General features: G+C 49.8%; 3 protein-coding genes across 8 annotated transcripts; 2 read left to right on the top strand and 1 right to left on the bottom strand.

Moving 5' to 3' along the window:
• Positions 1–24,425: 24,425 nt before the first annotated feature.
• On the bottom strand, positions 24,426–38,888 carry pxylp1 (2-phosphoxylose phosphatase 1). Of its 5 annotated transcripts, none has more exons than XM_037457517.2 (6): positions 38,749–38,888; positions 37,781–37,982; positions 29,231–29,428; positions 28,680–28,806; positions 25,921–26,060; positions 24,426–25,817 (listed from the first exon to the last, which is right to left on the bottom strand). In XM_037457517.2, exons 2-6 carry the CDS (start codon positions 37,860–37,862, stop codon positions 24,829–24,831), a joined length of 1,536 nt encoding a protein of 511 aa, XP_037313414.2. In that variant the 5' UTR covers positions 37,863–37,982; positions 38,749–38,888; the 3' UTR covers positions 24,426–24,828. The 5 variants fall into 5 exon arrangements, with proteins under 5 accessions (XP_037313414.2, XP_037313455.2, XP_037313468.2 ...); XM_037457558.2 differs by lacking the exon at positions 38,749–38,888 and adding an exon at positions 38,346–38,739; XM_037457571.2 differs by lacking the exon at positions 38,749–38,888 and adding an exon at positions 38,495–38,739.
• A 3,203-nt stretch (positions 38,889–42,091) lies between these two features.
• LOC119206808 (solute carrier family 25 member 36-A-like) lies at positions 42,092–50,886 on the top strand. 2 transcript variants are annotated; one of them, XM_037457631.2, is made up of 7 exons: positions 42,092–42,204; positions 45,238–45,402; positions 46,120–46,197; positions 46,875–46,975; positions 47,489–47,555; positions 47,803–48,092; positions 48,596–50,886. In XM_037457631.2, exons 2-7 carry the CDS (start codon positions 45,371–45,373, stop codon positions 48,787–48,789), a joined length of 762 nt encoding a protein of 253 aa, XP_037313528.1. In that variant the 5' UTR covers positions 42,092–42,204; positions 45,238–45,370; the 3' UTR covers positions 48,790–50,886. The 2 variants fall into 2 exon arrangements, with proteins under 2 accessions (XP_037313528.1, XP_037313493.1); XM_037457596.2 differs by lacking the exon at positions 42,092–42,204 and adding an exon at positions 43,385–43,868.
• Positions 50,887–55,489: 4,603 nt separating this feature from the next.
• On the top strand, positions 55,490–68,581 carry LOC119207004 (SPRY domain-containing SOCS box protein 4-like). Its single transcript, XM_037457673.2, has 3 exons — positions 55,490–55,832; positions 64,512–65,354; positions 67,686–68,581. The coding sequence occupies exons 2-3, from the start codon at positions 64,646–64,648 to the stop codon at positions 67,811–67,813; spliced, it is 837 nt and encodes a 278-aa protein (XP_037313570.2). The 5' UTR covers positions 55,490–55,832; positions 64,512–64,645; the 3' UTR covers positions 67,814–68,581.
• The last annotated feature ends 1,744 nt before the right edge of the window (positions 68,582–70,325 follow it).

The raw sequence follows: 70,325 nt of genomic DNA, 5'->3' as shown, positions 1-70,325 counted from the left end.
GACGGAGGGGAGACGAGACCAGGGACCTGGGGCGTCCTCCATCAGCCCCCTGGCCTCTGCGTCTGTGCGGATGGTCGCCTATCAAAGCCCCGATGGCCATCTAATCCCCTCACCGAGATACAGAGGACTGGCTCGGCGGCTAATGCTCTCACACACACACACACACACACACACACACACAGTCACACATGAACAAGATTGATGCAATCACACACACCAAGGTGCACGCACAATGGCCAGACAGCAGACAGGGGCACCTGCGCAACATTCACATGCAAACAGTGTTTGTGCTTTTGGACAATCGTGCAGGTGCCCCGGGCCCTCGCTATCCGTCACACACACACACGCGCACACACACACACAGACGCACAACAGCGCGACGCGACTCAACAGCATTCTGCCTTTGTACTCAGACCCAAGCCGCCCTAATTATTCCCCAGCAGAGTGGGTTTCAAAGAGGCCCCGCTCGTCCTTTTAGAAAAGGGTTTTTGCCGTGTTTGTTTTATCCCCCGTTTGTTTACGAGCCAGCGAGTCATTACGCCGAGATGGATGGGCAGAATTACATCCTGCTTTCTCCTCCATCCGGGGAAATCAGTCAAACACTTCTGCTTTGACGTGTCTGTTTTTCCGTTCCCTCCTCTTTTGCAGCTTTAAACCCGCTGAGCATCCAGCCAAACGAGAACAAACACACCGTGTCACCTGCCATCCTCTCTCCTCTTTGCACCCGCACAGGGAGAAAAAAACAGGCCTGCAAGTCCAACACTACCTCCTGGCCAGGGGTGACTGCACACTGGACCCTCTCAATGGAAAGAGCTGGAGAGACGGAGGGGGTGGGGGTGGGGGGTGGGGGGGGGGGGGGCACTGAGCAGCGTGAAATGTCAGCCAAGAGCCAGGTAGCCAACAGAAAAAATGGAAGACCAAACGGCTGGGAAGTGAAATGGGGAGAAGAGGAGGATGGATGGATGGATGATGTTGAAAAAGAAGAAGAAGAAGAAGAAGAAGAAGGGAAAATGCAGTGAGATAAGGAGAGATTAGCAGCAAATGGTGAAAAAGATGAAAATAAATAAAGAGAAAGGGAAAATACATTTTATTTGTATTGGCACAAGCCCCTGCACATTACCACGCTGATGAATATGTATTTATATATGTTTCTGGATTTGTTCTGCTTCGGTCCTGCTTGGGTTGGCCGGCCTCCAACCGGACCATCTGGTTGTCCTCGGGTACCGATTCTTAAGAAACGAGAAAAAAGACACACGCCAGGGGTCCAGTGTCCACAACTCGCGCGTCTTCGGCCCGGAGGCGTCACGGTGACGAAGCGGCGCTGGGAGCAGCGGCGCCGTGGCGCCTCGGGGCGGCGGCGCCACGGCGCCACGGGACTTTGGTGACTCACCGGTTTCCTGCCAGAAAAGAGTGTTTGGTAAAAGCTCGGGGCGAGCCGTGACTCTTCACCCGGAGCATCCAGCTGGTCTCTCTTGTCGCTCCTCGAGATGAGTCACGTCTTGGATCGTTTTACGTTTAGTTATTTCCTTACGTTTTACACTTTTTTTTTTAAATGGCTTCACATTGTGCAGAGGAGCCCGCATTACATCTGGCATTGTTAGGTGCTGTAATCTTCCGGAGAAACGACGCGTGAAGAAGCAAAACGCGCTGAAGTCGACATCCATCATCCGTGAACGAGGGAGCGACTGGTTTTCAGCCGTTTGAATGCAAAACGTACCAATAAAACCTCGGAGCGGCTCGCGGCCATTTTAAGGCCAGTGGAGTGTAAGAACTACCAGGACATTAAAGTCTTCATTTCACTTCCTAAACGTGCACTGGAACTTCTGATGCTGATTTTAGAAGGAATAGTGGAAGTGGCTCATGGCCGACGTACTCAGACATGTCATCGAATGAGGGATACTGAATGTTAAATGTTTCCCATAATGCAACGTTATTGCATTATTTGTCTGATGACATCACTATGACATCATCCGGGGTTTATTTCTCAGATCTGAGAAAGCTTCTCCAAAGGTTTTCCTTCAACAACGAAAAGGATCAGAATCCGAGCGAAGCTTTGTCGCGTGATGCTTCATCTCCTCCTTTATCGCGCCGCTTGGCAGACGTTTATTCCGTCTGTAATCGGAGCAGAAGGTCGGCGCTTGGGGGTCGCGTTTGTTTATCGAGGGCATCGACGTTAATCACAGCCAGAAGGATTAACACGGATGAGCGAGGGCAGCATTAACCGGGGGCCTTTGGGTCACTGGTTACAGTCAGACCACACGGCCGTGGAGTCACCCATCGGACTGTTGATCACACAGGTCCACGTGTCGCAGTGGTTCTTGTCACTTTGTTTCGTCGCTGCGTAGGAGGAAGCACCGTTAGCTCTGTTAGCAATCACTTTAGCACGGTTAGCTCTGTTAGCAATCACTTTAGCACCGTTAGCTCTGTTAGCAATCACTTTAGCACCGTCAGCTCTGTTTGCAATCACTTTAGCACCGTTAGCTCTGTTAGCAATCACTTTAGCACGGTCAGCTCTGTTAGCAATCGCTTTAGCACCGTTAGCTCTATTAGCAATCACTTTAGCACCGTCGGCTCTGTTAGCAATAACTTTAGCACCGTCAGCTCTGTTAGCAATCGCTTTAGCACCGTCAGCTCTGTTAGCAATAACTTTAGCACCGTTAGCTCTGTTAGCAATAACTCTAGCACTGTTAGCGATGGCCTTGAGACAATAGACATGCTCCTCACTCCGTAGACTGGCACCATTAAAATCTAAAAAGATGACTAACTGAACAGCTTATTGGGAGAAGAAATTAGCATAAGGTTATGCATGCTTTGTGTAAGGATGTGTACCCATTCCCAGTGACCGTCTGCATGTCTGCAGCATGTATATATTAAGGATGAGTTTTCCTCTCCTCCAGAGGGCCGGACCTTCGCCGGGAGTTTCTGAAGAAGCCTCGCTTTAAAGCGCCGTGACGTCGCCGCTGACCCAGTTCTCGCAAAGCGAGCCCGCGAGCAGGCTCACGCGCGCCGCTGCATCTGCATATTTAACAGGAGGGGGGGAAAGGAACCCGTTGCCCCTTTCCCTCTGCATCAGACGGAGTGACGCGTGGCTCCGCGTTGCCACACATCGGCGCCTGCGGATGAGACTCGCGGGACGGCCCCTCATTGGGGGGGGGAGGGGGGGGTTTCGACCCCACGACGCAGCCGAGACCTCCGGGTTGCGTCGCCCTCTGCATGCTTTTTCACTTCCAAGCACAGCAGAGTCGTGTCTGAGAGGCAACGGTACGGAATCCCCTCCCGTCCTCCGCTGTCTTCTTGAGAGAGACGGACGGAGAGGGGAAAGATGAGTAGAGTGCAAATGTGCCTTTAACACATCATGTATCCTGGGCTATCGCTACGCATTTAAACCCCCCCCCCCCCGCCCCCCGCCCATCTCGACACACACCATTCGCCGGGGCCTTGGAGGTACGCAACGCGAAGCCCTGGCACATGACGAGCAAATGATGTGTTGCTAAAGACGAAGAGATGATTTCTCTGGACCGGAGCCGTGAGAAGTACGGAGTGTTTGATGGGACGACTCGCATGGAAACGTGCAGCTGTGATGAGGGGATTTCACGTGGATGCATCCTCTAGTTTGGCAGTGTTCCAGGCAAGGCAAGGCCTCGCCATATTTAAAATGCATCGGCAGCGTGCGGAAGACGTGTTATTAAGGGCAGCAGTTTTGAAAATGTTTAAAAGATTTCTCTTTCCTTATTCTGAAAAAGTCAACAGTCCTACGGAGCTGGTTCCGTGGCTGGGATTGATTTTCCTCTAGTATTCCAGTTTACACGATAGCAGGCCAACTTGGATTTTTTACTGCTGGCGAACCTGTTTGAAGCCGCGTGCGCAGCGGAAAAAATACTCGCGCACGTATGTGTCCGCGCTTCCACATGCAGGAGAGAGGGACGCTTTCCGTCAAGGTCTGTGAAGCCTCCGCGGAGACGTCGACTGCAAAAGTTAAGAAAAGTCAGTACGACTTTTTTTGAGTAAGTGGAGTAAGCTGTGAGTCTGGCATTTCAAAATGTCTTCACCCAGGGAAAAGCACCTCGTCGATTGGTCCTCGGGGTCAAAACATGAATGAGAACATAACATCTTGGATCTCTTTGTTATTTAAAAAAAAAAAAGAATAAAAGAAAGAAAGAATAACAAGAGAAATAGGAAACTGGGAACGTACTCTGCCAAAAGCAGCTAAAACCTGCTGGTAAAGCTTATGATGTCATCACACGCTAATTAGCAGTAATTTGTAGTAATTTAGTTTTTAGATAGTTGCTCTAATAGAAGGAATAAAACCTGTGTGTGTCTGGAACTACATTCATACGACGGTGAGCTTCAATAAGGCACATTTCCTCACTCAAAAAAGAGAGTTCAAACTGTATCTCGTCCAATTTGAGTTCTCTTAATTGTTAAAGCATGTGTAGTTTGTCTGTGTGTGTTGTTTTTTTGTGTGTGTGTGGGGACAAACTCTTTATAATTACAGACCGCTCAGAAGGCCCTTAGACTCACACACACACACCTACGCACACACACACACACTAACACACACCATATGCAAACACACACACACACGGGTACACAGATACAATCTCAAAACACGGTATGTATGGACTCAATTTGGACCGTAATTGGTCCGACGTGCGCGCACAAAGGAGCCGGCTCTGCTGCTTTCTCTTGTGTACACATTCCCTCCGATGTAAACACGTATGAAACGGGAGACGCTGCTGATTCAATCTACCAAATAGAAACACACACACACAGACACACACACATTTCCATCGGCCTCCAAACACAGCGCCGGCTTGTTTTGTCTACAGTGCAGCTAAGGAGGATCTGCGCTAAAATAACTTCAAAGGCTGTGAAGGAGGGGGCCGGTGGGGGTAATTGGGGCCGATGAGGGAGGGAGAAGATGAGTGAAAGGGAGAAGCATCCTCTCAGCCACAGGAGGAGCGACGGTTAGGAGAGGAACGACAGAACAGGGGCTGTTTGGGGAGGGGGGGGCGGTCTCAGGAAACTGGGAGCACTTCATGACAACACTCGAGCGCACAAACGCACACACACACAAACACACACAAAGCTCTCCTAATGGCCACGGTGCAAACAGCAGCAGACCGGTCCAGCAGGGTGCACCAACCCCCCCCCCCCCCCCCCCCTCCACCCCCCACCCCGAGCTAATGCACCGCTATCTACGGCGAGGATTGTCCCTCACCGCCACCTGTGCAAATAAAGCCACATCGCGAAATGACATCGACGCAATCAGGCTAAAATGTGTTTAAACGCACACTGCTGCGTTTTATCAAAGCCTCGATGAGTCCAACGGAACGGTGTCTGCCCCTGAGAGTTGTTTACCCCCCCCCCCCCCCCCCCCCCCAATGAAACCAGAGAAAATGGATAGAAGGAGCTCGGGAGGGAAAGCTGAGGGAGTGTGTGTGTGTGTGTGTGTGTGTGTGTGTGTGTGTGTGTGTGTGTGTGTGAGAGAGTGGATGCAGACGGAGGGGTGAGAGTGCCCCCTGTTGGCTGAGCCGTGTGTAACTGATTATTGCCTACGCACACGTGCACAAAAAAACACACATGCATTTGACAAACAGTGTTTAGTTACTGTTTAGTCTGAAGGCCGAAAACACACAAACGCACACACACGCACGCACACACACACACACACACACACACACACATACACCACTGCCGCCTCACTTTCAAAAGCAATCAGCCGCATCCAGAGTGAAGAATACAAGCTGTGTATGTGTGAGGGGGGGTGTGTGTGTGTGTGTATGGATGGAAAAGCATGCTCCCCTCCATGCTAGTGTGTGTGTGTGTGTGTCAAAGTGTGTGTTTTGTGCGTATGTAAACCCTATTGGACCATCGTCGTTCTGCAGATTCCTGGATCCCTGCTGGGCGGCAGCTGCCTGAATGACATGTGCTGGTTGAGCCTCTAAAGCCCCCCCACTAAAATCACTTATCCTCACCCACCAACCACACACACACACACACACACACACACACACACACAAAGCAGCGACCAGCAGCTTCCTGTTGGGATCAGAGAGTCGGCCCGGTTTGATGGACGACGTCAGCTGTTGAAAACACACACTCAGGTTTGTGTGACATTACAGTGACGGCGAGGCTCCGCCCCCTTGCCTGAAAACCTGGTCCTGTAGGACCTCTAAAGGCCGACATTCTGCAGCAGGCTGCGTACTAATGATCCTGATGTCACTTTTGCACTGGACGTTAGATGGTCGGCTGGTGACTGCAGAGCAGATTCACTCATGTGTGCGACGGTGGTTTCATGTATCATAACTATGCTTTTGTTGTCCTCCTGTATAATTGATTCCTCCACTGATACTTCTTCCGGATACACAGACATCACCTGTACCAACAAACAGACAGGTGGCGTCTTCTGGGGGGGGGGGGGGGGGGGGGGGGGCGAGCTGACAGTGAGACGGGGAGTCTGGCTCCTGGAGGGTGGAGGACGGGGCGCGTCTGCTGTCATCTTCAGAAACACACACACACCTGTTATGTAACATTGCAATTGGAGCGACTGCGTCTGTGTCACCGCTGACGAGACGAAGGTAACCACGGCGAACCGAACCCCCCCCCACCAACCCCCCCGAGCCGCGACCCCGCTGGCGCTCCGATCCACGCGGCTCCTGGGGGCCTTTTGTTGAGATGATGTGAGCTCTGGTCCCACAGCGATCACAGCTCTGAGCTTGTCACGTCTGTGAAATATCCGAATGTCACTTCTCCATCCTTCCTCCTCCTCCCCCCCCCCCCCCCTCATATTCCTGTCGCTTTGCCTCACTCTGCCGACTATCAAAGCCCCCCCCCCCCCACTGTTTACTTTCCGCTGTGGCTTCCTTTGTCACCGTGTCCTCTCATTGGAGACACAGACGTCTCCTGTTGAATGTCACTGGCTTCCTGGGGCGTTGTGATTGGACGCCTGCGGTGGGATGACGTTGGAAACGAGTGCGTGCCGTTTGTCCCTGAGGAAGGCGTGTGAAATAAATGATTGAAGGGAGAGAAAGATGAGGCAGGGAAATCTTTTCTAATCTATTGCCCCCCCCCCCCCGCCCCCCCCATCTCTTAATGTTTGCAGCACTGAGGTCATTATATTCTCCATTAATTAGAGGAAATGAGCGAGCGCCTCGTCGATAATCAGGCGAAAACCATCAGAGTGTTTATTTGGTTTGGCGAGGTGCAGTTTGACGTCTTACACATGTGTCCGAGCTGATGGCTGTTCCCGGGTCTGTGGGGGGGGGGATCAGCTACGTCCAACTTTCCCTCCCCAGGCGCTCACTCACGGGAGCTGTGCAACAGTTTAACGAAGAACCCGAGTACACATTTCATCACCGCGACACCCCTCTGATTCAAATATCGTCTTCTCCCCCCCCCCCCAAAAAAATGTCTTCTCCGTCCCCTCTCTGCTCCCATGCTTCGCTCCGGGTGGCTTTGGTCTCTTGGCCTCGCATGTCTTCCACCTCCACAGCCGGTGCCCCCCCCCCCCCGAGCCTCTGTCGCCTTCCCGCCGCCAGGCTTGGCCCCCGATGGGGTGCAAATCCTCCTCAGAGAACAAACAGACTTGTTCTTGTTTTCTTCACTTGGAGAAATGAATGTGTCTCTCTTGAATCTCCTTGGCAGGAAAACATCAAAAGCCTCTTATGCAGCAAATGGACCAAACCAAAGGAAAACACTCTATTATATACGAGTGATCAATAAATGAACCATAGGAGATCTTAGTTCAGGAGACAGAGAGGACGGACGGGACGGATAGAGACACTGAGTGAAAGACGTGGGGGGGGTGGGGGGGGGTTAATGGGCTCAAACCCACCTGATCTTGAGGGGTCAGCTGACCACACACTGCTTTCCTCTCCTTCACACACACACACTTGACACCGTGTTGACCCAACGTCTGATTCAGAGAGTAAGAAAGATCAAGGTGTGCACACACACACACACACACACACACACACAGACACACACATTTGGTCATGAAATATAGATCGGGGCTTGAGTCTGTTTTGCTTTTGTTTTCATTGCCTGAGTAGCTGTGCAAAGTGCTGCCTGTAATTTTAATGGTATTTATGTCCGTGCACACACACACACACACACATCCCTCTCCAGCTGTCAAGTGAGGCATGAATGAAGTCATGCAAGCATGCATACACTGACGTACAGATGTGCGCACACACACACACACACACACACACACACACACACAGGCCCCGCTCCTGTAAGAAGAATCCAGCAGATGCAATATGCATGTCGGCATAATAAATGAGAAGGCGAGTGGTGTTGCCGCGGAAGGCTTTCAGAGGGACGCGGAGACGAGCTTGGACAGCTTGGAAGGGAGGGGGGGGGGGGGGGGGGGGGGGGGGGGGGGGAGGGAGGTTTGAGGAGTCCCAAAAGAAAAAACAAGGACAACGACAAAAGTCCAGAGAATTGGACGAAAGATGGAAAAAATTAAACCGGGATTGGAAAAAAAAATGATATAAGTAAAGGAAGTAGGACTGTGGTTTTTGCACTAGGGGACAATAGATGGTGTGTGTGTGTGTGTGTGTGTGTGTGTGTGTGTGTGTGTGTGTGTGTGTGTGTGTGTGTGTGTGTGTGTGAGTGTGTGTGTGTGCGGGACCAGATGAAGTATTCCTCGGTGTCCGTGGCGATCGACCAGAGCGCCTCGGCTGCAGTGATGGATGCCGCCGCACTAATCGCTCCTCCGATGCCTTCTGTTTCTCCCGCGTTCTGTTGTGCTCTCACTCATTCGTCCTGTCTGCCCCCCCCACCCCCCCCTTCTAATTCCTCTCCCTCCCTCCCTCCCTCCCTCCGTCCTCCCCTTCCAACGCTGCGGCACACAAACAGAAAACAGATCACAGATTTAATGAAGTGAAGTTCGGGGGGGGGGGGGGGGGGAGGCCTGCCTGGAGGGGCCTTTTTATTCATCCATTCATTTATTTTGCTGAATGCCTGACAGCTGCCGCAGTGGCGCAACTCGTCCACCGGGACGACTCCTCCGAGGGTCAAAGGGTGACACGTCGAGCCTCGCAGCTCGCCACCTTCAGGGGGGGGGAAGGGGGGGGGGGGGATAAATCATGGAGGCCCGGCGTTCCCAAAGTGGAGAGTATTGGATGCAACTTGACTTTGAAGCGTGGGAAACGCACAAAAGCTCAATTCGCTGTGAGTCACTCGCATGCATAACTCACCCGGCGGGAGCCGAAAAACACGGGGGGGGCAACCAGCTCCTCGTGTCGAGCTACGCAACTCGTGCTTCATGAAGTACGCTTTCTTTTTTTTTATTACCTTTACCCTTTCACAAAACAAACGTCGACTCGTCCCGTGCTCGCCGATACGTTTTTCGAGAGGTGCACATTCTCGCGGGTCTCTCTTCCTGCGACAGAAACCTTGATGTCGTTTGATGAAACGATGCTCGGGAAAGACGCGAGTCGCCGAAGTCGTTGAGTTGAAGGTCAGGGTCCTTCCAAGAAGGAACGCAGCAGGGCGTCCTTCCCCGTAGCCGCACAAACAGATGTGTCCTGGCAGCACAAAGGCCCACAGAGTGCCTGAAGGACCCCTGGGTGTCCTGGGTGTTGGTGCTGACAGCGGAGAGAGAGAGAGGGAGGGAGGGAGGGAGGGAGGAGAGGAGAGGAGGAGGCGGGGGGGGGTGAGACAGCGGGTGAAGTGGCAAGAGGGTCTCTTCTGATCTCCCATAATCCCCTACTTTGTTTTGGACCCACTCGAAAGCTCTCGCTTGTACAAATACACACTTTTCAAGACGCTTCCTCCTCCTCCTCCTCCTCCTCCTCCTCCTCCCTGTCGTTTCCCTCTATTCCAAAAACCCAACAGAGTGTCTGTCACCATTTGCTCTCTTTCATTTTCTTAAGCCTCCTGTTTGTTTTTCAAAATAAAAGCCTCATTGAGAGGTGCCGTACACGTGTGTGTGTGTGTGTGTGTGTGTGTGTGTGGACGCTTGTTTTTGCTCCTGCTCGTAGGACCTTAATGACCCGAGGTCCACTCTGCCCAGCTGTCTCCACTCTGCGTCAGCATTTCATCTGCACAAAGGCTGCAGGACCACCCCCAACGGGTCGCACACACACACCTCGCTCAGCAGGTAATTATGAACCGAGGGAGCAAACAGGAGACACACACACACACACACACACCTCCTCTCCGTCTCTACTGCCTCGCTTCTCCAGGTCTATTCCCAAGGTTGAGTGCGGAGGCAATGAGTGTGTGTGTGTGTGTGTGTGTGTGTGTGTTGTTGTTGAGGCTGACTCTTTGAGTGATGGGGAGCAGGGGAAGCTGTAGCTGCAGCTTAAAGAGCTGACGTAGCAAATGGGAGACAATGCACCTCGGGGAGAGAAATGAAGGCCTGCAGATCAAATCAAGACCTCGAGAATCGCATTCGTTGAGCGGTGGAAGGTGGAGGGGGGCGGGGGGGGGGTCAAAAAAAGAAAAGAAAAAACTCTGTGATGATGCTTCCTGTCGGCCGGATGTGTCCTGAGGTGTTTTTAGAAAGTGCAGGTGACTTAATGGCACATCAGCACCGAGCTTTGGAGGCCGTGGAAAAGCCAACAGATGCCGTCACCCACCGCGAGGTGCTGGTGTGTCAGTGCTGGTTTTATTTTCTGGTCCTGTGTTGACTTTTAGTGCAGCTCATCCAGCAGGAATCCAGCGGTTCAACCAGCAGTTCATCCAGCAGTGGCTCGTGTTTCCGCAGACCAGGAAGCTCCGATCTCTATTTGGTTCCCATACGTTACGTTGAGCATTCAAAGCAGAAGCTACAAAAACGAATGCTGTAGCTTAGCTTAGCTTAGCTTAGCACAAGCACTTGACTAGGAACCATGAATAGATAAATGAGTATTTCCGGATACCTATACCTGTACCTATGTCTCTAGATTTGTTTGGTATATCTTTTCAAATAAAGCAAATTAACTGTTGCAAAAAAAAAAAAAAGAAAACCATGTGAATCTCAAAGCCGAGTTCAGCGGGATGCTGTGTGTTAATTAGCATGAGATAAATTGCAGTCATTTCCCTCCTGCCAGCAGAGCTGAAATAGGTCAGAGCTATATGTGTTCCTTAATGTCCTGCACGAGGCCCAATGGGTCGTAAGAGCACACCGCTCATGTCAAGCTCATGTTCAGCAGAAAACACATTGCGTATCTGATCATATGTAGAGTCCATCCCATAATAACAATAATAATAATAAGGCTTACGGCACAAACTTGCAGAAATGCACATTTTCATAAATCAAATGAGAATTGATGACAGGCAGCATGTGGCCGGTTCCATGAGGGAGAAATGTTTGCACGATCAAATGCTTCTCAGCACACACACACACACACGCACACACACACACACGCAAACACACACACACACGCACACACACACACACACACATTTGTGCAGTGGGATGGATGTATCTGTCCCATCAGTATGATCAGTTAGTGGTGCAGAGAATAGATTGATCCCATGTTGACTGGAGAGAGCCCATGAGTGTGTGTTTGTGTGTGTGTGTGTGTGTCTGATAGAGCCATTATTGATATCATATGGCCTCTTGCTGCTCAGATCAATAGCTGTTTCTGGCTCATGAAGTTGTTTTGACCGCACACTGCTGTGTGAAACCCGTCCACACACCACGCGGCCTCGCCCTCGTAAAAGCATGGCATTTCTTCTTAAAGGGCAATTAAAGTCCTCCCTCTGGGCCCCTGCAGCGGCTCCACAATAACCCGAGGAATGTCTTCCATTAGGGCGCCATTGTTGTGCGTTTGTGACTCATGTCAGGGCTTGGGGGGCAGGTCGAGATGTGCGTCGGAGCACCTGCGGGCCTCGCGGTGATTATTCATTTACACCTGTTGAACAAACACCCGACGGTCACCTTCCTCGCTTCGCTCCCTCTTCCTCTTCCTCTTCCTCCACCCTGGACAGCGAGAGAGACAAGGCAAAATGCGTTATTGGTGGGAATCAATATTTGTATAGATTTAATGTTTGATTTCACTTGCTTACATGAAGATCATCAGATCGATTCGGGGATTACCTTCAGTAACCAGCTGGTTGCGATTTAACGTTTCTGAAATCAGTTTTATTGAAATAAACCCAATAACGCTGCTCTTATAAAGACTGGAACTGTTGTGATGCATCAACATTTGGAGTAAAAATGTGTCTGGCGCCGCGCTTTGGGCGGACGCAGATATTTTGTTTTCTGCGAAAGTCTCTGGAAAACGTTCCCCTCCGTCTCCTCGGCGTCTGCTTTCATGCGTGGCGGCTGGTTGCTTCGTCCCCCGTCGACAGCTCCGGCTATATGCGCTGTGCAAACATGGCGCTGGAGAAGCCATCCATCACCTCCCCCCCCCCCCTCACCCCTCCACCCGGGCCCCCGACCTGCACATCTGAAACCTCTCCTTCCCTGTAGTTATGATTGGAGCGAGGCGGAGACTTCCAGGGGAGCGAAGAGGCGAGAGAAGAGAATGTGGAGTTTAGTTTGAGAGGAACCGCTTCCTGCTCTTTCTTGCTCTCGCTGGTGGGGGGGGGGGGGGTTGAGAAGAGGGTTGAAGTGAAGGTGTGAGGTTTCGTGTTCTTGTACATTTCTCAAGCTGTTTTCTTGCGTCTCCCGATGACCCAACGGTGGATTTAACCGCTGCGATCCGGCTCTTCATCCATCAGAGCGGCAGCGACGGAGCGCGGCGCCGCCGCCACGCTGCCGAGCCAAACTCCGCCTGACGTTGATGGATTGCATCTCGCCGCGGGCAGGACTTCACCAGGCCTTTTGCGGCCTGGAGGTGGTGGTGGGGGTGCGCCGCGGAGGTGGAAAAGGTGGAGTTCACTTTGGCCTTCGGCCCCCCCGGGGGCCGCACGGCCTCAAATCCGCGTCGAACCCGAGCTACAACACGACAACACCTAGACCGCCGTTTGTTTGTGAGACCGGTCACTTTTCTGATCGGACTCTCAAGGTCCCCCGGAGGATAAGATAAGAGGGGCATCCTTACAGAATCACAGAACCACAATCCCGTGAACACAGAGCACTTCCTGTCCCTGGATTCTGGGTACAAAAGAGAAATTCTGTTAATTCCGTACTTTTATGAACAGATCTAGAAATGGCCAATCCAGATCCTCCGTCACGAAGGTTCAAAGCGCAGCGCCGTCTCATCTCGGTCCTCATTTCGGTGTGTCCTCGTCCTCTGCAGCTTACGAGGTGAGGAAAAGTCAGAATGTGTGTGTGTGTGTGTGTGTGTGTGTGTGTGTGTGTGTTAGCATGTAAGGGGAAATACAGCGGCGGAGTGCTTGTTATGACAGCGTAACGAGTGAGACAAGCCAGAAGCAACTGGTCACGGAGAGAGAAAAAAAAAAAAAAAAGAATACACATGCCACAAAACGCCGTTGCACCGAGCGCACACCTACGCCAGATTTCAATCACGCGCTCGCCCCCCCCCCCCCCCCCCCCCGCTGACACACGCATTTTCAAATAAGCTTGAAGAGAGTAATAGCTTAGCTTTCTCCTTTTTCCAAATGAGAAAGCTAACACCCACGGAGGCACTCGGCTTTACAAGAAGGAATGAAAGCGATGGAAAGTCCACCCGAAAGGGGGGGGGGCGGAGAATGTGCCGCTGCGGCCGGACGTCTGGGGAAAGAAAACGAGTCGTAAATTGTGCCGTTACCCGACGCGGCGAGGACGTGTTTCAGCGCGCGCACCGGGCCGCTCGGGCCGCCTCATAAAGCTCATTTTGAGCGACAAGCAGCTCAACACGTGCTCGGCGAGCGGCGAGTCGGCACTCAGTACCAATTAGAGGGAATCCTGAGCAGGGGCGAATGAAGTCGTACGCGTGAGCGGGATCGACAGAAACTCCCAAACACTCGTTAAGAGGCCCCCCCCCCACAGGCCGCTTTGCTCTCAACGCTTCAAAATGGCCGCCGCGCAAGGGCCCTAATGGGAAGCGAAGGGTCAACAAACTCCCGGGCGCCGGTGAGACGCGGCGGACGGGCCTTCGCCGCCGCTCTGGTTCTCCCAGAACCGGCGTGACTCGGGATGAGGCGAGGCAGAGTAGCCGGCTCTCCCGGGTTCCGGGGGGGGAGCAGTGGAGGAATGTCGAGGTAAATAAACAGGGTGTCCGCTGGAGGATTGAACCGGTGGCGGCGGAGTCGAGGAGGCAAGGAGGAAAGGCGTGGGCGGCGTGGAGAGAGGCACTTAACGTTGAGCAGCACTCCGCGGGGGCGCGCCTGCACACGTCTGGGAAGACGTGGACACGCAAAAGGTTTGAGCGATGTGGGTTTTCTAAGGGAGGCAACCGGCGAGATGATAGTATGTTTTACCATTACAAAAACAGAAAAACAACTTTAATGTTTCAGACAAGCCGAACTGCACCGACCAGTTCGTGAAAAGGAAGACCTTCCACAGCCGATATAAAGAAAGCACCTTTATTGGTCTTCCTACGCCTGCAGCTTGCGCGCCGTTAGCATTCCGTTAGGATTCCGTTAGCATACCGTTAGCATTCCGTTAGCGAGTAAGAGATTTTTTCCTGATGAAAGCGTCAGCGGGAAACATGTTTGATGGGAGCCGAGTTTTGAGGGCCTCAAAAACAATATACAATAAAAAGTTGTGATGTTAATCTCTGTGGGCTTGTCGCTGTGATTGAAAGCCACATTACATACGTTCATCCGTTGTTATAATAAATCACCTTTATTTACCTTTTTAGTGTGACTAGTTAACATCTGGCAAGGGACCATGACTTTGAACTCTTTTTAATAAGTCGTTGAATTAACTAATAAAAAACTATTTTCTGGATGAATATAAGGGATTAAGAAAACACTTTTTTAAACAAGTGTAAGTACATTCAATAGCTTTATGAAAACCACTAACTGCTCTATTAACCGACGTGAGCATTTACAGTCTGGTTGAACTGCGTTTTTTTTTTGGTTGAACTGAGTCCCAAGACTATTTTTTACATTCGCCTGTAATACATCAAGCTGTGGTTTACAGAGCACAGGGTGGAAGACGGCAGCTGCCTAGTGAAAACATACAGTCGTGCGTATCAAACGCACATCTCACACACAGGGTCTGTTTAACGTCTCGGTGGCTGAAATTGAGTTATTTCACACACAAAAAAAAAAACTAAATTTTTCTACGTGGGAACTTGTCGTCCCACGTAGCTTTGTATGTGTATAAATGTCTTAATGCAACTGTGTTTACATATATACGGATGTAACAGCATCAGAGGTGTGTTTGTATGGATAGGTTATCGGTATGTTATCGGCCGGTGTATTCTTGTCCCGTGGCTCTCTACTTTATCTGTCTCCTGCTTTGTGTCACTCTGCCAAAAACTGACATATTTAGGCAAAGTCGTGACTAATCGCCTGCCAGTTACATTAGCTGAAAGGTTGTGAGAGCTGAAGGAGGGGGAAATCCCAAACAGTGCTAATAGAGGCTCATATTTGGATTTAGTGTTAAGACGGCGTGAGTGAGGCTTGCCTCCCTGCTGTTAAGTACTCTATAAGCACGGAGACGTCGTAATTTCCATTTGACATAGTGTGAGCTATAAAAAAAAAAGGTACCGTGGAGTTGAATAATCCACTGTGATATTGTTTTTTTAATAGGAAATAGGGAAACACTACCACAGGGGTCGCCCAAATCCACACAAAATGAGCGCTCTAAATGTACGTTTGACTTTAAAAAAAATATCACTAAGTAAAACATTTATTTTTACAGATTTTATTTAAGTAAAAAATTGTTTTTTTTACAGATTTTATACTCAGTAATTCCCCCCAACCCGTGTCCAGATCGGTTTACAGTGTTTGTACTCAAGGACAGAACTCAAAACAATCAATGATCACATTTGTTAATCTATTAACAGATTCAGTTTCCTTAAAACTAATTCGGATGACTCCAGTCCATTGTATCGTGGTCACCTCTCAAATACTCACCTTGGGCCTTCGGAAACACACCGTTATTATGATTTAAAACACGGGTCAAAAGTTCAACTTCTGAGGAAGAGATGAGAAGAAAAGAGAAGAAGAAGTTCTCTTGAGCTTTGATGACGCACAATGAATGCACACACTCTCAAATGAAGTCTTCCCCTCCAGTTTGCCTCATGACAGTAAACCCCCCCCCCCCCCCCCCAGGACGGAGCGTGAACATCCTCGAGGCGCACTCTCAGCGGCCTGGAATGAGCAGATAAGCAAAAGCAAGTCCGCTAAAAGTGAAATACGGGGGGAGCGGCGACGTGTAACTCGAGCGCACTTCTCTCAAGAGCCCCGTTTGGATCGCTGCCCCGGGGGGGGGGTGGGGGGGGCCGCGATCCAACCCTGGTGAGCGGGAGAATCCTAATGAAGCTGTGAGCACTCAATCAATACCAACGCAGGGCGAGGGAGGGGGGGGGGGCGACTGCAGAGAGGCGAGGAAGCCAGAAAAAGGGGTGAGGAGAACGTAGAGAAAGGGAAGAGGGGAGGAGAACAGAGGAGGAGGAGGAGGAGGAAGCAGGGGAAAGAGAGAACAGAGTGGATGGAGGGAGGGAAAAGAGAAGAGTATATAAACGTATACACACAGATATGTGGGGAGAGGAGTTTGAGTCTAAATCGAAGACACTTAGAGAAAGCCCATTGATTGTTGTCACGGTTGGACGGGCCCTCCCATTTGGTTAGTCATCCATTCCTCCTGTATGCTGAGATCAAGCCTTTTCCCCCTCCTCCTCTTCTTTTATCTCTCCATCAAAGATGACTGGACCAACTAGACCTGCAAGTTTCCACGGCGACGAGGGCAAACTTATAATTACCACCTCCAACTCCATCCATCAGCGATTCGGTCGACAGGTTGACGCGTCAGTGTCACACTTTCAGGTGTCGAGAATCTTTGGGGGTGTTTGCGGCTCTCAATCGTCTTGCTCACTTTATGAAGGTCAGAAGCATTTCGTTCATTCAGGCCTGGAGACCTTCAAAAGACCGGCAAATAACCGAAATATCCGTCAATCACTGCTCCAAATCTTGTTTTTTCATTTTCCTTTTCGTGAGGTACATGAACGTGGATGTTCAAACAAAAGGCAGCAAAATGTTCCAGATGTTCTTCTCCCCGGGTCGAGAGGCCTCTGGATCTCGGGGCCGAGGAGCAGCCCTTCCGGGGGGGGCGGACGCCGCCGCACACGGGCCGCTCGTATCCGTGACCCCGCCCCGACCCTTTCCAGGCCAGACCCCGCCCCAATGAACCGGTGCCGTCACGCCGAGGAAATGGGACTAGAAGGCCGAGACGTGCATCGTATCCAGCTGGTGGAAGCAGGAACACACGGGTGAACCTTAACCCCCCCCCCCCCCCCGGGGTTCTGTGTACATTGTGGTTTTCACGCCCTTTTGTGCGCCTCCCTGTGAAGCTGGACCGCGTGTGCGCCAGCGCTGCCACTTAAAAGAGAACTCGCCACGGCGAATTAGCGCGGCTCGTGGCGCGTTAACACCCGGCGCTGAGGCATTAAGCGCCGATGAGAGATGATACGGCTAATACGTGTTTATGTTCTGTGTGTGTGTGTGTGTGTGTGTCAGAGAGAGAGAGAGTGAGTGCATGAAAGTCCTTCATCCAAACGATGTCAGCTATTTAATTCTGTTCACTCTGAGAGACTTCAGTTGTCCTCTGCCTCTTCTCCCAGAATCACACACACACACACACACACACACACACCAACCAAAGACGTGTCTTAGTACACTTCTGGCTCTGCTCGCAGTGTCGCGTTTGTGTTGTTTTTTTTAGACTCAGTAATCACACGTCAGGCCTCGTTTGGGGGAATCGATTTTTATTCTAATGTCGGCGCATCCAGAATCGTTCTCGCTTCCTTAAACAGTTTCTCGTGCACCAACAGACTGCATTCACTCAGTGTGTGTGTGTGTGTCTGTGTGTGTGTGTGTAGCATCGTCGGTCTCTGTGGCTAACGTTAGCTCAGCCCATTGAATAAAACCAGGCTGTTTTGGGCGTGTCGCAGATCCACAGAAAAACAAATGCAGGAGGGAGAAAGCTGTTCGCTGGACTTTCCCTGCTGGTGTAACTGTGTTTTCCCATCTAGGGGGGTCGGGGGGGGGGGGGGGGGGGGGCACACACACAACCCCACTCTGTCCACTTGAGCCTCTCAGTCGGCTAAGTTTACACAAAGTCCAAACCTCGTGTTCCCGTCATGGAGGCTACATGTGTGCAGCGTTAACTCCCGCGTGTGTTTGGACGTCCACGTCCAACATCGCCTTCCTGCGCTCCTCATTCACTCGCCGTATTAGCGCAGCGAGTGTGTCGATGCTAATGGTGTTATGTCTAATAACAGTGATTTGTTATGATGGGGCTGTAAACTGTGGGGGGGGGGAGTGGACGCATGGAAGGTGCTGAGAAGGTTTGTGTGTGTGTGTGTGTGTGTGTATGTGTGTGTGTGTGTGTGTGTGCAGCGACAGACAGGCGGAATGACTCACCACGCAGGGACGACCATGTCAGGACCCATCTACCGGGGGGATGATGACTTCATTACCTTTTGAAACACAGAAGAAAACATTGCCCCCCCCCACCCCCCCCACCCAAAACCAGAAAAATATTGAATCCCTCTAATCATAACGCTGCATTTTATTTATTTATTTTGGGCTTGACCTAAGCCGGAGGCTCTGCGGGGCACGCTTTGTTCGCCGTAGCCATTGATTGGCCCTCATTGTTTGGGCAACACCCGCCCCCCCCACACTCACACACTCACAGACCCCCCCACACCCCTTTTAGCGCGGACGGGGAAAAACAAGAACAATGGATTTGTAAAAATAATTCCAAACGCTTCTATGGATTTCTGCTGGAAAGTGAAGCTCACTGGCAGAATGGAGACTTATTGATCTTATACCCACGGCGCTTCTCACCAACATCAACAATAGAAAAGAGCATCAGAATTTATTTGAGGCGGGGGAGAGGGGGGGGGTGGGTGAATAAGCCATGCAGAGCTGTGTCATTATTCCTTCTCGATATTTCTCCCTTTAACCTTCCCTCTATTCGCCTCCTTCACTGCTCGTGCCTTTTGGTTCCATATTTAGATAAAAACGGTGTCATTGCTGGTTTATATGTAATGTTGGAAGGGAAGAGTGTATTGGTTTTGGAATGGGACGTTTTAAAGAACCTTCTTGCAATACATCAGAAATTAGAAGAAGCGACAAAGGTTGATGATTTCAAAGAGTTATCAAAAACCAGAAAAAAAAACTAGAAATAGAATATTGACAAAGTAATAAGAATCAGCCTTTAGGGGCCTGAGAAGTAAACAACATGAATAAATTGAGGCATTTTGTCCAAGAGGCAGAAGCGATCGTCAGCAGTCATTAAACCGCTGCGACTTCAAGGTGAGTCGGAAGCAGCTCTGAAACCGTCCAGCAGGTAAATGATTCGGGACAAGAGGGGCCGGCGCTCGTTAAGGGGACTGTCTCCTGCCCCCCCCCCCCCCATTAGCTCCCCGGTTTGATGGCAGGTTGAGTGCCCCACTTTGTACTCTCTTCTACGTGACCTTCAATGGATTTATACCTCTTTAATTCCCTGTTGTGCCCTCCTCGAGACCCTGACGGGACTTACAGGTGTGTCGTCTCCTGGTTCCCTTCCGTGAGCGGTGACACCACTTTTGTCCTCTTCGTCCTCCGGTGTTTTGGTGGCGTCTTTGACACACAAGTGGTGGACAGGAAACCTCAGAGTGCTGCGGTCCAGGAGGCAGTCAGCGCCATGCGGCTGTTTTTTCTGAGGAGGCCACGTTGGTTCGAATCGACCGCTCACCGTGTTTGAGACGCAAGGTGGCTTCGTTTTGCCTGGAGAGCCTTTGAAAGGTGAAAATACAGTTTAAACACAGAATGTGTCATCAATTGGGAGAGGATTGTGACCCTGAGATGAAACCAGGAATGAATAAAGGGAGGCTCTGCGGGGGGTCCTGCTACCTGACCTCCATGGACCTGAGAAGGTTGTCTGAAATCAACAATGGGGACAACGCGCCGTGTTTGCAGCCTCTGTCGATAAAACTTGAAATATCTGGTTTCCGTGTCCTGCGTGACTAGTGAACTTCATAAGATTTCAATCCCATCCCTTCTGTGCTGCCTTTTGGTCGGCGGAGGAACGGCGTCGTCGCTCCTTCTGTCTCTTTGGATCTCTCTCCGCCCGCTCGTCACCGTCTGGCTCGCCGAGAAAAGAAATCACGGGCGGCCGCCACCGGCTTTCTGGAGCACGAACAGGAAGGTCACCCACAGCGCGGACACGAGAGATTCAATTTAAAATCTGTACCGTGTGTGTGTGTTTGTGTGTGTTTGTGTGTGTGTGTGTGAGACACTGACACGGCTCACGATCATGCATCACAGTCCACTCAAATCCAACCACTTCGGTCGCGTCTTCGGTACATTTCTGCACTCAAACTGGCGGGAACTGCAAATGCTGTCGAGGAAACGCCTTCAATTCAAGTCTACAGCATCCGACACACACACACACACACACGCACACAGGGGCGTCTACGGGGCCGGAGTGGCGCCGTCCGGGGGCCGTTGGTGCGGCAGGTACGGTGTTATACGCTCAACCCGCCGGGGACCAATCAGGAGAATGCCCCCTCTAACCCCCCCCCAGGAACCTGCCCACAAAGACAGGAAGCGGAACCCTTCCACCCAACACCGCACTGCATGGGGCCTGGAGAAAGGGGGGGAGGGGAGGGGGGCTATTACAGCGTGACGCCTCGTGATGGATTAGTTGCTATTCCCAACACGTGTTTGCTTAGGCGCACGCGGGACGCACACAATGGAGGCAGCGAGGCAAAGTGCGGCAAATAAGGCCACGGTTTGGGATAAAAAAGTTCCACAGTATGCGAGGGGGCAGGCTGGTGGGGGGGGGGTTGGAGGCGAGAGGCATTCCGGAGTCATTACTCATTGTTTTGTGTTGTCGAATGAGATTAACCCGTTCATCTGTCGCAGCCTGACGGGAGCAGCTCTCACTCCTCCTTTCTTCTCTCTCGCTCTTTGATGCCGGTTCTGGTCCAGCAAACAAACCCGCCGTGTCCTTTCATCAGTGTGTGTGTGTGTGTGGGGGGGGGGGCAGTGGGGCAGTGTACCGTAAACACTGACAGCGGCAGGCCCCGAGACGACTCAGCACCCAGACGCGCCCCGCGGACACAGCGGCTCTCAGCGAGGACTCGCTCGGTGGTGTCAGAGACCTACGCCGATTGGGAGAGGAGGTAGAACTTCACACCTGCTGTTTCTCCTGGATATAAGAAACAAAAGATGTGCCTCAATCCTTCCATCCTCTGAATCATCTCTGAACCGCGAGGAGTCTCAGGAATTACCACATATTCTTTGTATCAGCAGCTTCAGACACAGTGCACGGTCCTGGTGAAAGATGCCAGGCTATCGCCGTGGCTACCCACCGCTTGGTGTCTAATTTCACCGAGTTGACCCTTCTCAGATCAGCACATCTGTCCCTCTCTCTCCTCTCCTGCAACCTTCTCCCTCATCACGTCTTCCTCTTGCCTCTCCTCTCAGCGGCGTGTTGTAAAGTCTGTTTCTCTCTCTGGGGGGGGTGGCTGCACGCTGCGTCTGTGTGCATGGGATGGCAGACAGGCCTGACCCACTTACCGAACCCCCCCCCCCATCCTCTTTCTCCTCCTGCGTCTTCACTCCATCTCTCACCGCCCGCCGTTGACTCGCCGTACATTTGTATGCAACTCTTTCACTGCGCCGTGTTTGCTGGCCTCATTTTCCCTGTAGAATCATGTGGGGTGGGGGGGGGGGGCCTCGAGCCATCTGCATTCCAGGGGTGTTGCCACATGCACACACACAGAGCAGCGTTTAAAGACAGAAGACGAAGACAAGCGAGTGGGGAGAATAAAAATACACATCATCATCGAAGATGGACAAGAGGGGTCCATGTGGACAACAGAGGTGTGATTGTATAGAAGTCAATGAGGAAATTACTCCTTCTCTCTTGATTTATTCCCTCAGTAAATGTTGTAAACATGAGTTTATGGTCTCAATCTCTAGTTTGGTTATGGTCCATTTTGAGTCAAAGAGACCATAAAGAGGAGGTTGCTTTCGGGCGGGGTGATTGACAGGGTGTTTACCTAAATGGCGTCTCAACATCACATCTTAGCCGTCCAAATAATGGTCACTTCTATTCACAGGTTTAACAAAAAAGTCATCTTAATCCAAGATGGCGACGGGCAAAACTTCTTAACAGTGGTCCACAAACCGGTAGGTGACGTCATGTTCGCTTCTCTTATACAGTCCGAGGCATCTAAAGGGCAACCGCACACACTTGGATGCCAGACAGGAAAAGTGCTCAAAGGCCGTGTGCAGAAAGAAGTAAAGGCACAAACTGCTTTTTCATTGAGTGTGTGTGTGTGTGCGTGTCGTGATGGATGACCGGTCTGAACGAGGCCTTGATAGAGGAACGAGACACTAATAAGCAAACTCAATTAGCCCGGCTGTGAGCGTCTGTGTGGCGCGAAGCCTCTGGCCCGTCACTTACAGCGCGGGGAGACTCATAAATCGTGATTATTTTAGCTGACGAGAACTCGCTCCCATCTCAATAAATCACAGGTAAGTGCGTCCGCGACGAGCATCGCGCGGGCCCGAGCTGAACGCACACCCGCGTTGGAGACGCGTGCACGCTTGGCACATTGGCTTGAGCAAAGGGCCTAATAAATCCGAAATATCTGGGAACACCGACGTTGCCGTTGGTTGATTCTAGACACTGAAGGACACACACACACTGCAGACCCCAATTAGCTGAAGAGGCGTGAAAGAGGAGTTCAAATACAGACGCTCGGTCGGCGTCTATCACCGTGCTCAAAAGCGGCGTTAGCTAGCTAGCTAGTTATCACCGCGAAGCCCCTTTTAATTCATAGCGTTAGCTTAAAACCGCTGAATGAATCAACGTGTCGTAATTTGTTTATTTAATCCATATACAAACGTTGGTTTACAAGCGACAAACTAGGAGTTTTAAGGGTTTTCTGTCTTGGATTATTTCCTGGCTAAAAGGTTAGCAATGCAACCTCACAGCATTATAGAAGCTACGTTTTGGAGGAGGCGGTTTTGACTTTTTATGCTAACGCTATGCTACGCAGCTTTTAGCGCAGTTTGAATCTCTTCCTCCGAATCTGTGTGGTGTGAAATGTATCCGTAAGAGTGAAGCCAGTAAAACGTCGCTCTTAAACGTACTCTCCAACCGGCTCATTTCTCACAAATCGGTGGAACGGAGCCACGAGAGCTCCGGCGTGGGAAGCAGGAGTCATCTCAGCGGTGGCGTTAGCTTGCTTTAATTTCAAAGAACTGTGGTTGTGGAGAGAGAGAGAGAGAGAGAGAGAGTCGGCTAACGTCAAACCATAGACCACAACCTCTCCCCCGTCTTCCATCTTCGTTTCGCCGCAGCGTTTGACCACAGCGCTTCTCTCCTACCGTCTGAGCTGTCGATCATCTCTCATTCACGCTACACGTCGCTGCTGCAGGAGCTGCACAACGCGGGCGGGCTTGGACATCTACGGGCAGGACTTTTGTAGCTACGCTGGGTCAAGTGGACATGGATCTGGGGCAAGACACAAAGGGAAAGTGAACACACACACACACACACACATTCACCTTGATCTGTCTTCACCCTTCTCTCTCGCACACACACACTGACAGCAATGGATGACTCTAAAGCCGGAGGCGGCGTGACAACATCAAAGATTGAGGGAGTTGCGGCGCGGGAGGAAATTGCTGCTCCACCGCGGCGTGGCGAGGTGACATCAGAGGCTGGGGGGTGTCGTCGTTACCCTTCAGCCCTGACGTCATGGCCCTACGTGGGAAACGAAGCGGGGAGGTTTTTTGGCGCGACCGGGGGAAAGTTTGGGAATACGTTTGCGCCAATTGAACGCGAGTCGACTCAAGCTCTGGGATTGAGATGTGAACCCGAGTTCAGGCCGTGACTTGGCACCACCGGGCCACGCTTGACACGCTTTTAGCGTCGGCCCGACACTTTTTTTGGTAAGAATTAAGGAGTTATTTTTCCTGTACAACCTCCTTGACATTTGTAATGAAAGCATCCACTCGAAAACCGCCATCACAAATACATCCACATGCTGCCAAATCACGGTTATTATTACGATGTTTCCCAGTCAATTCTCTCCTCTTTCAAAAGATTTTGAGAGGGGAGGGGGGGGTGTGTAGCAGCACTTTGAAAATGAGCCGAACAAATGAGATCTTGTCAGCGTTGTATCATGTTTCTAATGATGATGACACATGGCTTGTCATGGTGGCGGGGGCCCCTCATAGAAGCATATCGACTGTGTGCTGCCGGTGACAAAGTGGATAACTGATAGGAGCAGATGGGTTCACATGAGGTGTGTGGTGCCAATACGCCATCTAGTGGTAGATTCACAGAAGAGACACACACACTTTATACAAAAATGTCACACAACACTGTTTCTTAGCCACGGATTAAAAAAAAAATGCCAGCTCAGAATAAAAGTTTATTAGAAACCTACAAGCAAAAAGTGGATTGGACCAGTTATGTCACAAACTTATAAAAACATGTTCTGTAGTTTAAAATGAATGCAAGGAAGGAAGGAAATATTCATAAAAACACAAAATATTTCCCAGGAATGATAAATTTATTTTCGCATGTTCCCTTTTCTCATCAACATTTTGGAAATAGACATTTTACGTGGAATGTAAAATGGAATAAAGTGGTGAAAAATGTGACTTCCCTTGAATTGCACCTTACAAAAAAAAAAAAAACGTGTAGAAATGTTGGAAAGTGTGTGTCACCATTTTACGACATCACAGGCGGCTTTGTGCACCATTTTGAAAAGTGGAAAACATCAACCCGTCTCCGTTTCAGTCAGAGTCCGCGCTTCAGCCGCGACGCCCGTAGCACGCCTCCTGGTAGGACGTGGCGTTTACTGCGCCGAACATGTCCCTCCTGACGAAAGACAGGAAGTTCTTCAGGGGGCAGAGCGGCTGTCTGGCGTGGCGCTCGTGGGAGCGACAGAAGCTGGTGTGAAACGTCACGTCCTCGCCGTTGTAAAGCAACCTGATGAACGGCTCCCCGTCTTTCCCGCCGCCGCCGCCTCTCCTCTTCGGACTCTTCCACAGCTCGAAGACCACTCTCGCCGCGAAGCGCGGCAGGTGCGGCTCCTCCAGCCCCAGGGCGCTGAGCAACGGCGCCACGGTGACGTCGTGCGCCGAGGACAGGGCGAAGACCTCCTCGCCTCCCGCGCGGCGGGGCTGCCGGCCGGCCCCGCTATCCCTGACGACGCGCTCCATCCTGGCGGCGGTCCGGTTGAGGTACGGGTACATGGCCAGCACGGCGTACTTGTGGTACAGCCCCGCTTTTCTCCGATCCACCCCGTCGTCCAGCTGCTGTCGGCGGATCACGGCCAACTGCGCCATCGTCAGACACCCGCCGGCGCCCGCCGTGGCGCAGGGGAAAGGAATGTTGTGGCACAGCTGGCACAGCAGCGAGTCTATGGGGTTGGCGGCCCGGAGCTGGCGGGTGGGCAGGCCCAACGTCTCCGCCATGTCGGCGTACGTCCTCTCCAGCTCGGCGTCGCCCACCCGGAGGCGATACTGCCGCCTCTGCTCCTCCTCCAGGTGGCGGTTTCGCGCGGGGCAGTCGCAGGCGGCGTCGCAGAACAGCGTGCTGCGCTGGTGGCGCGCCGTCACTTTGCCCCAGTCGAAGTCGGGCAGGAAGCCGTACAGGAAGGCCAGTCCGCTCTGGAGGGTGCGGCTCCGGCCCGTGGTCTCCAGCCACAGCTGGCGGGGCGACCAATCGGGCGGGAGGAGGCGGTGCCGCCCGTAGGCCTGCTGGAGGAGCTGCCCGTTGCGCAGGTGCTGCACCACACCTGCAGGGGGGGCGGGGGGGGGGGGGGGGGAAAGAGAAGTCTCCGATGCATGAAACCGTAAACGACTGGTTCTGAAGCCGACTGTGAAAGCGTGGCAGCCCACCCGTCTGCGTGAGCTCCCCCATCTCGCAGACGCTGTGGTTGGGCAGACGGTGGACGGACCCCAGCGGGGACTCCCAGTGGCCGCGGCCCCCCTGGGCCATGTGGCGGATGAAGGAGTCCAGCAGCAGGTGGGAGGGCTTCCTGAGGGCGGCAGAGAGGCATCGGCACTTAAAAACATGGCAGTGGTTCCGATTGCAGCCGAGTTGAGCGCAGATAAACAATTCCATTGATTACGCTGTTCAACAAGCCGCAGTTTTAAGAGAAACTGACGGCGCTATTTGTTGCGAGTAGTTTGCGTGTGTATATTTAAACAGTGGCCTTATGTTATTACTAAATAGTACTTAAGTAGTTTACTCACACATACACCAAGAAGATCGATTAAAAAGCATGTGTTGCCTGATTAATAATAATAATAAAAAAATACATAAACAAACTTAGTCTATGTGAAATCAGACATTAAGCCCCCTCCCCCTTTGAAGCCCGGATGGTATGATCAGAGCTTCCTCTTCACAGCTTTTACTTTTGACCTCTGACCTACAGAGCAGCTGGCTCATCGCCCCGGTGGATTTAAAGAGTCTCACCAACACAATATTTTCATATGCAGGCAAAGATAATCTAGAAAATTGGTTTAAAATACAAATCATCAACTAGAAAAAAAAACACTTCCAACCGGATTAAAACAAACACGTCCTGGCTCCACTCTAATGCAACAGTCAACTTTTAATATACATTGTTTTTGTTCAATTAGCTTGTTTCTTGTTAATAGTCTCCTGCACTTCCCACCTCTACCACCAGGTGTCTCTCTAACACACGTGCAGTGTGTGTGTGGGAGGGAATGTGGTGAGATGGAGCTGTAAGAGGATGAAATATTGAGTGGCCTTGAGACAAACCACTTGCATAAATACATGTGGGTGCACACACACACACACACACACACACAGGGATGAGGGCAGCGAGAGGAGCAGTCATGACCTGATAGATTAGAGATGATTGAAGATTATAGTTATATATATATATATATATATATATATATATATATATATATATATATATATATATTAAGGGAGCTGCAGCTCGGCCTGCTGGGATTAAAGGAGCACACACACTGTTTCCATAGTGATCACGGACTGGTTCGGGAGTAAAGAAAAGAGAAAACCTTTATTCCTCTTAGTGCAGGCTTGTGATGGTTGTGACTGACATCAGAAATCGTGTAAATGAACTGGGTGGAAAAGGATCTGTGGAAATGACGGGGTTGATGAAAGTAAAAATGTAATGGAGAAAGAACAAAAACCCCGACTGAGTCAGTGGTACTGGTGGGAGATCAAGGAGGGGGGGGGGGGGGAAAGAGAGCTCAGTTAACCGGACGGAGACAGCGGGGCGGGAAGCTACTGGTGCCAACACACACTCACGCACACAGACATACACACACCTCCTCTAAGGATCCAGCCCTGGTCACATGCATCACAACTCAGTAATTACACAAACCAAGCTAACAGTGTTGCGAGAACACAGTGAATATTAAAACAGACTCACAACAAACAAGACAAACGGACACTTTGAGCCCGGCTGTTGTGCGCGACTTCATCCTCCTTTAAACTGAACTCTGTTTCAGAGAGAAGTGTGATGTGAGGTTAGCATTGAGCACGCCGCCGCCTCAAGCTAAATGCTAACCGCGGCATGCCGCCACAACAGTTTGTTTCCCTCCACCAGCTCATGTGGTTTTCTCCTTTGAGTGAAGCAGATGGAAGTCTCTTAAAGCTGCATTGTACTTTGTGACCAGCAGGGGGCGACTCCTCCGCTCCCATAGACGTCTATGAGGAAATGACTACTTCTCTCTTGATTTATTCCCTCAGTAAAAACATTGTAAACATGAATTTATGGTCTCAGTCTCTAGTTTCATCTCGTAGATTATGGTCCATTTATAGTCAAACTGACCATAAAGCAAGGGAGGCTTTAGGGCGGGGCTACATGCTGATTGACAAGTGTCAAAACATGGGTTTCTGTTCCGTAACAGCTGAGATGGCGTGTCAATATGTAATATAAAAATGTACATTAGTGTGGGGCTCACAGGTACTTCAGTGCTGTGCCAGACTCAACCCGATTTCTGTGCATTTCTGCGTGGACACCAACCTCCATCCTAAGAGGCTTGTGTGCTGGACGGCCTACTTTCAGCACAAGTCCAAAGATCAAGGGCATTGGACAATATCCAAAAGCTGGATGGACACGGCATCCTCCTCTGAGTGTCACCGGGCCAGCTCTAAAGATTACAGCTCCGTCCAGATGTGCCGAGGCGACGCTTTGTGCGGCATCGAGTAGGATCGGTCACAGGGAATTTTATCCCTGAAATGAATTAAATATAAAAAGAAAAAAAACAAACATCTGACCGAACTAAAAATATTCTGGATTCAAAAATAGCTCTTTTGTTATGGTGTCGCTGTCGGGGAGGAGCGTGCATACCTCGGTTGACGACTACGTGCACGCACAACGCGGCTTTTAATAAACCAATCAGCCTCCTGAAGGAGCAGCGCAGCCGACAGCAGGGGGTTAAGAGACTGTGAGGGCGTGTGAGGGGGAATTATACAAGATGGCAACATTAATCTTGAGTGTGTGTGTGTGTGTGTGTGTGTGTGTGTGTGCGCGCGCTTTCCACTCATTGCTCACATCCTTGTTGCAGGTGATTAAATTGCGATTGCATTATACTTGGTGCACGTGTTGATGCAACCAGTCATGAAAAGAATTCCATCCGTATTCTTTTTTTACCTGCTGGCGGACAGGGTGCAGTCGATGGCGGGTCGCTTGGTTTTGGGGATGTAGTAGAGCGGCGCGCGGTCGCCATGGCGAATCATCACCTGGACGGACAGCAGCTTGTAGTCGGCCGGACTGTGACCTGTTAGAGAAGCGCTCTGCTTTAGGTTTCCATCCGCTTATAAAACACTTTCACTTTACTTATGAATCTAATCTATAAATAGGGCGAGGAAGACGGGAAATGAGGCGTAGCGGTGTGCGTGACAGGCGTCACTCGTAGTGAACGTAATGAACGGAGGAAAAGTGCTCGGCTCAGGAGCTCGACCAGAGCAAATAATGATTTAACAAATCAAAGAATGGACCTTGCACTGTGCGAGTGTTTTTCACCAGCAACCCGAGAAGAGACACCGCGAAGAGACACCGCGACACTTTGAAAACGGTTGTGACGAAGAAACTCGTTCCCGATTAGATTTTCCGAATAACTTCTCGATCTGAAAGAGGAGCTGCACGGCGTGGGGACTGGCGCCTCGGGCGGGTTGAAGGGCGACGGAGCGACTGGCTCTCACCCTCCCAGGCCTGCTGGGTGCGGTTGGGTGTGTTGCAGTAGCTGTAGGCCTCCGATAAGGGGTCGGGCTCCTGGGTGCGAGGCGCCGGGAACACCCGCTTTCTGCTCTTCCCCGGAGCCGCCGCCGCCGCCACGCCGCCTCCCCCCCCCACCTGGAAGGGTAGCTCCTCCAGCGTGGGAGCCACGGGGATCAGGTTCCCTGAGGGGGTAGAGAGAGAGAGATAAACCAGAGTTGGGCTTAGAGAGAATGGAAGAAAACTTTCCTGTTAGAATAGAGGTTTTTCGGCTCCTCTTTGATTGACAGTGGAAGGTGAACTCAAGAGATCTCATTATTATTAGGGCCTGAGCCGACTGAAAGTCGGGCGAAAGCCCTATTGAAATTGCAAGAATTATTATTATTATTATTATTTCGCCACTTCGAACGCACTTTCGGGGACTTCATCATGTTCAAAAACTCTTGAATTTTTGCACGCGCATCAGAAGTGCGCAAAATTGACGTATGATTCGGGTCCCGCAATTAGAGGAGAAGAAAAAGAACTCTCTAGCGCCCCCCAAAGTGGCCGCAATGTTAATTATTTTTTTTACTTTCACCGATCGACTTGGAACCTTTTCACACAGGTTCTCTTGGATGTGCTGTACACAAAAAAAATTATGGTATGCAAATGCGCCTACCGTTTTATGGCCGCCATTTTGAATTTTGTGAAAAACACGTTTTCGCGAACTCCTCCCAGACGCTTGGTCCGATTCTTACGAAATCTTCGGCAAAATGATCGTTGGCTCGATGCGATCAAAAGTTATTGAAAGAATGTTGATATCTCATTTTTCAATAAAGTTATGGACCAATGAAGTTTATAGGTTTGTGTCCTGAAAATTCAAAGGCCTATAACTTTTTTTTTTTCTAACCGTCATTTTCACCAAATTTTGAGGACATGTTCACAATGAGTCCTAGAACATCCCCAAATTTTCCCAGAATATTTGAACATTAGGGGGCGCTGTGGTGATTCTGTGTATTTTTGGCCATTTCCTTCAATTTTTGCATTTACAAACGAACGAACTCCTCCGAGAGTTTAAATCCGATCCATTTCAAAATCTGGCAACTGGTTCCTGACACCCTTGGGGTCAAAAGTTATTAAAATCAAGAGTTTTCATAAAACTACCTGGGCGTGAGCGTGCGTGCAGTTTGGACAATTTTGGACGATTTTTTTCCAGAACGGAAAATGGTATAACTCCAAGGAACATTGATATTTCTGGCTATAAATGTATATTCATGATGCTTGTGTAGGCCTTTAAGTAATGCCATGCAGTGATTTTCGAAAAAGTATAGCGCCACCTATTGGCTTAGGTCAATGCAAAGTTTCTACATTTACATGTCCATTTCCTAGCCCTTTAATCTGATCAACTTCAAATCTGGGAATATAAGACGTAAGACTGTGACGATGGCTCACAGTGAGAATTGGGAGTTTTGGACCAACTTTGTGGCTGTGACGACGCTATCTCCGCATGAAAGTTCAAGCACATCTTCTGAGCCTCGGCACACTCCAAAACTCTTGAAAACCTCTGTGAGTATTCTACGTGATGACCTTTACAGACCTGATGTGCAGTTTTGGATCAAAAGTGAAAAATTGCCTCCATTGCGCCCCCTGGAAGATTTTGACGAAGCCCCGCCCGCACCCTGTTTGACCGACAAGTCCGCTGATTTTTTACCAAATGTATTAAAGGGAGACTTAAAAAAGTCTCTGAGGAATTTTCTCTAAAACAAACAGGAAGGCAGTTATAATTTTTTTAGTGTGAATATTACCTCAATTTTTGGCGGAGAGTGACCAATCCTATTTCAGTGACTTTTCGAATTCTCACATCCATCTGGAAGAATAGCTCAGTGAGTAAGGTGTTGGCCCCCCGATGCAATGGTCGTGAGATCGACTCCCGACGAAATCATACTTTTTTTTTTTTTCTTCTTTTTTTAAACGTGTGTCCGGCTGATCTAACGGACAAAATGATTCAGTTTACTCTCCTTGCTGAGGTTATTAAATAACTGTACACGTTAGAGCAGCTGTGTCACACTCGTTTCAGCCACATACGGCTGCTGGGCACAGCTGCCGTATGTGTGGAGCTGGCGTTGCAGCCCGGTACGGTCTGGACGGTGCAGCCGTTCGCCAGCGTGTCGCGAGTTTGACACATCTAACCTAGAAAAATAACACGGACAGTTCAATATATTTACATCTGAATTTAAATACACGTATTCTGCCACATACGGGTGGAGATGCAAACACGTTTTGGGATTTTACTAGATGTTACGGGGAACTGTTACGTTAAAGAACTCAATTACCCAGCAGTCTTTGTTGACGGACATGCGCAGAGTAGAGGGCGGCTCGTAGTGTCGCGTGAGTTAATGCTGTTATCGCGAGAGGTCGCCATTGAAGCCCCGGCGTTGAACAGCTGCAGCTCGTATCAAGTCCGTATTTTATATTTTAAACTGCTAGCTACACACCTATGCTTAAATCCAAACGGACTAAACCAAGTGGAAACGCTTTGGTAGGTGAGTGATGACTTTTTCCTTGTGCGTTCTTCAGTCTTACCCACTTAAATAGCGGGGATACTGTAAACATGCTAACACTAATTCGGTGCTATTAGCTGCTTAAGGGACGTCCCGTCACAAACATCTCTTTTTTTCCGCGTCTCCGGCTGATCTAACGAACAAAGTGGTTCAGATTACTCTATTTGCTGAGGTTATTGACTTAAATAACTACACTTTAGAGCAGATTTGTCACACTAATTTGAGTTTACTGCCGGCTGTGGCTGCTGTGCACTATTTAGCACAGCCCAGGGCAGCCTATGCTATGCTTGAAGAACATCAACTAGCATACGTATTTTGTTCCTGTAAAGCTAACTACGGTAGCTTCACGGGAATAAAAGACCCCTCTTCACGCTATTAGCGCCACTTTGTTTACGTTTCCGTGTGCCCTAAATAACTTGGCCCGATTGAATCACTTTATTTACACACTACTACTCGCAGCAGCTAACTAACTACTTTGTTGTTTAAAAGCGTCAGCTAAATGACACGTAATGTAATGTGCGTCTTCAATGCTTTTCAATGTTATATATTTATTTCCTTCACAATGAGCATGAATCTAACATTAAATGATATGATTAATATGCCCCTCATTCCAATGAAATAATATACACACGTCAAGCTCATTATGGAGTTGAAACAACAAATTACTAAACTGTAAACAGTTAATATAAGAGAAAAAAATATTGTTATCAAGATAAATGTTTTACAAAATGTGTGATTAACTAGTTAATTGTCTATAATCTGTTGACAGCCCTAATCGTATTCTGATAATACATGTTGGTGCTCAAATACTTTCAGATGCCACGTGCAAAGTCATGCCACCATCAATGGGAATGGCACATTGGACACGTGGCTTTCAACTCCAGCGAGGTGGGAAAGCATTTCTTTATGTATATTTTGTTCTGTCTGCATAATTGTAAAACACAGACACCCAACTAATTCTCTCCTTCCCCGACTCGGACACTCAGGTGGCGGCACGGATCTCTGCATGTCTGACTGACATCTCCCAGTGGATGTCCGCCCATCACCTGAAGATCAACCCCGACAAGACTGAACTACTTCTCTTCCCTGGAAAAAACTCGCCCACTCAGGACCTGACTGTTAACTTTGGCGAACACCGTTAACATCAGGAGAATACGACCCCTTCTCACTCAGAAGGCGGCGCAGGTACAGATTCAGGCTCTTGTCATCTCTCGCCTCGACTACTGTAACTCTCTGCTGGCGGGTCTCCCTGCTACCGCCATACGACCACTGCAGCTCATCCAGAATGCAGCAGCTCGACTGGTCTTCAACCTTCTGAAATACTCCCACACCACACCGCTTCTCCGTTCTCTTCATTGGTTACTAGTGGCTCCCCGCATCCAGTTCAAAGCATTGGTACTGACGTACCACGCTGTGAATGGATCGGGACCAGTCTACATCCGGGACATGGTTAAACCCTACATCCCAACCCACACACTCCGATCTGCATCTGCCACGCTGCTTGTTCCTCCCTCACTGAGAGAAAAGCACTCGACGAGATCGCGACTCTTTGCTGTCCTGGCTCCCAGATGGTGGAACGAGCTCTCTGATGACATCAGGACTGCAGAGAGCCTCTCCATCTTCCGTCGAAAACTCAAGACACACCTTTTTAGACTCTACCTTGACTAAAACACTAGCAAACCGTAGCACTAACAAATGGTAGCACTTAAATTGTACTTATAATGCCACTTATCTTTAACATGTTTTGAAACTGCTTAGTTAATGAAAAATGTACTTTCTTGTTACTTGTTCTTCTGAGTTTGTATCTCTATGTGGAAATGCACTTATTGTACGTCGCTTTGGATAAAAGCGTCAGCTAAATGACATGTAATGTAAAAGCCTTCTTCCTGTGTTCTTACAACAGCATTCCATTACATATCGATGTAATAATTTGGCCTTCTTTTTTTCTTCCAGCACACGGCACAGGTTGGCGTCACAATCATGGCAAAGTTGACTGGACCACAGCGGAAAATTATCCTTCCAGAGAAGAAGTTATTTACTTCTACAACGAATGGAAGAGTTACAACTTCCAGATGACAGCTCGCCGCTCATCCTTCTGGGCAACTTGAACATCCGACAGAACTTATGTGACCTACTGCGTTTTATTTTCTCCTTTAGCTGTCATTTAAGTATTAAAATTCGCTGTATTTTTGCAAGAGAGGCACCAATCCTATTTGAGTGACGTTTCGATTGTGAAATTGTATTGGACCATATAGGTCATCTGCAGAGCGTTGGCCCCTGGCGCAGTAAACCAGGGTTTGATTCTTGGCATGCACAAGACTCCTCATGTGACTTAAAATGAATCCAGAATGCAATATTTGTTCAGTATGCAAGGGCAGTGATTTATTTAGTCATGTTTGGTCATGTTTTGGTTTTTTTTACATGACAATATGGTTTGGTACATGCTGAGTTAATGAATATACATTCTAAATTGCAATGTCCATATGTGAATAAGAGTTGTATATGTTTATCATAGTCAACATGGTGTGGAAATATCCCTTATGTAGTTGGTCAATGGGAACTATAGTAGGCCGTAATAACAGCTAAGGTAATTACAGGTGGATATTTCTGTGAATTAACCTTAAATGAGACTGCATTTATGATATCTAAGATATACAGGACAAGAAAAATGCACTGGATGTGTATATGTGTTGAATCAATTATACAGACGCAAACTGGAGAACGAGACAAGTGTTGCTGTGATACTTATTGTGGTCATCGTGCCCGAGACCCGTAACAATTACTCCGCAGGTCTTTTGCAGCGGGGCAACAGCCCGGCGTCGGTGGATTCCGTTCGCGAGGCCGCAGATTCAGGTTTGAATGGCAGCCCCGAGAGTGATTTGTTTAGTCTCTTTAGTCTTTTTTGACCCGCGAGCCCGGCCGACCGCCGCCCCACCCCAACGTGCGAGAATAGGCGAAGGCCCGTTCATCGCTGCTTGCAGCTTTAATTTTATATTCAGTTCTGTACATTTCTTGGCAAATCATCCCAACCTTTGGGGATATTTCAGTTTGCAACAAAGCGGTGAAGCGAGTGATTGAGCCGTGCTATTAACAGGTAATATATATAAAGGGATCCAAAACATGCAAAGATTCAGAAACCCGACCAAGCGAAGCAAATAAGGCCATCTGACAAAAAGGAGTGAAAAGGTCGCTAAAATGAAGACGAAAACAAGTCAACTGTAGCTCATTTCCATGTCAACAGCTCTGTACCCCCCCCCCCCAAAAAAAAACTCAATGCTTCCAGTACGTTGCCTGGACACCGATGACCTGCGACACCCCCCACCCCCCCCCGCCGGCCAAAATGGTCCAATAGGAGCCGAGGCGTTGTGGGAACTGGAAGGAAGGCCGAATTCACAAAGATCCGACTCTGAAGAAAAAAAAGGGAGCTGAACCCACCCGGCCCAGCACAAAGAGCTCATGGTTTATCGTTGCTATGACAACCCTCCCATTTAAAATCATTGCTACTCGCCATCTCTCTCCCGCTCAGCGAGACGTACAAAACATCAATCCGCATTTTACAGACAAAATTATTAGTTGTAACAAATAATCCACCGATGTTTTGCAATGAGAAGTCAATTATTCAAACAATTAGGTTGTTGGAGACAATTTGAATACGTCACTGTATTTTTCACTACATTATGAAGTTCTGGGTACAAAACAATTTACCAATTAAATTATAAAAAGGTTGAAAGGTTTATCAATGCTGAAAATAATATTCCTTGGCAGCCCCAAAACTGCTTAATGAAACAGAATCTAACCTTGACCTCGACAAAAGGCAGAGCTCTTTTCAGCTTTTAAGAGAAGTTGATCAAATCCTCGAATAATCAACCGCTCAATCCGCGCTGGTCTCCAGTCAGACGTCGGTCTGAAAGCTGAACACAGAGCTGAGGTTCAGGGGCCATCGTCTCCGTTACAAAGCCCGTCTGCGTGGACTCACCGCTGAGGAGGAAGAGGAGAAGGTGTGCAGCCACAGAGACCATTTTTAGAAGACTGCTCGGTCCGGGCAACACAACACTGGAGCCCATTCATACCACAACCTGTGCCCCCCCCCCTCCCCCACCCCCTCCTGCCCACACGCCACATACACTGCCGCCCACACACACACACACACACGCCAAACTTTTGGAAGCCAGCTCAGCCAGTTACCTACACAATGAGGCTGTTGTGGAGCCCATTATTACACACTCACACACACACACACACATTTGTGCCAGTGTGAACCGGTACTGGGTGGTTTGGCCTGACCATTCATCAGCCTGCTCTGTACTGGCACCACTGTGGTTACCAAGATCAAGGGGAGAAGGTTACACTAATATTGACCCTGTGTGTGTGTGTGTGTGTGCGTGTACTGATTTTACACATCACCCTCACTGCCCAGAGTCCCTCTTACAGTCCTTTTCCCTACGTGGAACAACTGAGGACCATGAATACCCAGAGGAGGGGGGGGGGGGGGGGTGCAGCGATTAACACTCCGCTCGGCACATTTAATTAAGCACCAACGCTTGGCAACAGAGCCGCTCGGGATGAACTGTTCGCCCCCCACCCCCCCCATCCTTTAATATGGAGCATCTTCCCCTCGTGGAGAGTCGGTGTCACATTTGACTCGGGAATCAAGACTAAGAAGCTGAGGCTGTGGCGGCAGCTCTGTCAATTCTGACCCAACGTTCACATCCACATGCAAACATGTCACCGTGCAGCTGAGGCTGAGGCTCGGGAATAAATGGAGATGTTTAAATGGAGTCTAAATCCTCTTTGTCACCCAGGGACGAAGTGAATTCCACAGAAAGACATTTCATAATTGTCAAGTCTTCACATCAAAGAGCCGAAACGTCACTAAAGAGGAAAAGTTAAAAAGGATCACCAATGTGAGGCCTTCACGGAAAGCGAGTCATAACCAGGTGGATATGACAAATTACAACGTCCTCAAATATGCCGACTTATTTAACAGGTCGCCCCCCCCCCCCCCCCCCCCCCTCCTCCCCCCCTCGTTCCCAAGTCAGAACACGTCGGCCTCGAAAAAACAGAGCAAACGCTGATAACGACCCGCGAGCACCGACATCCTCGGGGTACCTTTCCAAACCAAAAACACCCGCCACCGCTCGGCAGGTGGTTCCGGTGGTTGCCATGGAAACACGGCTCATAGTTGCGAGTCAGCCCCCGAGGGGGGGGCGACGCTTTAGGCTTCAAAAGGAAGTTGCTGTCCTTGAGGATCTGACCTGGGTTTGTCCATCTCTTCTGAATAAAACAGTGGGACCCTGCTGTGGAAAGAATGGGAGGAATGTGGTTGGGGGGGGGGGGGGGACGAGTCCCTGGAGCTGTGCCTATTTCACAGCTCTAGTCGGGGGGGGGGGGCATGTATGTGAAGGGGACTTATGCATTATTCCAAATGCTTGTTAAGGGACAAGCTTCCGAGCACCCGGAGCACCTCCACCGCACTGAGGTTTGTCGCCTTTAATGGCACCTGCACCATCACCCCCCGCCTGTCCCTCTAACCTCGCCGCCTCCACACACCCGAGCGCCGGTTTCCTCGCATTCACTGCGGGACACACACACACACACACACACCGTCTCTCGGACAATAACCCACAGGGGACGCTGAACAATGACCCGACGGAGAGGGGGTTTGGGAACAATCGCGTACGCCGAGGCTCTCCGTGGCAGATCTGGTCTCCCGAGGGGCTCCAGAGCATCAGGAGCGTACAAACGCTGGTGCTGGGTATTTATAGGAATGACGGCCTGCAGAGGGTTGAGCTTTTGTTTTTGTGTGTATGAATGGGGTCTTTTTCCAATGGGACCACGGACGAATGAACACAAACCAGCACGCAGACACAGGCAACTTTTTGAATGGTTGGTTTCCCCCTTTGAAATCGAAACAGCGAGGGGAAGAGAATGACTATTATTAGAAGTCAAGCAGAGCACACTGGGGGAAGGGGGGGGGGGGGGGGGGGGACTACTTACAGAACTGGAGGCTCAGGCTAATGATGGCGAGCACCGCCCCGCCCACCACCACCAGGAGGAGGAAGCGGTTCCGAGCCAGCATCTCGTCGTGCGATTGGTCCTCGTCCTCCCCCCAACCCCCCCCCCCCACGCCGAGAGTCAGGCATCCAGATCACGGCCCATCCCGGCAGACTGGACACGGCGCGTCAGTGGGCAGCAATGACTGGGGTTTCAGGGGAGAAAAAACGAGTACATTTATTTTGTTAATTCACGATGAACGGACACTAGCAGAGATTCAGCCTGTGCGGTTGTTTATTTCCATGCAAACTAAGCTCAAATGGTGGATTTGGAGAGCGAGCAGGAACATGGGAGGGGTGGAAAAGACTCAATAAGTGCAGTAAATGTAGTCCCACGATCCAGACCCTATGATTAGGGGCTCCAGCAGAGGCTCAGAGTTTACTCATCACAGAGAAGCATGAACCGGTTCCAAAAGGTCAGATCAACGGACGGAGGAGACACTCTTTGACACTGTTTCGGCATAGAACAACAAAAAAAATAAACGTAATTAAGCGAAGTGAAGACTCACGCGCACACCTGCCACGTGCCGATTTGCGGCGTCTGGTGACGTCATTGACGTTAACAGTTAGCTGCCATTAGCTACTTTAGACGTAACGCAGCCGGACCTCGTCCGTAAGGGACTTAAAGGGCTTCCCGGTGCCGAGGACGTCTGCTCACCTCCATTCTTTTAGCCGCCCGGACTTGTTGCGCGTTGGCGTGTGCGCGCGCGTTGTTGTGTGCACGTGTGCGCGCGCGTGTGTGTGTGTGTGTGTGTGTTTAGTGCCGCTCCTCAACGGGCGACCAGCCGACCGGGTCGAGGCATTTAAAACCAACAACAACCGCACCGGCGGCTGCACGCGCGTCTCCTAAAACACGAGCAAGTAGTGCCCCGCTAACCCGAACCCGAACCCCCCTGACCCTCCTCCTCTTACCTGCGGGAACCTAAGAGGCGGAAAAAGCGAGGTTTAAATACTTGAATCCACCGCTTCGGTTTCTCCGACTGCCGCGACAGAGCGTCTTTAGGACGGCAAGCGCCACTTCCGGTGGCTGCCTTTCAAAATAAGTTAGCCACGACCCCGTGGCTGCGACATGAAAATGCCACGTTGTCTGCATTACGTTCAAATATAAAGAGGACAATGTTGTGTCACAACGGAATAGATGCAAAATGCACTACATGAACGTGTTTGCTGTGTTCCAAATGGGGTGAGAATGAATTGCGTTGGTCTGCCCTGTGTGTTGCATAATGACACTGAATTCGCCTTGAGTCCTTCAATGTATTCCTTATGTCATAGGCAAAGTATTATAGTATTTTTATGTTGCAGCAATAGGGTTGCTAAGCTAACTTATTTGATCTTATCTGGGATGTGAAGTAAAATGTTCAATTTCCAATCATGCAAAGCACAGCATATGCACAGATCCCATCATTGCATCTTCACAACAGGGTCTTCAGACGTTACTAAATCTGCTTTTATTTTGAAAACAGGTATTCGTACTCTTTCTCTCTCTAACTTGACGGACGTGGGAGAAGACGGTCTGGGGGGGCTGCGTCGTGGCGCGTGAGGCAGGCAGCGCGTTCAGAATCCCGACCTCACTGCACCACCTGCTGGACAAGGGACCGCAACGCACATGCTGCCTTCACGGCCTCCACCAGTGGGGCAACCAGGCGTGGTGCGTTCAGGTGCAGGCAACACGCGGAAGAACGAGACCATGGACGGTTCTCACGGAGAGAAAAGTATGTTATTAAAGTGAATTGCATATATGAACAAGTCACATACTTCATTGAACTTGCTTGGTTTTTAAATAATAAATATATATATATATATGTCTAATACAAAATGTCAAATACAAAAATGTATATATAAATATATATTTATTTATATAATGAAAAATAATTTTAAAAAAGAATATATATACATTTATTTTTTATTTTGTATTTATTTCATATTTATTTTTTACTATATAAAAAACTATTTTTTTGTCGTTGTTTAACTCTAGTTTGGCGGGAATAACATCTTGACATAGTTTGTTGTAAAAAGGAAAATATTCTGCTATAGTTTGGTAAAAAAAATCGACCTGTACCAACTGTTCAAAAGACAATCATACTATAGTGCGTAAAAACTCCAGTTCAGTGGGGGGGGGGGGGGGGGGAAACTAGCATAGTTTGTCTAAAAAAAAGTTAATGGTTGACTCAAAAAAAATCCTACTATAATCTTGAAAAAAAATGACATCCTACCACAGTCAGACATTTTAAATACTATGAGCTTAAAATGATTCAGTAGTATTTGGAATTATTATTATTATTATTGTTTTTAATGGTTTCTCACACCACCAGCAGAAGGAATTTGACATGACTGTAAAACAAAATGGAAGAAAACCATAAACACTATATTGCTTGATTCTTTCTCTGAAGGCCTCGCGTGGCCCCACATTGGCCCCCGCATTGTCCACCACATTGTCCACCACATTGGCCCCCACATTGGCCCCCACATTGGCCCCCACGTGGCGTCGGCAGAACTCGACGCGGCTCAGTCGGTGATTATCGGTGATCGAATCAGCCGTCTCGCGGGAAGCTCTCGGGCCTCTGGGGGGGTGGGGGGGTGGGGGGGGGGGATCATTGTCCATCACCTCCTCCCTCTCCTGCCTGCAGTAATTTCTGAAGGCACGGCGGTCATATGAGCCCAGGATGCAGAACGTGCAACCACTTAACTCGTCTCTCTTTCCTTTAATTAACTCCACTCCCCACCAATGGGAGTCATGCGATGCCCAACAACCCATGTCATGACTGGGAATGGCATGCATGCATGTGCGTGCGTGTGTGTGTGTGTGTGTGTGTGCATGTTGAAGACTATAGCTGATAATGTAAATGATTATATGATAATGTAATATTGCCTGTTGCTAGACTAAAATGTAAAGTGCCACCTAGTGCTAAATGTGATGATATCATTTTGAGAGAATCCAAATAATGCTCAGCAGCCTTGTGTGTCTGTGTGTGTGTGTGTGTGTGTGCGTGCGTGTGCGAACATCATGAGATTTGCATCAATACCATCAGCCTGCAGACACTGCATGCCTCGGCTCTTTTTCCCCTCGGTCACGAGTTCCGTCGCTGCACATGAACGGGCGTGATTGTGTAACATAATATGTACAACCTGAGAATTGGAGGGTGCACAGAGGTAAAGTTTTTAATCCGAGGAGAGAACGAAGTCAGTGTAAAGTGAGGCCGGGGGGGGGCGGGGGGCGACACGTGAGCAAAGCGCCGGTATCTCCGTAATCACAGAGGGCCCCCCCCCCCCCGCTCACGTGTCGCCGGCATCGACCCCTTCAGCCGGGACACGGGGTTAAAGTTCAACTCATTCTTTCCCGAATGCAGTTCACTTGTGCACATAAAAGGTTGTTTCCCCTCGCATGAGAACATGAGATTTCATGGCAGCAGAAGGACGCATAATCCCTTTCAAATAACAAGCCTGCATTAACACTACATAACAGCTTGGTATGAAGGAGGCGATTGTTCGATTTAACAAAAAAAAAGGGGCCAGTCGCCCAGACAGTGGTTTTAAAAGAGTCTGCTTTAATATCCCCTACCTTGAGTTTAAGGTTATATTTTGCCCTACGTGTGATTCCAAAATCGATCAAAACAACAATAATGACCGTGTGTTTGTTGGAAGCAGGTAAACCCCGGTGGTCTCTCCATATGGCGACACGCATAGAACCTGCCAGGGATTACTTCACACTGAGGGATTCCCTAAATCAATTCTCTCTATAAGGGAGCAGCCTAATATGGTGGAGGCAGACTCAAGCCTTGTCAGTTGTGTTCACTTGATCAGCTGCGGCAGACTCGCCTATTGTTGTTCTTATTTTGAAGCCGGCTGAATTTGCAAACTGGTCACAACAACTGTGACTGAAAGTGTTAGTGGTGCAAATCGTACAGAAAACAGAAGAACTGTGGTTCTGCCAAACAGCAAAAAGTTCAAACGGGCAAACATTCGCCACGATGCGAGCGAACGTTGTTGAGCAGTCGCATCAAAAAACACAAAAAAAAAAAACCAGCCCGACGGGATCCGATCCTGAAAAGTACAGCATGTCGACTCGGTGCAAGAACTCTCCCCCGCCGTTGTGTTTGTGCTCAGAGGCCACCCGAAAAAGCCCCAATGTTTGATCTCAAAGTTCAGAATAACATTTTTTTTTTTTTTTATTTAATTTTTTTCCAGACGGGCCGGCGTGGAAGACACCGAGGTGTCGGCCTCCAGCGGCCTGAACAGAACGAACCCTGAATACACTTCCAATTCTTTCCCAGAATTTGCAAATATCGCCGTTGGTGACTGGTGAAAAAGGCCGATTTTTTGGCACCTCGACGCACTTTGGTGGGAGCCATTTGCGACGTAAAACCTGAGGTGCATTTCTCTGTGATTTTCTCGACAAAGAACCCGGCTGTGGTGGCAGGCCCGGGTTGCGTAACCGCGGTAATAAGCACCCGCACAGAGGGAATCACGGCTTAACCACCTAACTGTGTTGGTTAGAGCATTAGAGCAGTGGTCGGGGAGTGGATGGTTTAGGAATTAAGCAGATACTTGGCTGGCTCATCAGTGGTTTGCACGCTATCAATAGAGATATCCAAAGGTAGTTATAAAGATGTTGTTGTTCTGGGTTTTACTACTTACTTAGTTTGGCTTTTTATAACTGTTCAATGAAGATTAATGTGCTTGTTAATCTTTGACAGAGTAGATGTGACACTACTTTACATCAGCAAAGAATCCGGTTTTCCTGTGAAAGGGTCCTGCAGACAGTAGCTATAACGTGATTACGTATACTGTGGCACATGACCCAGCCAGGTCAAACTGCATTTCTTATTATGGGATTAAGTGGCGTATGGATTTTATTCTGCTGCCCAAATTGGAAAACCTAATTTTCTGTGTACGTCTCTCGTCTAAATTCAACTCTCTTGAACCACACACACACACACACACAATTTCCCATGCACAAAGAACCTCTGTACAAGCTATTTTGGCCAAATGCACTAAATATATTGAGGTGAAATCAGTCTGCGCGTTGCAAAAAAAGACATTTCCCAGCGTCTAAATTCATCATGTCATACATTTCAAACGCCGTGGGCGCTATTTCAAGGCTGCAACAATCTGCCTTTTCTTTTAGCAATGTTGCGAGTCCAGTAGTGTTGCACAACAAGGGAGAGGCTAGTGCAAATAGACATTTGTGCCACATTGATCATCAAACTCTAGGAAATTTTACAGTAGTTCTACAAATGGGCCACGTGACATGCACAAACTGGTTTTGAACCAATTGAAAATCGCCCATACAGGAATGCTGACTGGTGAGTTATACTATATTTGGCTCTATATTTATATCGCGACCTGAAGTCCAACTTGTTTTATCGGCTCATTCAATCTTACAATATCTCTCATTTACTCCCGCCGCAATCCCGAGTGATTATTCCAGCCCCTCCAAAATAAAAGCAGCATCACGTGAAAGAGTAGTGACGGGGCGGGGCCCCGTGGGGCCTCAGCCAATCACCGCCTCTGTTTTGCGGCTTCCCATTCGACGATAAACATTGCGACTCGGCCGCAGGAGATCCCAGAGAGAGGCAAGGCACGTCAACGTGACCGACCGGGGGGGGGGTGGAACGCAACGCGGTGGTTATCGCCGAGAGATTGGATTTTATGCCCACCGACACTGGACGAGGCGCTCCGCCGAGAAGCATCGCTCCGCTCCGGGACGAAAAGGCGAACGTAACGCCCTGACACCGTCTTCTGGCACCGGAAACCCGTTAGCTTTCTCTGCTAACGCAAGCTAGCTAGCCTAGCTGTTACATACCCACGCAACTGACCTCCACCACAACACAGGCTCACCGTGTATCATTTGCGTTGCTAGTTTTCTTTTTTTTTCGGGGGGGTGTGGAGGGGAGAGGGGGGGGTCACCATTCTCCCTGTGTCTTCACGTCCGCTGTCCCACACCCCCACGCGTGTGGTGCCCCCGTGGACGGTCCCCGAATATGAGACATAATGAGTCAAAGAGACACTTTGGTTCATCTGTTCGCTGGAGGGTGAGTACACTTCACAACGCGCGAGCTAACGTTAGCTTAGCCACACACACACACACACACACACGCAGGGCTAGCTGCCGCTGCTAGCCAGTGCAGCCCCCCCCCCCTCCCTGACCCCCTCAAGTGTGTTTTCCTTCGTGCTTAGGGGGCTGTTTGTTTTGTTAAAACCATACGGTTTGTCACTAGTGTGTCGGACGGCTTAAAACTTGCCGCGGGAGGGGGGGGGTTGCGCTCAATGTCACCGGTCACTATGACGTTTCGACGCGTGTGCATGAAAGGCGTGTGTCTGTTGTGGGTCTCCGTGAATCGACCGTTACGCAAATAAAAAAAACTAACAGGAAAAAAAAAAAGCACGTGATCCCGCCGAAGGTCGACGAGAAGAAACGGATGCACCGTTATTCTGTCACTGCGTCGGTCAAACACACGGGGTGTTTTTCTTTTTTTTTTTCTTCAGTAGAATCGTTCCCTCTCGCCTGCGGCACGGTACCGTGAGAATGAGTCCAGACACGACGCGGGACCTTGCTCGAGCCTCTGAGGGGGAACGAACACTTTGTTTGAACAGCGGTTATTGTAGTGTAGTGTATGTGAGAGACCCACACACACACACACACACACACACGTGTTAGAATACTGAGGTCCAGCTGAAGAAAACCACCTTCTTCAGACGCGTAAACCTTTTTCACAATAGTCCCCACTGGCACCTGAGGCGGTTTTAATCCGACTGGTTTTTAATTCTTTCCCTTTCATGTGCTCCGGGCCTCCACCCTGCCTGTGCCGCCCCGTCACATTCCACTCCCCGATCCATCTGCCCCACGCGGTCGCGTGTGTCACCTGAGAGGTGCCTTGAAAATACCTGATTTGGTCAATAAACGAGGTCCCGACTGTGACATTGTTTTTTGCACGCGCCGCGTCGAGTTATGTGCGAGTCGCGCGCCTCCCCCCCCCCCCCCCCCCGCCAGCGGCGCGTGGTTTTGGTTTTAAAAATGACGTAGGTGTGAACAATGACATGCCCTGCGCCCGAGAGGTATTTGGGCCTCGACGTACGACTCCTAGTTGGCGTGTACATGTGTGATTTTTGGGAATGTGGCGCGTCACAGAACAGAAGCCCGTTGTCATTCTTCCCCCCCCCCCCCCTCCCCGAGAAACACAAAGCGTCCCCGCCCCAGCTCCCGCGCTGCCTTCCCCCGTCTGCATGCCGGCGAATCCTCGGGCATTCCAACGAAACGCAACGTTGGCTGATTTCTTTTGTGCGAGGCCGTTGTCGCACCTACGAGTGCGAGTTTCGTCGGGTCAGCTGACGCTTGTTTTCCGCGTTGCTCGTTTTCGTCTCGCCCGTCTCTCTTTTAATTTCTCTCCTTCTCTCCGGCAGATGTGGGGGCACGGTAGGAGCCATATTGACGTGTCCGCTGGAAGTCGTGAAGACCCGCCTGCAGTCCTCCTCCATCACCCTCTACGTGTCTGAGGTGCAGCTCAGTACGGTCAACGGGGCCAGCGTGGCTCGCATGTCCCCCCCGGGCCCCCTGCACTTCCTCAAGTGGGTATTCGACAGCTTCATTAATGCCGATGAGCATCACCTGCACGTCGAGGTTTTCAGAGGCTCCTAAAGCGAGCAACGAGGGGGATTAGACGAAGAAGAGGCTCATTTAGTTTGCGATGGCGGGAGGGGCAACGCGGGACTGTGTTTGTGGGGGGGGGAAGAAGGCCCAAACCTGAATGGATTGAAACAGTCTGGCAGCTTAAACTAAATATAATATTGTGTTGATGTTAATCTAAAATGTGTGCGTCCCACACAGCCCTTTGCTGCTCAATACACACCCTGATAGTGCTGTACACAACTGGCGATTCATCTATTCTTAGAGCCCCACCGGTTTTAAGGCTTTGAATGTAGGCTAAAGGTCCCCCTGACCACAAGAACAGGAAAGGCCAGGGCTTCTTCATAATCTCATCAGGGATCATCCTGTTGGAGAAATATGTTCGTAGATGTCAAGGCGACCTGCACATGGAATGTAACCAGAGAACATTAAATTCAAGTTCTCCCTTCCTAGTGTTTCTTTTATTTTTTGTTTACCGTCTCCGTGGTAAAACACCTTGTTTGAGTTTCTCACAAGTCTCACAAAAGAGGAGGCAACAACAACAACAACAACATTGTATCCCAACATAAACCTGGAGGGAACGTTAGCGACTCACTGGCAGCACCAGAAGAAGCGGCTAGTGAAGGGAAGCTAATCTTTGGTCTCATGTTGTGTTCCAGGTTGATCTTGGAGAAGGAAGGACCTCGCTCTCTCTTCAGGGGCCTGGGGCCAACGTTGGTGGGTGTGGCGCCTTCCAGGTAAGAGAACTGCTGTTCCCCCTTTTTTAATTCTTTGCGACGCTTCCTCCTTTTGGAGTGTCTCTTTGAAGGTTGTTATTAGATCACGGCTTCAATAAACGACGAGTCATCAAGTTTGTTTCATAATCGTTGTGTGTTCTCTATGGACTCCATTCGGCCCGTTTAGTGCTAAATCCTCCGTTATCATAGATGAGTTTTTCAGCGGCGTTGCGTCAGGACGCCGTGACGGTTCCCTGGTGACCGCGTTAGTCCTCGTTAGTCTTCACGGCTGCGCTTAGGCGGTTAAATGCTGTAATTAGTGTAACGTGTTCCTGAGTTCTGACCGTTAGTCGGGAGAGGGGAGGGGGGGGGGGGGGGTAATGGCAGCGGAGGCCAGGCTGGTGCCGAGTACACGCAGAGTGTTTTGTTGTTACGGGACGGCGTGCTGATGGAGGCCGGCGGAGCTGTGACGCAGACATGCTCGGAGGGGGGTGCAGCAGCTGTTTCCAGATGTGAACATTCTTTATTTTTGATTAGTTATGATTATTAGTGAGAGAGGACAGTTACTTTGTGTTTTCTTCCACTCTAAATGCTTATTTTTTTAAAGCTTCCTTTAAACGTGGCCTCGTGACAGATACTCACCATTGTGGCGTTGTTGTCGTTGTCGTCATTGTTGTCGTCCCGCTTGCGTCCCACAGAGCGATCTACTTCGCCGCCTACTCCACGGCCAAAGAGAAGCTGAACGGCGTGCTGGAGCCCGACTCCACGCAGGTCCACATGGTGTCTGCAGGAATGGCAGGTAAACTATACGTGAAGTAACAGGTTCCCTGTGAAGGGAGAACCGGTTTGTACTGGTTGTCTTTTCAAAGGAGAAGTAGTAAAACTTTTAATTGTTCGTTGAAGAGCTTTTCTTCAGAAAACCGACCACCGCTGTACGTGTTGAAAAAATGAAAACAATTAGGGTAAAGCCATTGCCTTTAAAGAGGAACTAAAACCTGTCCAGTATCAAACCACACGAGAATCACTCTGTCACCTGTCTATTCACGTTTCACCTGACTGAGCGAGTTGACAGGTGACGAGGAGCCGACAGGTTGAGGACGGAGGAGAGCTGAAAAAAACACACCCATTAATAATCTTATAGTTCTTGACTCTAAATATTACGAGTAACTCCAACCGTCAAATAACAAGTCCAACATTGGAGCTCTGATATGCGTTGAAGTATAAAAGTAAAGATTTCAGACAGACTGCTAACTGGAAAGTTGACCATATCTTTTTAAAAATGTAATCTTTTTTTTTTGTTCCCCTCCCTCAGGTTTTACAGCCATCACAGCAACCAATCCAATATGGCTGATAAAAACCCGTCTCCAGCTGGATGCGAGGTAACCATGGCGCCATTGAGAGAGCGCAGCAAAGTCTATTGTCCCCAGAGACGGGCTCACTGTTACGAGCCGAGTCATTTTCTCATCGACAACCGGACCTCCTTCTGCCCCCTGCTGGTCAGGAGACAGAATGCGGGTCACATGATCGATGAGGATGCCGCGCTGCCGTTTTGTGTCTTTTTTGTTTTGCTTTGTCTACGGTGCCTTTGCGCGACTTTGAAGGAGGTCTTCTTCTTCTTCTGCTCAGGAATCGAGGCGAGCAGCAGATGAGCGCGTTCGAGTGCATGCGGCGGGTGTACCGGTCGCAGGGCCTGCGGGGCTTCTACCGGGGAATGTCTGCGTCCTACGCCGGCATCTCAGAGACTGTGATCCACTTTGTGATCTATGAAAACATCAAGCGGCGCCTCCTGGAGGCCAAGGCGCCGCCCAACATGGACGAGGAGGAGGAGACGTCCAAGAACGCTTCGGACTTTGTTGGGATGATGCTCGCCGCCGCCACCTCGAAGACCTGTGCCACTACCATCGCGTATCCTCACGGTAAGAGACGGTCACGAGGGCCTCTAATAGAGGATGAGAAGAAAAAAAACTTGTTGAGGGTATGTTCTAGAGAGGCAGTATACGTCTCTGGTAGACCTGTCAATCACTAAGTCCCGCCCTAAAGCATCCCCTGCTCTATAGTCTGTTTGACTCTAAATGGACCATAATCTACAAAATTAACATCATGCTGTATTAAAGAAGACTTAAAACTAGAGACTGAGACCATAAACTCACGTTTTCAATGTTTTACTAAGGAAATTAATTAAGAGAGTAGTAGTCATTTCATCATAGACTTCTATGGCACCAGAGTGTTACAGCACCAAAGTCGCCCCCTGGTGGTCAGGAGAGAGAGTGCAGCTTTACCAGATGAAGCGTTAAAAATGCAGGTCTTTAGGACACTTCCACTTCAGCTCCATCGTGTCGTCTCTGCCCGTGTGGGGTTGTCTAAGCGGACGCGGTTTCAGTTGTTAACCCCCCCCCCCCCCCCCCCCGTTGCTTTGCAGAAGTGATCCGCACCCGGCTACGCGAGGAGGGCACCAAGTACAACGCGTTCTTCCAGACTCTGACGACGGTGCCCCGGGAGGAGGGCTACCGCGCCCTGTACCGCGGCCTCACCACCCACCTGGTGCGCCAGATCCCCAACACCGCCATCATGATGTGCACCTACGAGCTGGTGGTCTACCTCCTGACTGGTTAAAATGCCTTCCCTTTGCCCCCCCCTCCCTCCCTATGTAGACAGTGTGTGTAACCTTCACCCCCCCCTCCCCTCGTCTGGAAAAGGGGGAAGAGAGAGACAGCCGGCTCGCCAGAAGAGCCTTTTAGTTTTTGCGGTTGTTAAAAATAAATTTTGTTTTATAACCAAACGGGTCTGGCACAGTGGACGGAGGAAGGGGGGGGAGTGCGGCGGTGGCGGCGATGTTTGTCCCACCGGTTTGGGGACCAGGGTTTAAAAGCGGCAGAGAAATGTGTCGCCCTATTTCTAGGATTATTCCATCCCCCCCCCCCCACGACCCTCCCATTAGATGCGGTGACAGAGTTACGGTATATTTTGCATCTAAAATACTAATAATGAAAGACAAGGACAGCGATTCCAATCATTAGCACCGTAGTGGATATTAGGCCCCGCCCCCAATCCTTCAGCAGGAGGTCACTTCTATTTGCATCATGCAGTGTTTCCTGCAGCCATCAGAGTACTACTAGAGGAGCAGAATGCTCAAGTATCTGACTTGGGGGGGGGGGGGGTAGAAGAGTGCCTTGTATACGGCACAGTGGCCGTAGGAGGGGGGGGGGCGCTCCCCTGAGAGGTTGTTGGCGTCCTGAAATACCAACGAGGGAACCGAAATGTCGAACGTGTTAATGACGTCGACACCTGCTGGTGTTAAAAGGAAAGAGGAGCACTCACTTTGAAGGAAAAAAACAAACAAAGTCCCCCAGGATAAACCAAAATGTGTAATTTGAACTACTGGAATGTAAGTAAAAACAGACCCCATGTCGTCAAAATAAATGTGATGGAGCCATTTTAACAGAGCTGTAAATACGTTGCGTTGCATTCGTCTGTCCGGAGGTGGCCAGATGCAAACCGCTGGTTCAGATCCACCGGTCCGATGCCCAAAACAACAACAACAACAACAACGACGACGTCGTGGTCGTCTCGTAGCAGATGTCTTCTGCTCCAGAAGGCTCATCTCATGTTGTTGTTGTTTATTTGTGTTCCCTCGGTTGGAGGTTCCAGGGTAGTCTCTCAGTCAGGGCGTGGAGGACGTGGTCAGCAATATGCTCTTCATAAGTGCACGTTGATTCAATGCAGACCAGGTGGGGGGGAAACAAACGGGGGACTATTGTTGGTTTTCTCTGCGTATTCAGTGGTTTTTGAAGACTGATCAGCTGCGTTTAAAGAAAAGTGTTTTAAATTCCCTTCAGTCATTGTGTGTGTGTGTGTGTGTGTGTGTGTGTGTGTGTGTGTGTGTGTGTGTGTGTGTGTGTGTGTGTGTGTGTGTGTGTGTGTGTGTGTGTGTGTGTGTGTGTGTGTGTGTGTGTGTGTGTGTGTGTGTGTGTGTGTGTGTGTGTGTGTGTGTGTGTGTGTGTGTGTGTGTGTGTGTGTGTGTGTGTGGCTGTTTTTCTCTAAATTGTTGCCTTTTCCTGCCGCCTGTTTGTTCCCCTCCACCTTGGATAGATGAGCTGGGGAGAGGGGGGGGGCCTCAGGCCTATGCATTCTCTCATACCTGTTTTTGTAAAAACAGGAAAGCCAATGAATTCCGTGCAAGTGTATTTAAGTGTCGGGGACTCAGTCGGTCTCGACCTTTCTAATGGAACTTCTCAAAACTGAGATTAAAAAACGAAATTCCTCGCATTGTGTGCATTTCTTGTTCCTTTCACTTCAACAATGTGTCAATGGGATCTGCAAAAGTTAATATGCATGCCATCCTTATCTCAAACACAATTCAGCTTAAGGAAATTATTCCTTACATTCCTTTCATGCACTATCTTTAAGCAGTGGTGCCGGAAAATGTCTGCTTTTTAGTAAATGCATCAGAAAGGATCTTTTCCTGTGAAGACAGAAGTTTTATTTTGAAAACCCTGTGTGCATTTAATGATTTGTTGGACTTTAGTATAAAATTGCAAATAAAATGTAGAATGCCTCTTTGTAAGATATGTCGTGAACCTTTGTACAAGTATCTGGTGGTCCGTGTTTATGAGGGTGACATTCTTGCTCGGCTCCACTGCTCCCGTTGCCTAGCAACCGACAATAAAAGCCTTACTAATAAAGGTTTCTTTTACTATCTCTAAATTCTGATTTGGGCATTGCCGTGTTCTTTTTGTGTCCTGTTGAATGAAGTGATTCTTGCTTTTACGGTTTTTAGAAACCCAGCTTAGATCTTACTCCAAAATGTTCTGCCCAGGCTGCAGACGCGTCTTTACGGGGGGGGGGTGTATAGGAATTAGCTGCCGCCGACGATACGGATCAGGTGCCAGAGGCAGCAATACTTTTCTACCCTGGAGAGGGAAGAAGGGGGGACGGAACATAACTGCAGTACAACCAGCCCAACCTGAAGAAGCATCTTGAAGTAAGTTTATTTTTTAATCAGCCAGGTCTTCTGCTCAGGGCCGAGCCCATTGGCTGCCCAGGGCAGATCAATTAGAAAGCACCGACCTTCTAGAATTTGTCAAAATACTATCAAATGTAGACCTGAGTGCAAAAGTGCAATAACAACAACAATAAATATAAAAATACAAATAAATAGGTAAAAAATAGTTGTGATGGCAACTTTGTCCATCCTCTGTTTTGAGAAAGGTGAGATCTGGATCGGTATGATATGCTCCTCTACTGACTAACTCACTTCCCACTCGGCTGGTCCAGTCAGCTGATCAACCGGTTTCCCCCCCCTCACGGACTCGTGGACATCAGAACTTGTTGTAGGGGAGAAAGTGTCTGCAGGGCGGGTTGTGTCTGTTGCTCCTTCACCTGAAGGCCAATACTTACAATTGATGTACATCTATTAATGCAGATACATGAATTGAATTGAAAAAGACTGATAAAAACAATTTAAAATTCATATATTGGTGATCCACAGCTCTGTTCTCTTGGGAAATCCACCCAAAGGTCTGTGAGGGTTTGAATCTTTAAATTTTTGTCATGTTTTAATGACTTAAAACATGACAAACATTGACCTCTGGCGTCAGAAAGCAGACCAAACTGGACAAACGGGCCTGCAGTACCTCCACTGAGCAGCAGGGGGAGGCACCTGAGGGCCCAAGAGGCAACACTCAAATCATTAAAAACGTCGACTCTGATGTTTAACAAGAACATCTCCTCTTTGATTTGGACGATTCGTCATGTTTAATGTTTTCTCTCATGCGAATTGAGAAAAGAAAAAAAAACGATGAAAACAGGAGACGATATTCATGAAAGGAAAGCAGTGTTTCCTGGTGGATCCAAATGGCTGTGACTCATTTGCCTGAAGCCCCAGTCAGAGGGCCTCTGTTGGATCGCAGGGCAGATAACAGCCAGGGCTCCTTCGTGCCCTTTGCAGTGACCTCTGAAGATCGGCTGCACTAAAACTAGGTATCATGAGGTCTCTTTATGGTTTAATACTTCATCTCTAGGAGCGCCTAATTTGCCGAAATATTTGATAGTGAAATAACCCCCATAATAACTATCTTCTATAATATGGAACAAGTCGACTCCGTCAGCATCCTGTTCTATCTCCCCATGCCTCTATGTTTATTCCTCTTTTTCTCATGTTGATGCAAGGTGAGGCCTCATATTTTATATTTTTTTACTGCCTGAAGAAGAGAATCTATTTACTTGTTTATATCCTCTTTGTTGATCTTTCAGGTCTTTGGCTTAGATGAATCACCCTGTGTTTAATGTCATATTGCTGTAGTTCCTGGAGACCACGTCTGCAGAAATGCACAGTTATGGAAAGTTTTCATGAATGGGCCTAAAATGTCTGCAAGAGGGAGGCCTCGAAAAACAGTTTGACACCGGGACAGAACATTTCCCATGTTACAGCACCAAAGTCCCTCATTGGTAGCAACTCTACTTTCATTATACCATTTTAGACATCACCTCTATTCATTGTCATAGTCAAACATTACCAGGCCAAACACATCCCTCATAGATCTGCCCGTCTCTGTTGTTTACCAAATGCCCCCCATCTCTGTGATTCTGATTGACTGTCAGATTGTCCTTATGACATCAGTCAATAGCAGTTGTTTAGGGTTGCAAATATAGGAAACGATTACTTTAAATGAATGTGTGTATTTAGTTGCTTGGCTGTCTGTGCTGCATCACAGGGTGAAACAGATCCCAGAACAGCTGGACAGTGTTGTTGGATCACTGTTACGTCGTTGCACCAGCTGCTGTTGAAGTAGAAGCGGATTCCCCCTGCTGGAGAGCTCCGTGTCGCGGTCCGCTCCGAGCAGCTCGAAGCCCGCCAGCTGGAGCGCGGAGTCCGGTATCGATCCACAGAGCCAGGTCTCTGGGAAGCACAAAACAGAGGATGTAGAAAAGTCTCTGTCTCTTCTCCCCAGCAGCTGAAGTTCGTCCAGTCTGTTGCTCAGTGACACGTTGGAGAGAAAGATGGCCGTCAGCGGTGTGCGAGAATCAACGAGCCAAGAGACCGATCCATTTACAGGGTTCATAAAAGGAGAACATATATTTTACATATTTTCTGCTGTATATTGGGGGGGGAACAGATTGGTCCTTTCTTAATATTGGGAGGGACACGACCCCCCCAATGGATGCGTGGTTACGCCTATGGTTGTACTTATGCTGCACTCTTGTCAGAACCACGAGCTGTCGGGTGGAGACAAAAATTTGTCGGCCTACGGGTCGTAATTTTTGTTCACAGACACGTAATTTGAGATACAGTATCAAGAACCTGGCAAAAAAAAATTACAGTGTCGGTGGATCGGTGCCAACGCGGCTGCTACACCTCCTCTGCTGGAAAATAACGTTGTAATCGTCACCCCAGTTGCCAGTAAAAATGTGATGTATATTTTTGTGAGCTAAGAACGGCATCATGGACGAGAAAAAAACTCACGGAAAAAAAATCAGGACAACATAGTGCAAGGAATAAAATAAAATATAATGCTATGGGTTAGTAATCTAAAGCTATGGGTTAGTTAAAAAAAATAATTACAAAAAAATAAAGTGGAACAGGTGAAAGTGTTTGTGCATGTTGTGTATGGAGCAGTCTCTCTGTCGTCCAAAAGCTGCAGACGGGCAGAAACGCGCGAATCCTAACCGACGCTGGGACAGACAATAGAAAGTTTGCTCTTACACAACACCGAATGCACTGCACGCACACACAGACACACACAGCAACGGGCTCTGAGTCATGTTTTCAGTTGGAACGGAAGAGATGAACTTTCTAACTTAATGAGTAACAGACACTTCTGCTGTCTGTAGCAACAGGGAGTTGGCAAGATTCAAAAGGAATACGGTAACTGATACTGTGACCGCTGCCGTTAGCTTAGCACAAACACTGGAAACAGAGGGGAAACATAGCATGGCCTCGTGGAGGGAACTAAATAGATCTGCCTGTCCCAGCACCTCCGAAGCGCGTCGACCGTCTCACTCAACTCCCTGTGAGAAAATGAATAGGCACATTTGGTAAAAATGTTTCACACCTACTTCCCTTCCCTCCATGACTCACTGCAAAGGAGAGAAGCAAATCATTTCTTTATTTTAACCCTGACAGGCAAGTGGCGTTCCCCGCTGTGTTAAACCCATCCACCTCAATCATCCGGTGCTCTCTGGAGTGGCTTTCGGGGCCAGCTCCTTGGGGAGATGATGGCTTAGTTTTCACAATGAGGCTGGTTTCATCCAGGCCTTTATTACTAACAGAGCCTGCTCGTAACTAAATCAGCCGCCGTTAGAGGCGGGATGCACATCAAATAGGTAAGGACAAGCTTGAAAAGCTAGATGTTCACCACTAGTCAGATATAAAAAGAACGTGCAGTTGCACAAGTGTGGGCTTTGCATTGTGGGCGGGGTCGCCGTGGTGACAGCGTAACCATGTGAGCACTAATTAACAAACCCCAGAGTTAATCTCATTAGGATGAGCTTGTGTTCATGGTGAGTGGTATCATATGTGGGGGAGTGTGAGGAGGGGGTAAAGCTCGCTTAGCCATTAGCTTGGATTTAATCCGTAAAATACAGCTGCTCCTACTCAAGGACTCTTCAAAATTATACATGGATTATGTTCAAACATAACAAGTGTTAAAACACGAGTAATTTACATCTCCAATATATGTTAAATTCATTCATATTTTCTTTCGTATTCTTTTAATTCATAAGAAAAATTGATTCAGTGTGCAATGGAGAGTAATCACTTGTTTTCAAAATCATCAACATCATCAACATAACATCAATATAACAAACAATATCTCAAAATTAGGACTCAGCAAGTATGACTCATTAGATAATGTGTTATAATTGTGACATTTTAAGTAATTATTTTACAATACTCTAAAGACTTCTCTTCAAACACAACAAACGGGCCATGAATAAGGACAGAATAAAACGTAAAGTCAAAAGCATAAAGTTGGATCCACCCTGCGTCAGGTTTCTGTAAAACCATAAGCTTACCGGAAGCTTAGTGCTGATTCTTACAAAATAAAAGCACACAATTAGCCAGGTCTTCGGGAGTAAGTGGCTTCACGCAACATTAAAACACACACAAAACGTCACGCAGCGTCAATAAAACGAAACCCCCTCAACCTGAAAACGTTATTTGGCCTCGAGAAGTATTTTTTCTCCGGGAAAGTCGTGACCGGAAACCGTCCATTACCGTTACGTTCCGCCTTGACGCCGGTCACCTTTCCGTGATCCCGACACCCCCCCCCCCCCCTCTCCCTCTCCTCCCTCCTCCCTCCTCCAGCCAATCAGCGGGCGCCGGAGACGCAGCGGCGGCGGTAGCGTGCACGGGGAGCGGGCGGCAGGAACAAAGAAGAGCCGCTCCGGCCGGTCGCGCGTGTTTTTGGGAAACGACCCGTCGGTTCGCTCCGTTCAGCGCGGAAGGACGTTTCCGCTTCTTCGCCGCGGGAGTTTGGTGCCTCGCTTCGCGGGCGGAGGCTCTCTGTCCCCCGGTGACGGTGGAGGAAACTTGACGTCGTTTTTTTTTTTTAATTTTTTCTCCTTCTTTTGGTCCGGTCGCCTTTTCTCTAAACCCCATTTTTTCCTGATAATTCGTTTGCCCTTTTGGATTTTCTGGTGGCGAGAGGTACCGAGAGGTGAGTTCACCACTTTTATCTTCCCCGAAAACCAGCTGTAGAAGAATCGAGTTGGTGTGTGTTTTCTTTTTTTTTTTTTTTTTTGGTTGTTTCAAACTTTTCTCTCTTTTTCTTCTGCGTTAAACGACATCTTGAGCAAAGTGCTTTCCCACCAAACTCCGTTAAACACCGTGTCAACGCACTGCTTCTCGCCTCTTTCGACCAAACATAACCGCACATTCGATGCGTTTGCTTGGGGGGCATCTTTCCTGTTTTTTGGCGTAATTCGGACAAAAGAAATAGTCCCACCGGGGGGGGGGGGGGGGGCGGAAGTAGTTGCGTTGTTTGGTCTGTGAGCTGAACAGGTAGAACTGGTGCTGCAGCATCGTGCGCGCGAGGCCCTATCGAGGAAAGGCCGTTTTACCCCCGGATTAATGCGCCCAAACACCACAAAGTGACCGGTTACCCCCCCCCCCCCCCCCCTCACTCAAGGTGTGTAGAAGTTGCCCTTTTATGAGTTTTCAACAAACTCTCTTTTATCTCCCCGAGCAAAGGCTTCCATGATCCCAGGTGAGCAAAACGAGGCTCCCTCCTGCCCCCCCCCCCCCCCCCCCTCAGCAGCAGGGCAAGGTGGACTATTTTACTTCAGGTTTGGATTTCAGTGAGCCTCTTCATACAAAGGGCCTAATGCTTCTACCGACACCATCTGGTTTGCCCCCCCCCCCTCCCCCAGGCATTGGCAGGCCCAGATAGTGCTATGATGACGATCTGTGTGGGTGGAGCGCAGCAGATGGGGAGAGGTGGAGGACGTCAGCTGGCTGATGTGGTGTCTTTTAACATGGACCACTCAACGTAGGAGATCCATTCTCAAACCCACCAGCTGAGGGTTTGACCCCCCCCCCCTCCCCTCCTGGGACCAGGCTGACACAGTTGACCCCGGGGTTTTCACCGCCTGGGTGGGTGGCACCAACGTGGCCAGGCTCAGGGTATTCAGGGGTCAGAAGTGGAGGTCTCTGCTGTGTTGGATCCGGGGTAAGAGTGAGTTCATGGTGTACATTTCTTGAGTCTTCATCAGTACAGCATTGGGTTGTAAATACATTTTAGTCCATTTACCACCTTCCACTGGCCAAATTCAACCAACCAACCAACGGGTGACGTCACGGTGACTTTAATCCACCTCTGGTCTGACTAAACTAGAAGTAAAACTACAACATCTCCCCCCCTCCCTCCTTCCCTGGGGCCGACAGGGGCCTCGCGAGTTCCTGCTGCATCACGTCTGTAAACGTTAGAAATATTATATGCTGTCACCGTCAGGAGGAGCTGCGCGCTGTAGCTATCTATCGCGATTCCGCTGCAGTTGCAGACACACACACACACACACACACACACACACACCCGGAGCTCCTGGTTGCTGACTCTGCAGAAATGTAAATGTTGTAAAATCTCGTTAAGATCAAGGCGGGGTCTCGCGGGACGGCGTGTCCCCTTTAAAGGTGTTTCGCGCTGTGTAATAGAATCCTCACACCAAATTGGATTGCTTTATTTATTTATTTTTTTACTTGTTTCCATGCTAGTGTTTTATCTTTTTTTTTTTTTTTTTTTTTTTGCAATAACTAGTTTGGATGAGTGTCATCGATGGAGAATAATTGTTCCTGGAGGGGAAAAACTGCAAAGTGTCGCTCTGCTTTCATGTGTTCAGCTGATTTTTCTTCAGGAGAAACTGGTCCCGATTTGAAGGGCGAACGAGTGACACTTTTATGTTCTGACTCCAAACGGAGCGCGGTGAACATTTGTGCCGAATTGGAGTGCAACCGCTTTCTGACGTTCTTCATCTTTAATTGAAGAACGTTGTCACTGCCTTCAGACGGCGCACCCTCCCCTCTTTGAAATGCCTTCCGCCCGTCGTGGTCCTGCCTCTTTTTTTTATTTTTAAGGCACCATCACAGCCGTAGTTTGCTGCACATGCCGCTGCCGGGTGAGATTGGATTCTGGTCCCTCGCTTCAGGCAGATGACGGATGTTCCTCCCCGCAGAGGGAGGGCGCAGATATATACGTTTTTATCTCTCACACCTGAGAAGGACGTGGTTCAACGCGCCGCTCCTCCTGGAAGAAGTTTCCGCCCACTCGTGTTTTTTTTCTTTTTTCTCTCTCCACCTGCCGCAACGAAGCCGAGCCGCCAGCTGCCGCGAATGAAAACTGCCCCTGACCCCGCGCTGCCGAACCTCCTGTGGCAACAAGCCGCGTGCGCTGGAATGAAGGGGAGTCGGGTACTTGTACGTTGTGGCGTTGTGCAGAATGGAGCTGCTCAGCCGCTGATGGGGGGTCAGCGGCGTTGTGGGCGCGGGGGAGACTGAGCCGTCGCGTTGAATAGCGGCGTGATCAATGGGCCGTTGCTGGAGCGGTGGCTTCAACCGGCTTTACAAATGTTCTCCTCAGAGACTCGATCCTTCAGATGAGTGAAAGACGACGAGTTCTGCACGCCTCGAGGCCGCCAACAGTCCGACGGACTCCACCTTTGCGTCGGCGTGGCAACAACAACAACAACGTGACGGCCTGAGGAAGATTCTTTTTAATATTCACGACGCGTGAGGTGTTCCTCATTCCGAACACGCCGGAGCTGAAAATTGATTATTTAAACCGGAGGCTCCAGAGGCGGTGATCAATAGTAGAGCTGCAGCGGCTCCCTCGCGGTTCTTTGCAAACTTTTTAAAAAAACGTATTCTTGTGTTGGAACAAACGCAAGGCGTGTTGCAAAAGTTGGACACTTGACTGACAGTTGCCATCACACCCGTTGCCGTGGCGATCCACCGCTCCTTTAACCTCTTTCACGGGTTCATCCGTCCGTCTGGTTCTCTGGCTGCTGAGAATGCGCCATGTTCGTGCATTCTTGTATTGCCATATAAAGTGGCTATTTGGATATCAGCACATCATTGAAATGACTAGGAAATGGTTGTATTTACGTTAAAATACATCCCAAGATGAATAAAATCGTGTTTACTCGGATAAAAATGAGTCCTCTTGGTGTTTTTGGACCGAAGGGACATCCTTTGATGAACGGTCTGTGGCCTCAACTGGCTCCAATTATTGAATTGGGAGATGAAGAGCGGCGTCATGGCAGCATCCTGCACATGCTTCCGTTTTCCACCTCTTTTAAACCGTCGAGTCGTACCACGCACGCCGCGTTTCGTTCACCCGTTGGAGCCGGCGGATGCGTCTCACCCCTGAACACCCGGTGGATCAGGTGAAAGCCCAGGTGCAGTCCTCTGAGGTCGGGGGGGGGGGGACGACGACTAGTTTGTCTCTCGAGGTTAAGATCAAAGCAGCGCAGACACTTTTTCACGCCTGTGTCCATTTTATTTTTCTTCTTGTTGCATTTTTAATTAGAGGTCTGCGGCCCGTTAAGCCACCCGAGCTCATGCACACACGCCGCGCCTGACTGGAGCGGTTTTCTCAAGGGGGGCCGGGGGTGGGGGGGTAAAATGAGGCCGGCAGCTCGGCAACGGCTCATCGTGCTAATTCATCCCGACAAGATTGAGGCGGCACTTTCTGATCCACTGACGTGCCGTTTCTTACCGAAGGCCCGTCAGGACCGGGTCGGCTGAAAGGCGCCGTTTTTGGAAAAGCTGCGGATGTCGACCTGGATTTATTCGGGGCGTTCTTGTTCCTATCCCGGTCTGTCTCAAAAGCGGAGAAGCCGAGATGAGGCCTTTTTTAATTAAATAGAATTAGAAGTGGTGTGAAAGTGTTCCAGTGTGAGGAGGACGGATGTAAAGATGGTGGTTCTTTAAAGCCCTTTTCATCAAACCTATTTAGTGGTTCGTTCCTATACGTCACGCAGCTAAGGGACCTTATTCCCTGCAGAAGGACGGCTTTCATAACGCATGACCGTTTAAAATGACTTTGGCACAGCGGGGATTAGTTTTCGCTGCTGTTAACAAGAAAATTGGAATCCGCAGGTCAAAAAAAAAAAAAAAAGCCTGCAAGAAAATTGGAAATTGGGACATCTCCGGCCATTTCTATTATTCCTCCTCAGAGAATCAAGGGGGCCGGCGATTGGTTCCTCAAATGAAAAGTTGAAGAGCTCTGATGCCACAATAATCAACAGATGTGGTTTTCCGTACTGGTGTGGTTTTCTGCACTGGTGTGGTTTTCTGTACTGGTGTGGACGCACATTCTCGACTTTGTGTTCCGGCCGTCAGGTGCACAAAGGGCAGCGCGTCGCGTCCCGGAGGCTCTCGGTCCGCAGCTCTTGACAATCTTCGGGCTTGAGGTGCTGAGTATTCTGGGGGATTTATTTGGTGGTCTCTCGGGAGGGAGGGGGGGGCCCCCTTGCTGATAAATGCCCCCTCTTTCCACCAAACATCATTATAGCGGTCACATAGTTAAAAGCCTGTCGTGGAGCACGTTAAGTTGCACTTCCCCGAGTGTTCGTGAGCCAATTTGAAGCAGTTGCTGCTCTCTTTATCATCTCGCGGGTGAGCAGATGTGGATGAGGACCCCGTCATGTAAGCCCCCCCCCCCCTGCTGTCTGTGCAGACCTCAATCACACACACCATCAGGCTTTTTACCAGCAGTTCAATCAGTGCTCTGTAATGTTCTTTTTATTATTAAGTACCGTTTCCTAGTGAGCTGCACACCTTCAACATCTTTGGAAGCTCTGAGGGCAATTTTAAACATTTAATCAATGTGAGAAGCTCCCCATAATCACACCATTGTTGCTATCAGAACCCCCCCCCTCCCCCCCCCCTCCTCACGCACTCCGGGCCATCTCCTCCCTTGTCTCATTTCAATGCACAATAACCAGCCCATGGATGGCAGAACACGGTGTACTGGGTGGGTTTGGTGTGCTGGGCAGCGCTGATGCACAAAGGGAACCAGGTTGCTGGGAGACTTTCATTGGCTTTCTATTATTCAGAGCCGGATTACAGAAGCCTCCTTTCCTCCGTGACGCAAGTCACTCTTTTTTTTGTTGTTGTTTTTTTTGGTTCCGTGAATGCGTGCGTGTGCAGACGCCTCGGACTCTACTGAAGTTTGAAGCAACGCTTTGTGAGAGGAGGAATTCATTCAATGCAGCAGAGCTCCTCATTTGCACCTCCGGCCTGATTAAACTCCCCTTAAAATGTGCCGAGCATCAGGCTCCAGAATGTTCCTTCCCCCCCCAGGATCGTCTCTGATCCTCCCCCGAACCTCCACCCCCACTCCTACGTAAACCGTATGAGTCTTTCTATCCCAACAGGAAGTAGCCAGATCCTTTTTTTTTTTTTTTTTTTTTGTTTATTGTGACCTTTTGCCCCCGTTGGCTCGGCAGAGACGCTCATTTCTCAGGAAGCCGCCACTCGGGCGGATCACGAGAGGTGAGCTTCCCACGCGGCCTGCTCCTCCACCTCAGCACGTCTCTCCCTCTGTAGCCTGATCCGACCTGTTCTCGGCTTACCTGGAGGCGGGACTGAACCCGGGGGGGGGGGGGGGGGGGGCGCTAAATGCCGCAGCGGGAGTTTGGGCTCCGGTTTTCGTCCCCCGAAGGCCTTTTAGTCACTGACCCCCACCTTGCTGCGGCGCCCTCGTCAAACCGACAATTCATGATTCGAAGCAATCGCCCCGCCGCCGTTGGACTGCGGGAGGAAACCCGAGCCCCCGCCGGTGCTGAGGCGGTGAAAAAAAACAAAAATGAATGTTGCCACATGGGAATGAAAAGGTTCTTTTTCTCTCCGACAGCCGGGCAGACGCTTTGTTTGGATTGCGGCGCTGCGTCTTGTGGACACAACGACGCACACGAAAGCGCCGGCTTCGGCTGGCGCGATTTCCAACACGTGGTCGCCAGCAAATACTGGAGCGGAGGCGGCTGCTCGTCCTCAGCTGCTGGGGGGGGTGGCGGCGGCGTCTCTTGTCTGGGCGGCAGGAAGTCATTTGGTCAAAAGGGTCCATTACTGAGCGGCTGGCTAGACTTTTCGATCCGTACATTGTAAAGTAGTCCATGTACTTTATGGGGATGTTGGGGGGGGGGGGTTATTTTATTAAATCTTAAATCTGCAACTGGAAACAAAGCCTAAGAAGCCATTTCAATAGAAACCTTCAACGTGGCCCTGAATGAACCTTTTTTTTTAGCCTTGAACCAGATGGTGTAAAAGAAGCCATGATTGAGGAGGCCGGAGAGGCTTCAGGACTCTTTTTAAAAACCTGGTTCAAGCCGCGATGTTTCTTCGAATAATGCAGCGGGGGCGGAATGTGACGCGAGCAAGAAAACCCGCCCGAGGTCCGAGGTGGTACTCCACGTTCAGAAGAGGCGGCTTGCGTTTCTCTTGTGGTTCTTTTTCAGGAGCTTCCAGTCTTTCACTTATTATTTCCTCATCACCCAGTTGCTGCTCTTTTGTCCTTTTCCCAAAAAAAACCCTCAGTCTCCCCCTGCAAAACAAAAGCCGCCCTTCAGCCCGGATGGGAATAGTTGAATCTGTTGTGAATGTCTTTTTTTAAATTTACTGGCTGAGCAAAAGCCCCAGTGCGGTTTGCCTGCGCGAGTTAATTGGAGGCCACGTTGGTTTAATAAACTCAGAATATGGCATGAAACACGGAGCAGACCCAGAGGAATGCTGCTCTGCTTTTGCTGATGGGGAGGAGGAGGAGGAGGAGGAGGAGCTTCATTGTCTCCCAGTGGAGAACGTTGCGATGAAGAGAAGCATGGATTAATTGGTAGTGAGATGAAAAATGTGTCCGTTTGTCACGGTGAACATCAAAAAGTGACTCTAGAAGCCAATGAGTGGTTAGTGCTCTGTGGGGAGGAGATAGCGCTTTGTGGGAGGAGTTGGTTATCTGTGGGGAGGAGCTGGCTCTTTGTGGGAGGGGTCTGTTATCTGTGGGGAGGAGTTAGCGCTTTGTGGGAGGAGTCTGTTATCTGTGGGGAGGAGCTGGCTCTTTGTGGGAGGGGTCTGTTATCTGTGGGGAGGAGATAGCGCTTTGTGGGAGGAGTCGGTTATCTGTGGGGAGGAGATAGCGCTTTGTGGGAGGGGTCTGTTATCTGTGGGGAGGAGTTAGCGCTTTGTGGGAGGAGTCTGTTATCTGTGGGGAGGAGCTGGCTCTCTGTGGGAAGAGTTTTGTGTTTTTGTGCTACTTGTGGAACCCGTTGGAGCGGCCCTCCCCCCTCCCCCGTCTCCCTGCCTCTCCCTCCTCCCTCCAGCAGCTGTTTTCCTGCCTTAGCTGAGACCTGGAGCTGGGCTGTCTCCCCCCTCCCGGGGAGCCAGTGTTTCCCTGGTTGCTAGGCAGCGGCCTCCTGTTGACGTTGCCGTGTGAGAGCCGCCTGACTGTTTTTTTTTTTTTTCCGGAGCAACTCTTTGGTGGTGAGACTTCTCTTCTCCTCACCCGACCTCTTCTTCACTAAGTGATGGTAAAACAAGAGGATCCTGGATTTATTTTTAAGTAGTAGTGATGCATTTATCTGCTGTTGAGGCTGCATTCCACACGCCGCAATAAGAACTCCAGCTTCTTACTCAATCCGATCGTTTTGGTTCCCCCGCGTTTTGCCTCCGAATGTCTCCGATAAAGAATTCAGCGCGGCGGAGCATCACAAGTGTGAGTGATGTAGAGGTGGGAGGGAGGGAGGGAGGGAGGGAGTTGATTGACAGCTTTCTGGATGGTGTTCCACTGCTGCACCCATCCAGTTCAGTCCTGACTCATAATTACACTCCACGTAGCCGGAGCTGAGTGGGTGTGCCTCTCAAACGAGGGGTTTCGGAAGAAATCGCTTATTTTGGGTACTTGGTACTAACCGAGGCCTAATAAACGGTAATATGTGTCAAAATCTATATACACTATATGCAGGCGTGTCAGATTGTAGGAGGTGGACATCCTCGATGAAATGACTGATCGGTTTGTTGTCCTTTACTCCGTCACATTTCTTAAAAAATCCATTCAAGAGCCTGTGGCTGATATTTAACTTGTATAAAGCACACAAGGAAAGGTCAAAGGTCACCCTTATCATCTAGTATGCAATGCATGCACCAGCTTCCCTCTGAGCGGTCCACTCATTTCTCTCCACACACACACACACACACACACACACACACACACACACACTCTGTTAGGGGGGAGCGGTCGTGCACCTGTGTCCGTGCTCATAGGCGTGTCGTCATATTTTTTCAAAGCGTTGATGAAACGGATATTTCTTTTGTATTTAATCTGAGAGCAGGCACGTCTCATCCTGTCATGGTTTCTCTGTCCTCTCCCCTGGGGGGTTTGACACAATCACACCGTCACTCACCCGCTCTCCTTGTGGACCTCACCCCTTTTTCTTCTAAAGGTTTCACTCTGCACCCTCGTTTTTTTTGTTGTTTTTTGTGTGTTGAGGCGTAAACCCGCTGGACGTGTTCCCGCCGCTGTGACAAAGCGCCTCATCGCCCCCAACTGAAGAATCAACACTTGTTAGTCAGCCAACGGCCCTTTTTGAGAGGAGGGGTCGCATGAAGGCCTCCTGCAGTCGGGGGCCGTTTTTAGGATCTGAGATCCCGGTTTACTGTCGGCTTATGAGTGGATTCCCTTTTGAGGGCAGATAAGAATCACTGTTCCAGCGGTAAATTAGAGACAGGGTCACGTTTTCCTTATAATGACCCTGAATTTATCCTTAATCTTTGCCACCCCCCCACACACACCCACCCCTCCCCAACTTCATGTCGCTTCCTCAAAGAGCAGTTTTCATTCTGTGCTTTTCAGGAGTTCCCTCCGGCTGCGAGGACCCGCCGTGTCACCGCTGCGCTCATGAGGTAACGTCTGGACCTCGTGTCCCCCCCCCCCCCCCTCCCCCTCATTACCATATTCCCCCCCACACCCCTCGGACCCACCCAGCCATGGGCCAGAAGATCTCCGGCAGCATCAAGTCGGTGGACGTACGCGGGGAGCCGTCGTACCGGCCGGTGCGGCGCGAGCTGCGGGGCCCGGACTTCTGCCGCCCCCCCCGGCTGGACCTGCTACTGGACATGCCGGCGGCGAGCCCCGAGGCCCAGCTCCGCCACGCCTGGAACCCGGACGACCGCTCGCTCAACGTCTTCGTGAAGGAGGACGACAGGCTGACGTTCCACCGCCACCCGGTGGCGCAGAGCACGGACTGCATCCGCGGCAAGGTGGGCTACACCCGGGGGCTCCACGCCTGGACGCTCCACTGGCCGGCCAGGCAGCGGGGCACCCACGCCGTGGTGGGCGTGGCCTCCGCCGAGGCGTCGCTGCACTCGGTGGGCTACACGGCGCTGGTGGGCGCCGACGGCGAGTCCTGGGGCTGGGACCTGGGTCGCAACAGGCTCTACCACGACGGGAAGAACCGGCCGGCCTCCGCGGCGGCGCCCACGTACCCCGGCTTCCTGGCGCCGGACGAGTCCTTCGTGCTGCCGGACTCGCTGACCGTCGTACTGGACATGGACGAAGGGACGCTGAGCTTCATGGTGGACGGACAGTACCTGGGAGTGGCCTTCAGGGGGCTGAAAGGCCGCAGGCTGTTTCCCATCGTCAGCGCCGTGTGGGGCCACTGTGAGGTTTCTATTCGCTACGTCAACGGGCTGGATCGTAAGTCACACACACACACACACACACACTGCAGTTCCATCAGCTATTTGGATCAATGGTTAAAGGCTTTGATCAAACGGTCCGTTCCTCCTGGTGGTGTTTTTGTGATGCGTTTGAGGTAAAGGCTTCCTCTTCAGCCCAATGGCCATAAAAGAGACGCATCAGAGTATCCTTCAGGGCGGGGCTTACTGTGATTGACAGCTGCTAGAGCCGGATGTGTGTGTGTCTTTGTCAATGTTCCTCTCCTGCCGCTGCGCTTTCCTTTAAGTTCTATCAGGCTGCCACGAACACACACACACACACACACACACACACACACACACACACACACACGGCTCCATGCCACGGACACAGTGTCCCCGGGCCGCTGCGTGCAACATGCAGACTGTGTGTGTGTGTGTGTGTGTGTGTGTGTGTGTGTGTGTGTGTGTGTGTGTGTGTTGACAGCAGCAGAGGGGAATGCTGGATGATGTCCCAGTGTGCCTCTGAGCTCAGCGTCTGGCCCTCTGTAGTGGAAAACATTAGGGGGGGGTGGGGGGGGGGGGGTTAAGCTTCAAGAGAAACTCCACCGTTGTCACATTTTATAGCCAGTTTACAAACTGCTTCATATCTGAAGCAGGTTCGACAACAGCGTTTCCTTTTTTTTGTGTGTGTCTCCAGTCTGAGAAATGGCCTCAGGTCACGTGTTAGGTCAACTTAACATTTGACTAACTTTGAACAATCAGTTTCTGTTGCATTGTGGGCGATTGATGTGGGAGGAAGAGTCAGACTGTGGCTGCATTTGTTTTGTTCTGATCTCTCGTAGCCATTTGTTTCTTTCTCCTTCGGACACACGAGGGACGAGCGTGAGGCGCAAAATAATGGCGGCATCAATATTTATGCTTGGAGGAGACGTTTCCTTCCATTCTCCCTGAGAGGCGAGGAGAGTCCCCCCCCCCCCTCCCCCCTCCTTTGACGTGTGTGTGTGTGTGTGTGTGTGTGTAAATGTACTGCAGAAGGGAGGAACTGTTGCTGCTGTGTATTTGCAGTCTCACCTCAGTGACGGCAGACTAACCGCCGCCGCCCCCCCCCCCCCCCCCCCCTTAGTGATGAAGTGTTAAGGCGGTGATGTGTGCCAGAGGCCTCCGCAGTCCAGCAGTGTGTCCTTAAGCGCACTTTCCCACCCGCCATCTCCTCTTCGGTGGGCCGTCCTTTACAGAGAGACCTGAGAGGGAGGTGCAGAGACCGGGATGAGGAATGGTGGGCGGGGCTTATAGCTTTACTGCCGCCCCCCCCCCCTCTTGATCCCCTAATTAAAAGCATCACGTCATACTCTGTCACGTGCTACGCGTAAGGTTAAGACTGATTAATGGCTGTGAGCTGATGTGTGGAATCACATAGTGGGATTTCCTTTTTTGCAAAATGGTCAGAGTCCCTTCTGGAGGCTTTTATTGTGAAAGGTAATATGGCTTTTTGAAAAGGCCTGGTTCAGAACACAGAGCCGTCAAGTTAAAGTTGTTTTATTATCACTGGATTAGTTTTGAATGCCTTTAAAAAAACCAAAGATAAAGTCTGACGCCGTGAATTATTGATGACGCAGTTTCAGGGTCTTTTGACAAAACGATGGCGCCATCAATGAATCACAGCATGAAGACGTCCCGTGACGTGACGTCTTATGAATAAAGTGTGTGTGTGTGTGTGTGTGTGTGTGTGTGTGTGTGTGTGTGTGTGTGTGTGTGTGTGTGTGTGTGTGTGTGTGTGTGTGTGTGTGTGTGTGTGTGTGTGTGTGTGTGTGTGTGTGTGTGTGTGTGTGTGTGTGTGTGTGTGTGTGTGTGTGTGTGTGTGTGTTCTGAACAGCAGGATCTCAGCTCCACCAGACGGTGCCTCCAGGTGGAGCAGCTTGACGTCCCAAAGGGACGGCAGTTTAGAGTCTGTTTCTGTTGGGACACACACACATCACTTGGGGTGGGGGAGGGGGGGGGGGGTTGTGTTGCCACGTTAGTGCTGCTCCTCTCTCTGCTCGTGACACACAGCCGAGGCGCTGATTAAATATTCCCGGGTGTCACAGATGGCGTCTCCTCGCCAGCGGTGGCGGGAAGACTTTTGGACCGGTGCAGTCCCCCCCCCCGAATGCACAGGATGGGTCGCATGTACGCCACTGTGCTTCGCGCGGCGCCGGAGTCGTGCCTTAAATCTCGGGGACGAGCAGACGGGTCGTTGCGTGTTGAGGTTCACGCAAGCTGTCGCTGTGAGAGAGAGAGAATATGTAAACAGGCCTGTTTAATAAAGAAAAGAAATTCACGAATGAATAAATATTCATGTGTCTTTCTGCCCCCCCCCCCTCCTCCACAGCGGAGCCCCTCCCCCTCATGGACCTGTGCAGGCGAGCAGCTCGACTGGCTCTTGGCAGAGAGCGCATCCATCACATCGACGCCCTCCCTCTGCCGCAGACGCTGAAGAACTACCTCCAGTACCAGTGACCCCCCCCCCCCCCCCCCCACACACACACACACACACACTGGGATGGGGAGGTGCTCTCTGACTAGGGGGGGGGGGGCTTCTGTTTACGACTTTTGGGCGTCGTCCAGCTTTGAATGTTTTATCTGGTTTTGTCTTTTAAATCCGAATGATTGAAACGAGGGACGAACCGACGAGCTTCCTTCTGAGAGAATGTTGGTGTTTATATTTAGATTCCAACTACACAGCAGGCCGTGAGGGGGGGCTCTGTTAGTGTGTACACAGTACACATGGATTACACACAGTGTTTCATGTGTACACAAACACAGCCTCAGTTGACAGGTGGTTACCCCCAGGCTTCCCCCCCCCCCCCGAATCTCTGTCTCTCTCCTCTCATCACGCGCTCCAGTTTGATTTAAGCCTCCAGCATGTTTGAATGGGGGGGGGGGGGGTTTGTCTGGCTGCTGTTAGATTACAATTCATCGGCTGAAGTTGTGTGTTTGTCGCTGTGAGACGGAAACACGCACACATAACATGTCAACCCCCCCCCCCCACGCACACAAACTCACTCAAGTTTTTAATGCTGCTTTTCCATCTTTTTATTCCATCATTTTTAAACCCGTGTGATTTTTTTTTTTCTATGCCTGATTATGTTTTCACGATGTTCTGGTTTTGAGATGTTTCTTTCATGTCACTGTGTGCATCTCCTCGTAGTCACACGTATTTTAAATGAGTCAAATGTGCTGCCATGAGAAGCTTTTAAACGTGAATAAAGAAACTCTGCTCAAGTCGCTCTGCTGTCGTTTTTATACAGAATAGAGATATTATAGAGATCCAATCTGTGGTTTTAGAGTTAAGCCAGCTGAACCCCCCCTCCCCCCCTTTTTGAACACAGTTGTTGAAATAACATGAAATCCATTAGTGTTTTGTATCAGGGCCCCCCCTATTCTTTCCTTCCAGAGGGGAGATGACTGAAAGTTCCTGGAACAAACTCTGGGGGGGGGGGGGGTTTAATGTAATTTAACAATTGAATAATGACTGAGATGGCTCCATTAGATGAGGATTCTAACCACATCTGGCTGAACTCTGCTCCAGAACATCGGATCTGCTGCTGCGTGTGATTGATCCCCAGCAGCCCGTCTGCCTCAGCGCGTGGTGCTGTTCAATAATGCACGACCCCCCCCCCCCCCCTCCCCCAGCCGGGATTCGAACCACCAACCTCGTACCACCAACCTTTGAGTGTTTCATCCTTGAGACCGTGTGAGATGTCTAGACTTCAAAGTGACCAGGTGGATGTACCAAGTTTCATTAGACGCTTTGAGCTCTGGATGGAGCCTTAAATTCCACATGCGCAACAGCGGCTCAGCTCAGTGACGTCACACCTCGCGCCACCATTCACCTTCCCCCTTCACCTTCTCACGTCTTCAACTTACTGTTGAACTCGTTGAACGTTTCTATTTACGTTTCTTCAGCGTAAAAGGTGTGAGTGATAAGTTCCGGTGCTCGTTGATGACGTCACAGGCTTCGCATTGTGCCCACTGCACGGTGTGCGCAGGCAGCCAATGACAGCAGGGGCTCGGGGATCACGTGACTTCTTCAACCGTCGTCGTGGTTCTGGTGTTTTTATTGACATATTCAGGATCATATTATATATTTCAGGGTGAATACTAACGTAAACACTGCAGTTGACGCGGTCCCGGTGAACGGGTGATTGACGGGTCACATTTTGCATTCATTACAAACCCATGAAGCACATTAAATTCATTTGTGGGACAATCTGCACGTGATGTGACGTCACATTTGACTCGGGATTGATCGGCTGCTCGAGACGGGTTCAGCTTTTGCCTCGTGACTGCTGCCCCCCCCCCGCGGTGACACGTGCTCACTACAAGCACAAGACAACCACACGTCCAAGAGGCGCTGCGGGGATTCGTCACTGCAAACATGAACTTTAAGAACAATTGATGGAGTAAATACTTTTGAGATGTATCAATTAATAGTTCGATCATTGCAATGAAATGAATGGACAATCATTTCAACTACAACGTAAGAATTTAATTTTGAAATAGTAGTACTTTGTGTTACATTGCGTCATATTGAACAGGTGGTTTTAATTCAATGAACAAATGATCTTTTTGGGTATTGTGTCCAAGCAATTGCAAAAAAATGTTTAAAAAAAACATGAGTTTTGTATTAAGTGTTTTGAAAAAATGGCATCAAGGTTCTGAAATTTACGGCAAAGTGAAAAAAACTATGACTATTCAGTCCTCTGGAGGACCAAAGCTGCGTCCACTCGGGATCCCCCCCACTTTGCTCCTGCCCCCCCCCCCCCCCCCCCCCCCCCAAAGGGGCGCTGTGTGATAGTGCAGTCTTTCCAATGTCCGCTAGATGGAGACAAACCAGTGATTGTAGATTCAAATTGTCATTGGCGCTTCCGGCAGAGAGATGACGTCGTGTTATAATTAATTACACGCTTTAGATTTATTGGAAACACATTGAAAAATCCAATCTGACTTTTGGTTCAGCTACAAAACT

Source organism: Pungitius pungitius, unplaced genomic scaffold (assembly GCF_949316345.1).
Source record: "Pungitius pungitius unplaced genomic scaffold, fPunPun2.1 scaffold_60, whole genome shotgun sequence".
Taxonomy (NCBI): Eukaryota; Metazoa; Chordata; class Actinopteri; order Perciformes; family Gasterosteidae; genus Pungitius; species Pungitius pungitius.
Note: the sequence above shows the minus strand (reverse complement) of the source record. Positions and strands in the feature narration are given on the sequence as shown.

Coding starts and splice junctions, on each gene's coding strand:
- pxylp1 (XM_062560449.1), bottom strand. CDS start 35,847: ATGGGCTCCAGTGTTGTGTTGCCCGGACCGAGCAGTCTTCTAAAAATG. Junction 26,061..28,679: donor TGCACCCTGTCCGCCAGCAG/GTAAAAAAAGAA, acceptor TGCCGCCCTCAG/GAAGCCCTCCCACCTGCTGC. Junction 25,818..25,920: donor GGGGGAGCTCACGCAGACGG/GTGGGCTGCCAC, acceptor CCCCCCCTGCAG/GTGTGGTGCAGCACCTGCGC.
- LOC119206808 (XM_037457596.2), top strand. CDS start 43,828: ATGAGTCAAAGAGACACTTTGGTTCATCTGTTCGCTGGAGG. Junction 43,869..45,237: donor GTTCATCTGTTCGCTGGAGG/GTGAGTACACTT, acceptor TCTCTCCGGCAG/ATGTGGGGGCACGGTAGGAG. Junction 45,403..46,119: donor GGCCCCCTGCACTTCCTCAA/GTGGGTATTCGA, acceptor GTTGTGTTCCAG/GTTGATCTTGGAGAAGGAAG.
- LOC119207004 (XM_037457673.2), top strand. CDS start 64,646: ATGGGCCAGAAGATCTCCGGCAGCATCAAGTCGGTGGACGTACGCGGG. Junction 65,355..67,685: donor CTACGTCAACGGGCTGGATC/GTAAGTCACACA, acceptor CCTCCTCCACAG/CGGAGCCCCTCCCCCTCATG.